The sequence below is a fragment of the Balaenoptera physalus genome, assembly GCF_965194825.1.
Source record: "Balaenoptera physalus genome assembly, chromosome: 8".
Classification (NCBI taxonomy): Eukaryota; Metazoa; Chordata; class Mammalia; order Artiodactyla; family Balaenopteridae; genus Balaenoptera; species Balaenoptera physalus.
Window position 1 is genome coordinate 117,737,433 of NC_138887.1, and position 70,907 is coordinate 117,808,339.

Genomic DNA, 70,907 nt, shown 5'->3' on the forward strand with positions numbered 1-70,907 from the left:
ATTTCAAGAGCTTTGTCTTATAAATATTTTTGTGGAAGAAACGTACTTTGAATGGAAGCAAAAAGAGAATGTGAAAATTTTGTGGCTAAAATGTTTACATATTGCAATACAAAAAAACTACAACTGAGAATACTTTTTTAAAATGCTTTTGGTTGTTTAAAACTTTTTCTTTTGTTTCCTGGCCACACCACACAATATGCAGGATCTTAGTACCTTCATCAGGGATCGAACCCACGCCCCCTGCAGGGGAACTACAGTGTCCCAACCACTAGACCACCAGGGAAGTCCCACAGGATGTCTTTCAATTAGCATACTTTAAGCTTACCAGTTACTTTAGCACCTGGCTCAGAGGTATTTTCATTAAGCATATTTTGGTCTACAGAAAAAAGTCACTTGAAAGTGGTTGTCCAGGGACCTGGAAATCTGTGGGTCTCCTACGCCTCCCCAGAGCCGTCCGCGGACCCCAGTCTTGCTTCTGTCCTATGCGGAGCAGCCCTCATTGCTCCTGGCTGACACCACTTGTGCTGATGAGAAAGGTGGGGTGATGGCGGTGCTGGGGCCAGAGCCCCGACTTCTTACTCCTCCGTGGCGCTCCTCGCATCTACCACACTCTGGGGAGCGGCAGGAACCTCCTGGGGCCCTGACAGCATCCCGCTCCCCCCATTGCCTTGAAAACTGCAAGAAGCCAGTGAGGCTTCCCACACTGCGGACCTCGCCACGATCCACAGGTGGCTGTTCCGGATGGGCAGGTGCCTTAAGAGGAAACTGCAGCCAGATTGCAAAGGCTTAGCCCCCGAACCCCACAAAATGTAAATATCTCATTTATAAATTTTTATACTGATCACATGTTGAAATGAAAATGTTTTGGATACACTGGGTTTAAAAATACGGAAATTAGTTTCACTGATATCTTTTTACTTTATTTTTATTAAAACATTTTTCCAGTTTTAATGAGATATAATTGACATGTAATATTGTATTACAGGTGTGCAACATAATGATTTGATACATGTATGTGTGGAGGAATGATCGCCGCAGTAAGGCTAGTGAACATCCCTCGCCTCACATAGTTACCTTTCCCCCCTTTTAAGCTCTACTCTCTCAGCAACTTTCAAATATACAATAAAATAATGTTAACTAGAGTCACCGTGCTGTACACCACATCCCAGGACTTATTTATCTTATACCTGGAAGTTTGTACCTTTTGACCCCCTTCACCCATCTCCCCCTTTTTACTTTAAATATTTAATGTGGCTACTAGCAAGTGTAAATTCAGACATGTAGCTTGCATTCTGTTTCTGGGGGCAGTGCTGGTGTAGGCCTTGACCTTAGCAAGGCCAGCCTGGCTGGTGGGGCAGAGGGGTTGCCTGTGTCCCCAGAGTGGGGACAATCGATGAAAATCCTGATCTTGCAGGCCTCCTATGAGGATGAAATAACAATGCCAAGACAGGAAGGAAAGAGTCAGCGGGTGTTGTTCTCAGTGTGGAGGGGTGCTGGAACTACAGGGACCCAAGGAAGGAAGACTATGGGCCTCAGGCTGGAAATTCCAAAACATTATGTGGACAGGGGGCACCCGGATTCGAACCGGGGACCTCTTGATCTGCAGTCAAATGCTCTACCCCTGAGCTATACCCCCTGACACATCTGACTCTTCTCAACTCACACCTTTATAGCCGTGCAGCCACACCCAGGCCCTGCTGGCCTCATAGTCTCTGCCTTGGGTTTCACTGCCTCTGGTCGCTCCAGACGGGCCTTCCTGCTCAGAACTCCAACCGGTTTTCCTCCCCAGGTTCGGTGGGATGATTGATTTGGCCACAGTCTTCTGCCCACAACCGGAGGTGGCAGAGGTTCAGGGCCCCTCTTGTTGCCTGGAGAAAACCCAGGCGGCCCGGAGACCTCTCAGCGCGCCAAGCTCCGGTCTGAGCCCGGGCCGCCTCGTTGCGTCTGCTCTCTCTGCCCTTTTCCGGCCTTTGGTCTCGTCCTCCTTCTCCTCGTCTTCGCCGCCCCTCTCTCCTCTTCCCACCGCTCTGATGCCTCTCGGGGCTCTGCTCCCCTAACCGCCCAGGCCTCGGCTAGTCCGCCAGCTACATCAAGCAGTGTCCTTTTCAAACTCCTTCCTAGAGAGGTAAACGGAAGACCAGGCCTGGTAAATAAAAGGTGAACCATTTATTTCCAAAAATGAAATAGGTGACGGTAGCTAAGAAAACTGCGAAAGTAACAGAAGCGACACTGGAGGACTTTTCCATTGTAAATATTAGAACATCTACTAAAGCAGCGCAAGGCAGCCAGACCCGGGAAAACACCATAGTAAATGTACCCACATAATAAAAGATCATCACGAGTGCCTCCTGAGCAGTGAGGACGTGCACAGCCCTCTGAGAGCGGGCTGTGATTGCTACCCCAGGGGCACAGCGGAGTAACCCGAGGGGGCAGGATGCGAAATAAGCTGTCGGGGCTTTCTTAACCACACACTTAACCACGGCGTTTTACTGCCCCGAGGTAGAGCAGTCACAAATTCAGACGGGAAAGGAAAAGTTATTTACATAAATCAAGCTAGGAGAGTTTAATTGGCCATTTGGGAAAAATAATTAAAGTAGCAACTAAACTTCTTTTTGTATATCAAAATACAGTCCAAGTGGATTAAAGCACTGTGTATAACAAAACCGAACATAAAGTATAAGAGAATATAAATGAATATCTAACTAATTTCTGAACAGCAGGGAAGGCATGGAAGAAATCCGAACAGAAAATATCAGTAGTTATTTAAACATTAAGAGTTTAGGAATATGAACAAAATTGAAAGGTTAATAGCAAGTTGGGATTATAGCAAATTTCCATCATTTACGACGGACAAAATACTACAAATAAATATCCTTAATATGTAAAGGGTCCACTTAGGCCATCAAGGATGTGCTCAATCTCAGTAAATCAGGGTAAATTTTAGGAAGACCAAAGAAATGCAAATTAAAACATAACATTTTTCACCTATCAAACTAGGAAAAAAATTAAAACAGTAATTATCATATTAGTACTGTAAATTGGGACTGTAAATTGGTACAAGCTTTCTTGAGAGGAAGGGCAGTGTAAAACCAGAGATTATTTTAAATAATTAATTCCCTTTGACTTGGTAGTAATTCCATTTCTTGGAATCCATCCTTAGAAAATGTCTGAAATATGAACAAATGTTGGCTCAAAGATATGTAAGTCCTCTTACTTACTTACATGTAAGTCCTCTCAAGTGTTATTTAAAATATTTAAACATGCCTAATACTAGAGAGGTAGTTAAGGGAAGCATGCTAGATCTCCAGTGATCAAAAACTGCTGGGACTTCCCTGGCGGTCCAGTGATTAGGACTCCTTGGCTTCCATTGCAGGGGGTGTGGGTTCGATCCCTGGTGGGGGAAATAAGATCCTGCAAGCTATTTAAATGTTTCGTATAATTCACAAGAAAATGTGAATTACATGGTAAGTCATGGTTCTCAATCCTGATCTTATTAGAACCTCCTAGGGAGGTTTAAAAAGGTTTAAAAAATCCTAATGCAGGGAGGAGGGGGGCAGCTCAGTTGAGTGACAAGGACACGTGTCTTTTAAAACCAGGTGAATCTGTGTTAAATGACAGAGAGCATTATTTCAAATGTAAAAATAAAAATTTCCAGTAATGTATTATTTTCATAAACTACTTAGAAATGTAAAAAAAAAATTTTTTAAGGACCTGGAAAAAGCACCTCTGAATCCAAATCGGGACCTCTTAATTTATAGTCAAATGCCCTCCTCGGGCCACACCCTCAAAAGACCAGTCCCTTCTCGTGGGCCTCCTTCCCCTCCGAGCCACTCCCAAGACTCCATGGGAGTTTCCCTGGCCTTTCAGGAAGCAGACCTACCTGCTGGGATGCCCAGGTCGCTGGACCTGCTGACATCACTGTTCCTCTTGCCAATGCATTTACATTTGTATTGTCTGCTCCACGGCATAAAGAGGAGGACTAAAAACGGGGGGATTTTAAAACTTTCTTCTTCAAACTTTCTATATCCTCCAAATTTTCTGTAATATAATGTATTACTTTCAAAATCAGAAAAAACAATAAATATTACAAATTTAAGCATATTCCCTTCTAGTAATTGCAAGCAATACCATTTACTATGATATAATTAATAAATAATTGCTTTAAGACAAAAAGAACCAGTGGAATAGTCATTTGGGAAATATGCATTATAATTTACATATAACCCACTTAAGCTTTTATAAGGAATAATTATTTCCATTTTTCAGGTGAGGACGCAGCTTCAGAAAGTTTCTAAGACACTCAGTTTCAAGACCACTTGGTCCAAGTTCAGGGCTGTTACAATACCACACTTCTTCCATCCTTTTGTGGTAAAGGTTGGGTACCTGAAAGAACGTGAGGGTTGAATCATCCTCTGTAATCCCCTCTGGGGATCTGTAAGAGTTACCACCACATCTGCCACATCCCCTCCATGTTAGGCTGGGTGTCAATCTAAGATACTGATAATGGCTCCAATATGTTGAGTGTTTACTACTTTGGAGGCATTTCATGTACCTCCTCTCATTTAATCTTCCCTTTGAGGTAGGTACAATTATTATCTCCTATGAAGTAGCTCCGATTATCCCCATTTTGTAGATGAAGAAATGGAGCTTGGAAGGGTTAACTTTCATTCAGTCATTCTACAAACACTTAGGAAGCACCCACTGTGTTCCAGGTTCTAGCCTGGCACTCAGGGCTCAGCAGTGAACAGGCAAACGAGGTCCTTGCCTTCATGGAGCTTATATTCTGAGAGGTTAGGGGGACAGACAGGAAAACAAACAAATGAACAAGATCATCACAGACACTGAAAATACTGTAGGAAAATAAAGCAGGTTGATGTGATGGAAGACGACGGAGGTGAGATGGGGTCGTCAGGGAAGTGACAATCGGAGCTGAAGTCTGAATGGTAAGAAGCCAGTGTGTAAAAATTTGGATGCAGAGCATTCCGGGCTGTGGGTAGAGACCGCCAAGGCCTTAAGGAGGGAGCTGGCTCGGCAGGATGGATGCAGGAGCGTGAACAGTGCAAAGGGACAGCACAGGACAGAGTTGTGAGCAGAGGTCAGAGGTGGGGCAGGGGCAGCTTATAGAGGGCCTTGAAAGTCATGGTCAGGGGAGGGGTGGAGCCTGCACCGACCGCAGGTCTGTCTCCCCCGTGTCCCGGGGCCACCACCTCGGAGGCCTTCCTGGTGGGCCCTGCGGTGGGCTTGGTACAGGGCCTGTCCCCACTGGCCTGTCCTACTGAGACAGGCTTCCGCAGTCAGTCTATAAGCCTCTGTGGCCACGCGTTTAGGTTTGTTATTACTCACCCAGGCGGCCTGGTTCCTGCCCTCACGGGGGTGACCTTCCAGAGGAGGCACACGTGAGACTGACACACTGTGACTCAGGCACTTCCTCAGATACCATTGGGATGGGTGTCGTGAGCCTGTTAAACAAGGCAGGGTGACCCTCATCTGCGGGGTTCGGGAGAGCTTCTCGGAGGCAGTGACATTTCCACAACACCTTGCAGGAGGAGGGGACGTGAGGTGGAGATGGGTGGCCCGGGAGGACAGGGCAGGGGGTGGAGGCTGAGCCAGGAGAGTGGAGAGAAGGCCAGGGCCCCCGAGTCAGGGGAGACAGCCTCTTGTGGGTTGGACAGCGTCCGCTCAAATCCATGTCCTTTCAGGAATCTCAGATGTGGCATTATCTGGAAGTAGGGTCATTGCAGATGGTTAAATTAGGATGAGGTGATTCAGAATTAGGGTGCATCCTTCATCTAATATGACTATTGTCCTTAGAGGAAGAGAAGAGACATAGAGATAGAAACACAAGGAAAACACCACGTGAGGATGGAGGCAGACACTGGAGTGATGCGTCCACAAGCGAAGGGACACAGAGGATTGCCGGCAACAGAGCGAGGCGTGCAACAGGGTCTCCAGTAAGAGCCAACCCTAACGCCACCTTGATTGTGGACTTTTTTAGCCAATAAACTTCTGCTATGTGAAACCACCCAGTTTGTGGTACTTCGTTACGCAGCCCTAGGAAACTAATACACTGCCCAAGATAGGGCTGGAGAGGCAGGCAGGGCCCAGTGGGCCCTGATGGGATTTTGGATTTTACCCAAAGAGCAAAAGAGGACCCGCATTTTCAAAGGATCCCTCTGGCTGCCCAATGTTCCGGAAGCGTTGACATCCACTGAGAGTCAGTCCCACAGTATGACCCAGGGCACTGTCGCAAAGCCACTGCCTGCCTGGTCATCACTCACACGGAACCACATGTTGTCCCTTAAATGCCAGGTGATTCTCAACCCCTCCCCCTCCCCACAAGAGACCACCTTCCCAGTTGGCAGCTCTGCCTGCTGGTACCCTACCTACGTCCCACAGAGAACAAGGTAAGCTGGTGGCCCTTCTGGAAAATGGTTTGGCAACAGGCATCAAACAGCCTTAAAAAAAAAAAAAGGCCCATACCCTTTGACAGGGCAATTCCAACTCTTGGAAATAACTAGACATATCTGAAAATGTATCAAGAAACAAACAACAGGTCGAGCCCATCGTCAGGGCGCTTCTCAAGGTCCGCCTCCGCGTGGTGTAAGTACATCTGCCACTAGCTTAACCGACTCGAGCAGGAGAAAAGTGGGTGAAATGAAGTGCCACGCGGGAAAGCGTTTGCACCCCTAAAGCTCGGGTCAATTCCAGGGGCCACTCCCTCCTTCTCGGTCCCCGCGGCTCGCTGGGATTTCCCTTTTACTCTTCTCCTCGGAGCGGCTTTGGGCCTTAGGGGTGGGGCCCGTCTCGGCGCTCCCGCTCTCCGCAGAGCCCCGAGGTCCCCTCTGCACCCACGGGTTCCCGGCACCAGGATCTGCACAAAGAACGCGCCCGCGACGGGTCGGGGGACGCGGCCGGCCAGGCGTGCGAGAAAACAAGAAAACCAGAGCGGCTTCGGCCCCAGAGGGATGGTCTCGAGGCGTGCAAGGACGGCGCCGGGCGGCCCGCTCGGCAGAGAGGCCTCGCGCGCCTTGCAGAGGCGCCCGCGCCGCAGAACCCCGGCTTCGGGCACAGCCCCTTCCTGGGCGCGCGACGACGGGCCCCCGCCACCACCGAGAGGCCCCGCGTTCCTAGAGCGGCCGCGGGCGGCCAGGTGCGGCGCGGCGGCCTCCGGGCCTCCTGGCTCCGGCCGCCAGGGGGCAGCACGGCCCGGCCGCGGCCCCACGTGGCGCGGGCGCTCGAGCGAGGCCCAGGACCCGGCGTCCGGCCAGCGCGCGCTCAGCTGGTTCGGCCGGTTGGTAAGCGGAGGCTCGGCTGAGGAATTTGAAAAAATTCAGCTGGCTATAAATTAAATTTACAAAATGACATACATTTATTTAAAACGTAAATATATAAATCTATAGAAATCCAATTTTTAATTTAAAAAAAGAGAGGTTTTTTATTAAGGCCTAGCTCCATCATTCTGCAGCACCGCTTACAGAGCGCCTGGGAGACGCTGTCTGTCCGCGTTTCACAGGTGCTGACTTGGGGCCCCGATCTTTGAGGGAGTCGATGAAGTCTCAAGAAGAGATGGAGCTGGGGTTCGGCGAGGGAGGCTGAGGACGGGCACGGCAGTTCCCTGGGAGCCGGGAAGGGCTCTGAGGATCCCCAAGGAAGTCTTCAAGGGGTTGGGGGCCTGGGGTTGGGAGAGGACTCTACCCAGGGCGTCCATGTGCCGCCGCCGCTGTAGAGGGCAGGAGGGCACAGCGGAGCAAGGCCATCTAAAATGAGAGGAAGCCGAGAGTCGCTGCTGTCCTGTGCAAACAGAGGAGTGACAATCTGACAGCTCCGCCAGCCAGGGAAGGGTGGGAGGGCTCGCTGGATGCAGGGGAGATGCCAACTGCTCTATTTCCCTGCAATCTAGCTCTGCTGCCTGCCTACCCTTGGACTCCATATCTGGGAGCTGGGTGACCGTCCTTCAAAGGGCAGGGCAGCCCAGAAGGATTTCTGTCATCACCCCAGCCACCCAGCAAATGTGGTTAAGAGGATCTGGCAGTGACCTGGGGACTCTACCTATTATTTGGGCTGAGATATTGGAGGGAATGATAAAATACGTTTTCTATGCTATCTTTTAAAGGTTTGGATTAGCTTGAATGAGGAAAATCATCTGCAACCCAAATGGACAGAGATTTGGGGTTTTACTTGTTTCTCTTTCCTGCACATTTTCATCTGTGTCTGATTCCCCTGTTCATTTAAGGTGAGTGCCTCACCTGGGCCAGACCCGGGTACCAGATGCTGGAGCAAGCACAGAGATGACCTGAAGCCTGCCCTTGAGAATGTCAAGCACACACGCCCAGGGATGCATGGAGCCCAGGACAGCCTGGAGGAGGGAGACCCTCAAAGCATCTCGCAGCCACGTTGTGTGGCCAAGGGTCCTGGGGGCTGTAACTTGGCCTGATGATCCCTTGTCTCCACAGTGTAAGTGTTTGCTGTAAAAATAACTTCTGTAATCCTGGCAGCTTCTGACAGGGCCTTTCTGGACATCTGTGCTGCTATTTCCTTCTGCCTTCCAGGGATTCTTGGTGGGTGTCAGCTCTCTAGACTTCACTGGTGAAGTCACAGGGACTTGCCATATAACCTGATATGAACATCTGCCTGGTAATGTAGAGGTTATAGAGAATAGAGATGCATGTACACCCTAAGAGGAAGAAATAAACTTAAACCCTGTGCCCTATCAAAGGTGTAAGCATGGAATGTGTCACTGGATAAATTAAACCCACAGAGTTTGGATTGAGACTGGGGAACACTGAAGCAAGGGAGAAGGGTGGGCAGGACTTGCCCAGGGCAGGGGGTGGGGTTTGAAGCAGCTTCCTCTTCAGAAACCCCTCAGGGCCGCCCCCAGGGCCCGGGAGTGGGTTTAGCAGCTACCCCTCCCACTCCAACCCCAGCCCCTCTGCCTCCGATTATTTTACATATTTAACTTCTGAAAATGGTTTTATTTAAACAAGGGATTCTGGGGCTACAAACAAAACCTTGAAAACACTGACAAATGAAGTGCAGAAAATTTGGCTGATCATTATAAATTTGATGAAGATTTTGTGTCCTGACTCTGAAAGAGATTCTAAAATGTAATACTATAGATTTAGTTTCTACAGAGAGGTGATGAACTCTTCCAAACAACCCACTTAATTTCACAGGTATGGAGATGGTTAAAAGTCCTCATACTGAGTGGTAAATGAATTTCTTCTGGTACATTTACAGACGAGACTTAATACTTTCTCTTGGAGAAATAACGTACTCATTCAATTCTGAGGTAAGTTCTTATTCTTTGGAACTCAGAAGTTCCCTTTACAGTAAGAAAAAACAACAGTGCTATTTTCATTTTGGGGAAAAGGGTTTTAAATTAAATTCTGAAATTCAGTTATATGACAATAACATACTAATGCGAGTTAATCCTTTTGGTAAAATGAACACCCAAGCATGTTTGTATGCAGTTTAGTTTATGCTTGTTCCAAGACTCTGAAGAGCTGGCACAGATTTGGGCAAGAAAAATGTGTCTATTTCTTCTCAGTATGTCTACCATTTGAATTAAATATACTAGGGGCTGGCGTTATTTGGATGTTGACTTGCTTTTTTAGTAGTACTCTGAAACATTTGGGGGTTTTTTTTCCAAACTTATTTCAAGATGTATCACAAACCTTTGGCTTGGTAAGGCATTGATTAATGCAGGATAAGCTTAAGTGGGAAATGAATAATAATTTTAGTTGGACATTTGTTATTATTAAATTGTTTAGGGGGTAGCTTTGCAAGCCAACTTACTGCCTTTACTTTTGGACAAAATTAATGTGGCCATTTTCAGTGATGACGATCAACCCACATAAGATAATACACACCTAAAATTTTTATCTTAGATTTTAGAATTTGTACAATTGACCTGCAGAAAATGTGGTCATGGAACTGCATGGTTCTTGGATCATACCTTCAGTGGAAGAATGGCAAATGTCACGCTTCATAACCTGTTTAATTTTCTTAATTGAACTGAGCTTAAATCCAATCAATTTCAATCCTTTGAGGGCGTATCTTTAGTATTTGTGTATCTGTAAACAAAGAACTGATTGAATGTAGTTCTTAAAAAGCTTTTATGCTTATTAGACTATGCTGATTCTAAAAGGAAACAATTTGTTGTCCCGATATTCATGATTTAAATACAATTGCTAGTGAGGATAGAAATGTTCATTGGTACATTTTGTCATTAAAATTCAACTTTTCATTACCCTAGTTAATGGTCAGTAGTGATGCCCCTATCTTAACATCCTCGAGTTATTCTGAGAACTTGTTTGTTATTTCATAAAGAGAAGCAGTGAGTTTCATTCATTGGCTGTGGTGGAAGGCATGGTGAGAACCCAAGAGGTAGCCCAAGCGTAAAAGATTTGAGTCAGGGGTGTAAGCACTATTTTATTGGGGAGCAGGTGCTTCGTCCTGATGAAGATCTTCACCCAATTCCTTCTCTGACTGTTAAACAAATGGCTTCTTTGGTCCCAACATAGAAACAAACGCAGAAAGGGAGCCCCTCGCCTTAACACATAAGCCTCTTCCCAAAGTCCCCACGGAAGAGAGGGGCTCGGTCTAAAATAGGGGCTGGCTTGATGCCCAGCCACCAGGGCGCGCAGCAGCTATTCTCCCCGGTTAGGAGAGCCGGGGGCTGCCCCAGGGTTGCCGGGCTGGGCTGGCCTGTCTGCCAGGTCCAGAACTTACACGCAGTGTCCACGGGAGAGTCAGAGCTGCAATTCGAGAAAAAGTACTTTTTGCCGTCTTTATTAAGGATCCACGTAGAAGAAATTGGGAGGCAGTCTCCAACAACAGTTAACAGCACACACTTGACGTTTAAATTCTGGCCGTGTGACCTTGGGCTAATCGCTTAACCTCTCCGAACTTCATTGTAAAAGGGTATATAATATCGATTTCACAGGTTGTCAAAAGAGAAAATGAAATGAAAGCGTTTAGTTAGCGCAGTGCCTGGAACATGGTAAGACCCAATGAATCATAGCGGTAATTATTACCATCCCTAATAAACTCAGCGCTAGGTCTGATTTCTGATGGGAAGTTTTCACGTAAAGCCACTCACTATCAGTAGTACTCGGTTTAACTTTTTTTTTTTTCTTTTTCCCTTCCTTCCTCCCTTCCTTCCTTCCTCCCTTCCTTCCTTCCTTCCTTCCTCCCTTCCTTCCTCCCTTCCTTCCTTCCTTCTTTCCTTCTTCCCTCCCTCTCTCCCTTCCTTTCTTTTCTTGCTTAGAAAAATTATTTTAGCCTGGAGTTACCTTTGGTAGAAAATAGAAATAGAAGGGTTAGATTCTATTATGCTTTAACTAAAAATACCCGTTTCAAAGAACCCAACTAGAAGTGGTCAGTGCAGAACTGATTTATCAAAAATTTAAATCTAGACGTCCCCACTATGCCTGGGAAGCAGTAAGAGGCTTCAGCAGCCGCAATGCTTTCCAGAAAGCTGGAGGAGAGGCCTTGGCCTGACTCACTGTTGCCCTGGCAACAGTAGGGCCTGGAGGCCTCTGTCCCTGATCCCTTAATCTGAGGAGCTGCCACAACATGGCCTCAGGAAAGGTCCCCACAGACACCTGGCTAAAGCTACCCTGTCTGAAAGGAGGGTCAGAGAAGAGACGGCGGCGTGGCTCTTTCTGCCCAGACAGTGGCCTGAAGGTCTCCGTCAGCTTTCCAGACCCCAAGGGTTCAGTCTGGAGAATTAGGCCGCAGTCTCCACCGGATTTGAAGTGCTGTCAAGGCAGCGGAGGGTTTCCTAATCCTTTTGTGTTTCTCCATGGAGCCCAGTACAACGCTTTGCACACGAGGGGTGCCTAATAAATACGGGCGTCTGTGTGGCAACGAGCATCCTCTAAGGTGCCCGCCCCACGGCCCGCTCCCTTCGCTGCCCCTGCCCGGGTGAGCGAGCCCGGCACCGACCACCCGCTCCTCTCCAGCTGCAAACACGGGCTCCACGACACTAAGGCCAAAGCCTCTAAAATTCTTTTTTACTCTTACTATGTTCATGATTTTGGCAAATGTATGGCACAGAGCATGTTCTGCTCGGTATATTGGTTCCCCTAATTGTCTTAATTTTTAAAATCTGAGGGTAAAATGGAATAATTTGAAAGAGGCTCTGACTTCTCTTTTGTCAGTAACCATTTGGGTTATTTGGTTATGTGGCCAAACACATGGGCTTTGGAGTCAAGACGACTTCAGATCTTGGCTCTGCAGTGTGGTTGCTGTGTGACTCTGGGCCAACTTACCCTCTCTGGGCCTCAAGCTCTTCACCTATAAAATGAGCGTGCGGTGCACACATCCGAGCTATGAAGCCTGCGAAGGTACGTAAAGGCTTCAAAAGTAAGAAGCCTTCAATAAATGGCAATTATTATATTTGGCACACTACTCCATGGGGCCAATGGCAACTGACAGTTCAGGAGTTTGAAAGTCTGGCTTTCTAATTAAGGACCCCCGGGGAAAGCGCCGTGAGGGTACGGGATAACCAGGAAGGCGGGTACTACCCACTGCAGATGCTGGCATGTGGCTGAGACGTGAGTTTTAACCCCTGTCTGCTCTGACTTCAAGACCAAGGGGTAGTTGTCTGCGTGATTGGACTTGCAAGTCCTCACACCAAAGTCATTTTCTGCTTCTGGCTGGTGGGGAAATTGCCTTCTCAGAGCTTCATTCTTTTGGGACACAACACTAGCCCACTACCTGCCCGAACTTCTGCTTTTACCAAGTTAAGCTGTCATTAGCCATAAGCTAATCTGAAACTAGCAAACTTTTATTCAGACCTTAGGATGTGCCCACGTCTTTGCTGCATATTTACTGCGTTGTTATTAAGCCTCAGAACAATGGCTCACTGTCGCCAGTTAACAGATGAGGACACGGTCTGTTAATTAGCTTGTTCAAGGCCACACGACCATCATGTTTAAATCCACATCTGTTCGACTCCAGGGTCCGTCTACACTGTAGTGAGCCCCCGTTTGACGTTGGTCCGTGACCACTGTCAGAGGTTACGGCAGATGGAGAGCGAGAGTCACAATGGTGTTCGGGAGTCGGGACAAGGGAGAGATGACTTGGAGCCCAGGGAGCTGGGCCGCGAGGAGGAAAGGGCCTGAAGAGGGGGTTCAAGCCAAGGGAGGTCGGGGCACAGAGGACCCCTGACAGCCCATAAGACGTACCAGTCTTTGACTGTATTGAAGCCTTTATAAACCAGATTCCCTAGGAAAAGAAAGGCTCACGGGCACGGTTCCCACAGAGCCCACAGTGCTCTGAGGATGCCCTGGTACCAAAGGAAGTTACTCTCTGAGTTTCCACCTTGTACTTCACCGGAAACGACCACGGTCTCCCACTCAGGTCTGATCGCCCCCAGCACTCTCCGGTTCTCAAATTCCAGGACTAGTAAAGATTTTGAGCAGCAGTGGCCTTCCCCCAAGTATCTCCAGGATACCTCTGCTCACATCTCTTCGCGGCTTCACACATCCTGGTGTTCAAAAGAGCCATTTCCTCTGTCACGCCTCCAACCTCCAGCACCAGATGCATCGTCCTCGGACCCGTCCACTGACCACGGCTAGTTCCCCCCATACGTCTGGCTACAGACTGTCCCCATCCCCATTGGCTGCAGCCTCCCAATACCCACTTGCACCCGTCTCTCTCCTGCTCAGCGATCGGCAATGGCATCTCCTACATGATCAAATTCAAACTCCACACTCTCCGGTCTCAGATCCGAGACTCCCCTGCACCCACGTCTACTCCCAGCCAGCTTGTCTGGCCCTGTTTTCTCTCCACAAGCCCTTTCTCCAGCTCAGTGGGTTTAATCAGTCACTGATCCCTGATTCAGTTGGGCCCACTTTCCACACTTCCGCCTTCGAGAATACCCACAGCTGGAAGGCCTTCCTCATTCCTCTCATCTGTGAAATTCTCCAGCTCGGATCCCACCTCTGCACAGAAGCTACGCTGTGTCTATGCCGCGTCCTCCCGCGGTCGGCAGTGCGTTTATCACGCGCTTGGCACTTAGGTGTTTCCCATATGCAAACCTACTGACTTGCTCCTAGATCTGAATCTACTCTCCAGCCGGTTCCGCAGGTCAGGACCCAGAATGGCCCCCTCTCCAGCCCTTCACATCAGCCCGGCCCTCTAACCCTCCCTCTGGCTGCCGGCCCTGGTGTCCTACCATCCTTTTAGAAAATGTCAGTGTAAACCAACAAATCATATCCTTTCCAATAGGAGATCTTGGGCCATCGCTTCCCCCTCTGTGCCTGACTTTACGCATCTTTATAAAGGAGGGCGTTGATGACCTACCTCTACGGCCCCTTCAAAGTCAATAATGTAGCAACTCTGCCCTCTGAATTCCTAACCCCCTTTAAATATCTGTCCTCCCCTCTCCGCCCCCAGACTCACTACCTTCAGCAGCTCTTGGCTCTCAGGTGCTCTGCCTTCAGTTAGAAGTCTGGCGTCCCCAGTTCACATGGCTGAGCCGGGCACTCCGCTAGCCTCCATGAACCGTCCCTTCAAACTGTCTGAATCTCTCTGGGTCACTGTCAAGCCCAGGAGCAGAACAAGAGCAGATCGCTCTGTGGGCAACATAATTTGCCCCCAGTTTCTTTTTCGGTGCCCCACTGGAGGGTGATTGGAAATGAATGAAAACCTAGCAAAATCAGGGTGCACTGATGCATTTAACAAGTCGAAGGAGAGTAATTTGGGTGCAACATGCAAATAAAAAGTGTTCTGACTGGTGCCTTTTGTGGCTCTCCCAAAGATTGGCACCAGGTGCCTCTGCACCCCTTCCCTACGTCTCCCTGCACGGCGGGCACGCCACCCCATCACCAGCTGCTTTTCAAGCCAGGCGGGAAGGCTTCCTGGGCCTGCGGGAGGTGCCCAGCTTCTGCTGCTGGTCTTCCAAACCTGTCACTCTCCCTCCTCCCTCCTGAACCCCGCTGTCCTCCCGACACCAGGGCACAGGGACGGTCTGCGCCGGGAGCTCCACCCTCCCGCAGGCTCATTCACATGTCAGGCTGCTCAGGCCTGCCTCTCCTTTCCGGCTTTATAACGGCGGGATCTGCGCCCCCTTCACCACCCAACCCGGGGGATGAGCACAGAAAAAGACAACAGAACCTGTCCACTGACACTAGGCACACGCCCCTCGGCCACCTTCTCAAACCACCCCCTTCAAAACCAAACAAAAACGGCAAACAGGAAACGCTCGTCTTTTAAAAATTACTCTATTATTATCAAATAGAACCACAGTATCCAAAACGTAATTATAAAGTTCTATCCCCTACTAAGTGGCCCCGCCCCGCCCCTCCGAGTGGCCGGCGGCCAAATCACGCCCCCCGTGCTGATTGGTTTCATCCATTTTATTGTCAAGGAAATTAACAGCCCGAAGGGGTTCCCCAGGTCCGCGCTCCCCCCCTGGGGACCCGGGGAAACGCGGCAGCCAGCGACCTGGTCTCACTACCCCGCGTCCTTGGGAGGAGGGGCGAAGGGAGAGGGGGGCTCACAGCAAAGGGGCTCGGAGGCGCCCCGTCCCCGCCCGCCGGGCTCGGGCCGGGCGACGGGGCGGCCCGCGCTCACTCGCCCGTGTGGGTCCGCAGGTGGTACTTGAGCGACTGCTTGTAGCGGAAGCACTTGGCGCAGTGCGTGCAGGGGTAGGGCCGCTCGCCGGTGTGCGCGCGCTGGTGCTCCAGCAGGTGGTGCTTCTGCGTGAAGCGCTTGCCGCACTCGGCGCAGTGGTAGGGCCGCTCGCCCGTGTGGATGCGCCGGTGCTCCAGCAGGTGGTGCTTGCGGATGAAGCTCTTGCCGCACTCGGGGCAGGCGTGCGGCCGCTCGCGCGAGTGCACGCGGCAGTGGTTGGTGAGCTTGGACTTCTCGCTGAAGCTCTTCTCGCACTCGGGGCACTTGAAGGGCCGCTCGCCCGTGTGAGTCCGCTGGTGGCGCAGCAGGTGCGACGGGCGGCTGAAGCTCTTGCCGCACAGGCTGCAGATGAAGGAGACCTCGTGCTTGCCCGCGTGCACGCGCTGGTGGATGACCAGGCTGATGTGCAGGCGGAAGCTCTTCTTGCACTCGGGGCACGTGTAGGGCCGCTCGCCCGTGTGCGTGATCTGGTGCTTGGTGAGGCTGGACTTGTGGCTGAAGCTGCTGTCGCACTCGGGACACTTGTAGGGCTTGGGGCCGCCGCCGCCGCTGCCCGAGCTGGGCGACTTGGGGCGCGGCTTGAGCGCATGCTTGGGGGCGAAGCTGGGCCCGCGCTCGGGCGAGGCGTAGCCGCCGCGGACGCGGTGGATGCGCTGGTGCAGCGTGAGCTGCTGCTTGTGCCGGAAGCTGACCTCGCACTCGGCGCACTCGTACGGCCCCTCCTTGATGTGGTTGCGCTGGTGGATGATGAGGTTGATCTTCAGCCGGAAGCTCTTGCCGCACTCCATGCACGTGAAGGGCCGCTCGCCGCGGCGGTTCCGCTGCTGCTGGCTGGCCGCGCCCCGGTTCTCGCCCGGGTGCCGCTCGCCGTGCGACGGGGGCGCCAGCCTCTTCACCGCCGGGTTCCCCAGCTGCAGCGGCGGGGGGCTCTCCTCGCCCTCGGGGGACAGCTCCCCGGGCAGGGGGGTCGGGTACATGGCGGCCTCGTACCTCCCGGACAGCTGCCCGAGGGACTGCAAGTGCTGCGGCAGCTCGTCCTCCTCCTCCTCTTCCTCCTCCTCCTCCTGCTCCTCCGTCTTGATCACGATCCCCTCTGCTCCGGGGACGCGGGACGCGGGACAGGGGAGAGAGAGAGAGACAAGACGCCGTTAGGTGTTGCCTGACGCCCCTACCCCGGAGGAGGCAAGCCCCGCTTCGCCCTCGCCCACGGCACTGCGTGGGCATCGTCCGCCCCAAGGCCTTCTTTCGGGAAAATGCAGCTTCCCGCTCCCGCGGCCCAGGGAAGCCGGGCCGGCCGCGGAGCTTGGCTCAGGAAGGAGCCCAGGCCTAAAATGGGCCAGTCGGAGACCAGCCTTGGAATTTTATGCGGAGGAAGCAGGGACGACGGCATCCTCGTGGTGGGACGCGGGCGCTGCGTGTGCCCATCGCCCGACGCCGCTGGCGGGCAGGGACCGGCAGGAAAGAAGGAACCTAGACGCAGAACCCTCCGGAGAGGCAGCGGGTCCAGGGCGCCTGAGGTTGGCATGCTCGAGGACCTACCAACTCTCCAAGCCGATAAACACCCCTTTCTTACTTAAGCCACTTGAGGATTGGGTTTCTACCGCCAGAGTCTAAAGGGTCTTGACTCATCAAATTCCCAGCCTCGTCCCCCCTCTGCGGTCTCGTCTCCCCGAACTCTGCTCGGCCTCGCTGGTCTCCTTTCCTGGACTCACCTGGAGAGTTCTCCTCAGGTGCCTTTACTGACCCTCCTCTGTGTCTCCAAATCGTGCCCATTACTTAACACCCCACTCCAATCCTGTCTCCTCCTGACAACCTTGCTTGACCATCCCGACCTGCATCCTTCAAGCCCCCCGAGCCGCTAGCACGTGCGGGGGCGCCTCCCCGAGACTTAAGAACCCCGTCTCCTGACGGGGCACCTCACCTGCACAGGTGCATGACTCACCTGCACAGACTCTACCAGCCCTGACCCTGAAGCTGGGGTGGGGGGTTTCCTCTGCCTTTGCCACAAGCTCGGGTGTGCAATGCCCCACACGCGGTGAGTGTTCCACGAACACCCCAAATGGTGGATGTCCTCCTCCGCCGCCGGCCCTCCGCCCTCTAGCCTGGCCCTTTAGGACCTAAGATGTTGGCTGTTCTACAGGGTCCCTGGAGAATGTAAGTCCGAGAGAAAAGGAGAGGCCTCCAGCACCTATTTGAATTTTCTCAGGTGCCTTGAACTTACCTGGCCCTCCCTAAACACTTAATTGGGGAGCTCTATTTTTAGTTGCCGACTTTGTGTGACATGAGAAAGTCATTCACTTTTGAGTCCACCTGTGAGATGGAAGATGCAATACTGTAATAGTCTGCATTTGCAGCATTCTCAAAAGCAAACAAATGAGAACTTTTTCAAAGCACCTCACACCTATGCTCTCTCATGTTCACAATACCTTATGGGAGACGTCAAGCAAGAATTATCCCCATTTCACAGACTTGGGGCATCCGAGCTTGGCACTATCAAGTAATGTCTTCAAATAAATAAAGTCAGACCTTTTCAGAGCTTGCAATTTAAGGACCAGCTAGTCTGTCCCCTCAACTGATAAGGAAACTGAAGCTGGCAGTGTTCGTGACCTGGCCAAGGTCTTCAAGTTTGTCAGTGACCACTAGGCCACAGCACTTCCAGCTACTCCTCTGCACCCAGTAAGTGGCAGTGTTAAAATGAGAACACAGGTGTGCCAAGTCCCAGCTCAGGCCTCCCGTCGTAAGACAATGCTGCCTCGGTCCTGTCAGGACGCTCAGCAGGAAGTGACCCAGAACATCCCTGGAACACGACGCTTAAAAGATCAGGAAGGAGGAAGCAGCTTCAGAGGTTGGTAACTCATTGCCCTGGTGTTTATCCTGAAAACAGGGTTGTTTATGAAAGGCAGAGGGGGAAATATGGGCCTTGGAAGATTTAAACTCTCCTTGAGTTTCCAAGTTGTTTCTTCTTAATGAAATAAGAATGAAACAGTTGGCCCTAAAATTCAGGTCTCGAAATGCCACAAAACGCTTACAATATTACTAAATGGTACTAACAATTAATGGGAGTGTTCAAAGGGCAATCTGGAATTGCTCTTATGAAGCTCCCATTCAACGAATTCTCACAATTTGCCTTGTGTCTTTCACTATTCTCTAATGAAAGACAACATGGTATGTTAAGAAGATTTCTCGAGTATCATGCAATTATTTAAATATAAGGAGTTAGATACCCATCTTTTGACCAAGAAGAATGTCCATATTTTATGTGCAAAAAGGCAAACTGCAAGGGAATAAAATAAAATGAAAAAAATTTTTTTAAATCATCAAAATAATACTTTAAAAAACCTAAATAAAATGGATGTGGATACATTTCTAAGTATAAATAATATATTGATATGATTATTGATATAACTGATATCATATGATCATATGATATCAAAATATGATAATTGATATGATATAACTTTCCTAAAGTTTTCATCTTGTCAATTGACTCTTTTGCACATAAACAAAACATACAGACAAAAACCAAAACCCAAGTGGGTTCTACCAAATTTTCAAGGAGCACAAAGAATTCCTATCTTACACATTATTTTTAGGATACAGAAAAAAGAGCAAAAGCTTCCCAGTTCCTTTGATAAGTCTAGTATAATCTTAATGATGATTCCAGAAAAGTTCAGGTTCACTTCATTTATGAATATAGTTGTAAAATTCCTGAATAAAATAGCGGCTAAGTCTAGTAGTGTATTTAAAAAAATACACCACGATGATCAGACAGGGCTCTTCTCAGGCCTGCAAGGACGGCTTAGCATCCCAAAATTGACCACAAAAGATGTCCTGGCTGTGCTGCTGCAAGCCCACTTCCTCACTGTTTCCTTGTCCTCACAGGGAGCAAGAATGTGCAGAATGGTGACCCTGAGGTTTTGTGATTAAACAAAAATGATGCCTAGATTCTACCAGAAAAAGCAGCCTCGGCCATTTACAAAGATGTGCTCTTCAAGGGTGGAAATCTTCAAGCCAGTTGAGGCTTCCAGTGTGACAAGGGAATGACCAAGGACGCGTCGGGAGATGGAAGTCCTAGCATTGCCACTAGTGTGGGACCTTCTCTGCCTGTAGAGGGAGGGGGCCGGAGAGATGATCTCCGCCAGCCCCTGATGTCCTCACCTGACCCGGCCTTTGGCTGTGAACACCCTCCTTCCTTGCCGGGAGACGGATGCTTTTAAATCCCGAGGCAGGGAAGCTGTAGCTAAGGCCGTGCTTGGTTCCGTCACACCTGTTGAGCCCTCAGTGGCACAGCACCCCTCTAAAAGGACCGCGGCTTCCCCACAGGCCCCAGCCCCCCACTCACCTGCGCAGTTTCTCTGCTGCGCCAGCATCTGCTTGAGCTCACTGAACTCGCCTGAGCTCTCCGTGGACGCCTCCAGCGGGTTTTCCGGCTCCTGCATGTCCAGGTCCGGCTGCTCGCCGCACGGGTCCCCCAGCTCCGAGTCCTGGAAGCCATGCTCCTCCACCTGGCCCATCAGGGGCTCTGGCGTCTCCAGACTCTCGGAGCCCTCGTCGTTGGTCTGCACCTCGATCTTAATCACGATCCCGTCGTGAGCTGAGAGGGCGGGGGTGGGGTGGGGGGAGGACAAGAGAATCCAGAACATGTTCATTCCACCTGCCCAGGGATTTGTGGCCCTAGAATTTATATTTCCAAAATTCTTACTTTAGAGACCCTGAAGAAATATCCTGAGTTGGCAGTAAGTAGGCATGGACACTGTGTGGCCTTGAATATGAACTGGAGTCAAGTTAAAATAGACGCAAGTTTGTCTCCATGACCCCCTGTAATTTTAAAATAAGGGTTTCTTTTAGAAAGAGATCCTAATTCCCTTTCCCAGGTTAGGTCAGCCAAAGGCAACAGTTTCTGTCTCTCCCCCTCAACCAAGCTGAATAAAAAAAAGGCTGATCGTCTGGTCTCCCCACACACCTTTTCGACACTTCCCCACCAGGTGTCCTACAGACCAGAGGCCCCCAGCCCTTTCCTGGCCCCCGTTTACAGGCACAAGAGGGGCTGCGGGGTTAGTTTTTCGTTAAACAGCATCTGATTACACACATGGCCCTGACATTTTTTTTTTAATCTGCCTGTACATCTGTAAGTTAATTTCAAATGTCGTTACACACACAGGCATCACTTTCAATAAACAGGATTCTAGTGCACATTTTTGTTCTTTAGTGCAGTATTTTTTCCCCTTTTAATTTGCCTCCCCTTCTCCTCACTCCCCACTCGACAGGTACGACCTTCCCAGGTAATTCCCATAACTGCCCTCACACTTTCTCTATGCTTATGTAGTGATTTATCACAGCACGTTTACATTTATGTTTTTCTTTTCTGGCCATTACTGGTTTAAAAAAAATAAAATTGCCTTATACATAATCCTCTATGTTCCTTTTCTCACCCAAATATCTTCTAGAAATCCCTTCACACCGATTTCTGTAGGCTAACGCGTTCCTTTTCAAAGCTGCGTATATTCCACGGTGAGGATAATACAGCAACGTGTTCCACCATTTCCTTATTGACAACATTCACTTTCTGCTGCCAGGCTTTTGCCATGGTGAACAACACTGCCATAAACATGTGTTTATATCTCTAACCATAAAATAGTGCTTTTATTTTTATGAGAGTCCCAGGAGTGGGACTGCAGGGTCAAAAATTAAAAATATTTTAGAGTCTGATAGATGTCATCAGACTGCTTTTCCACAGGCTGTGACTATTCACATTTCTACTAGCCCTTTTCCCCATGTGCCTGCCAGCAACAGACACCACTGCTCTTTTTAATCTTCCTCAGTCTGATGGGTATAAAGTGACAACTTACTGATACTTTAATTCTACTTCCCTGACGAGGGTAATCTGAATATCATTTCTTTTATTTATTGGCCTTTTAGAGTTGATTCTATGTGAACCGTGTTCTGTCAATTGGTCAGAGTCCTTTGATCCCTGTATTAAAGATAACCCATTTTCTCTTACTGGCATTTCAAATATTTCCCCCAAATCTTTCATTTGTCTTTGACTTTTATCATATAACTTTCCTAAAGTTTTCATCTTGTCAAATATGTCTCTCTTTCTTACAGCTCCTGGATTTTCTGTCTTAGTTAAGAGGGTCTCCTCTGGTCCTAGATGGTTCATCTGATCTCCTAGATTTTACTCCCAGGTTTTTATTGTTTTATTTTTTACATTTAGCTCTTTATTCCGCCTGAAATTTCTTTTTATCTTGTGTATAGTGTGAGGTAGGGGTTCAACTTTATCTTCTTGCATATGGGCAGAGCTGTGCTAGCATGAAGCCCCTTAAAGGTTGAAAATCAATTGTCAATTAAGGAAATTATAAACATATAACGCATGAACATATTCATTCATCCTTTGAATGTTTATTCAATAGCTATTTATTGAGCACCACCTATGTGCCACGCATGTTCTAATCGTGGGACACATCAGTGAACAAAACATAGCTCCCCGCTCTCCTACATCTCACATAAGGCCATAAACATAATTAATAAATTATATGGTATGTTAGAAGGTGATTACGTGCTGTGGAAAAAAGAAAAGGCACCAGGAACCCAGTGAACGAAGCTTCTCACTGTCCTTCGCCGTATCCACTCGTCCCGCCCACACTAAAGTGAACCACAGCGCCCAGAAAGCAGACCGCCCACTCATGCTAGCAACTGATGCCACGTGACCTAAAGCTGGGTTCTTTCGGATGCTTGGCAATCCTTTAATTCCTCTCTGATCAGCCAAGTAATCGATTCCCAACAGCTGGGGAGTGGACCGCATAGAAAGCAGCCCTAATGTCCCAGGTTGCACTCCCCACAGCCTTCCACGCAGACCGTGCCTACCTTCCCTCCAACTTGACTCTCCAAAGACGTCTTCATCCTATTCTCTGTCTTACAAAAAAGATAAAGTCATCCACACTCACATCCTGGGCTTCCTCCTGCTCCAGCTCGACGTCATCCCCCTGCATCCCCTTCCTCCCGCGCCCCTCCTCTGGCCTCCTCTCTTCTGGGCTCTGCACTACATCCGCAACTATGACTCCAGCATCGGAAAGATACCTTCCCTGACTTCAAAACTCCTGAAGATATTTTGCTTGCCTCCTCCCTAAGATAATTTTTTAAAACCATGTACCCGTTTGCACCGTTTTGAATAAATATACAAAATGCTTCAATCACTGCTAAAGATGTAATTTCTGGAGTATTGTAAATATTGATATTTTAAAATAAACTCTTCCATTGCCATTTAATGTTGCCAATGGAATCTAAGAACTCTAGCAATTTAAAACCCACCATTATTCACTTAAAAAATACACAAACAAGTTCTTCTTTGATACTTGAAATTTTAATATCATCCCTTTTCACCACGGACTTCTATTTCCATTCCCACTTTACCCACAGAATTTTAGCCTAATAGAACATATTTTTATGCTTAGGTGCCTTCCTGATCACCTCATTTACTGCACAGAAATGTGTTATGTAAATGGAAAGATTAATTTTGCTTTCATTTCTAATAACCACAGGGTTCTAAGTGTTACTTATCTGCCTGGCTTAAGTCATCCTTAGTTATTATTATTGTGGAATGAAAAATAATTATTCAAGATAGGAAACGTGTAGGAAATGTATCTCTTACAAGGATGGATCGGGACTTTTTCCCCAATTAGTTCATTTATCTGAGAATGAATATTCTTATTGCTTGAATGAGACAGCGTTCAGAATAAAATCTGCTCCTATTTTTCATTTTTATAAATATAACCATTGGGAGAGCTCATTTACATAGATCTGTAGCTGGGCTGGCGGGAGCTTTGTTATGGAATCATCACTTCGTTCTTTGAACTTCTGAATTATAAATACTGCAAAAGCACATGGTTAACATATCATCAAAAATTGTTTCTAATGACCTATTAGCTGACAACTTAATTAGGTTCTCTTTCAATTTTGTCAAAAGCTAAATATTCCAAATGATCTAACTTCCAAAAGAATTCGCCATCCAGGCCCCAGAGCCACCGATGTACTTCTGGTTCTGTCCCCCAACATTCTGGCTTGTCTCTTTGTTTCGTGAGCCAGAGGGCTTTTTATACATCAGAGAAACACTCCATAATAAGGCAGGATGGGCAGGAGGCGCCTCCTCTTTTTCTTTCACTGGTAGGAGACATGGGAGATGAAGACCAGCGCTACAGGGGCCGCAGGTGTCGAGTGCCCTCACTGATGCGTTTATGAAGGAGAACAGATGGACAAAGACTTGGAAGCTGAACCCGCAAAGCCCTCTGTGTTGTGCCTTCTTGGAAAGACTCTTGTACCCCGGGGCATGGGTACTGCAGCCCGAAGACCACTGCCTTCCCATCCTTACCTCTCCTTCAAGACCCCCACTCCACCAGACGTCCCAGGCCGCTCTTAGCCCATCGTGAGTGTACTCTCCTCTGACCCCCAAGCACTCGTCTGCCCCTCTCTACGGCATCTAATTCTTTTCCCCTTGAAATGTGCATCAGTTACACATTTTCGCGCCCCTCCCCCACTTGTCAGTCAGCAGGGAAACCAGTGTTTCCCACCAAAAAGGTCTCTCTGCCCCAAACAACTTCTGAAAGAGTTCTGACAACCAGACTGCATTCATAAGCAGTAATCTGTTCTCCCATTACAAAAATTAATCAGGGGCCTTCCCTGGTGGCGCAGTGGTTGAGAATCTGCCTGCCAGTGCAGGGGACACGGGTTCGAGCCCTGGTCCGGGAAGATCCCACGTGCCGCGGAGCAGCTGGGCCCGTGAGCCACAACTACTGAGCCTGCGCGTCTGGAGCCTGCGCTCCCCAAAAAGAGAGGCCGCGATAGTCAGAGGCCCGCGCACCGCGATGAAGAGTGGCCCCCGCTTGCCGTAACTAGAGAAAGCCCTCGCACAGAAACGAAGAACCAACACAGCCAAAAATAAATAAATAAATAAATATAAATAAATAAAAATAAAAGGAATTGCTTTAAAAAAAAAATTAATCAAAGACACATACATTGTGGGAATATAGTTTATGACCAAAGGTAGCATTTCAAACCAGTGGGAAAACGTTTAGGTAAATGAAGTGGAGACAACTGGCTTCCTGACTACAAGGAAAAAAACAAAAAAACCATCTTCACATATCTCACCTAAATTATGGATGAATCAAAACTTTAGACATAAATAATGAAATCATACTAGTATTAGAAAAAAGCACAGCTTTTTCCCCTCCCTCCTTCCTTCCTTCCTTTAGTTTCTGGAAGCTGGTCAGTCACACCAAACATATTAAACGTGAACAACACATACCAACTATAATCTTTTGGGGTAAATTTTTTGGAAAAAAATTTTTGTAGCTTTGCCTTGACACTGTTTGGTGATAAACATTTAATTTGTGATTGGTTGTTAGTCTCTGTAATCACATTTCTTCATAAGAACTCTTCTGAGATGGGAAAAATCTCTGCTACAAATTGTTTTCAAATGTATTAAATGTTTGTGGACACTAAATTTAATAATTAATGAAGCTGGTATAATGTTATATTGGGAGACACAGTTAAACATTTAATTATCTACATTTTGTAATTTTCTTTTTGTTTTCTGGAGCAAAAAATATCTTATTTCAGCTTTCAAATATTTTTATAGATTTTTGGAAAGCTCATAGGTCCAAGGCCTGTGATCATAATGTTTACTGAATAAAACAGGCCGAGTAAGTATTTCTACACTTGGTATGAAGCCCACCCACCATAAAGAAAATTTCTGGTAAATCTGAATACATAGAAACTTAAACTTAATAAATTTGGACACAAGAATTTTAAACAGCTATATCACAGATACACACAAAGGTAAACCATAAATTTGGAAACATATTTGCATACGTAAGACAGACTACAGCTAATATCCTTAATATTTAAAAAGCTTTTATAAATCAATAATAAAAAGATGAATAATCCAAAAGAACAATGGGCAAAGGATAATTCATAAATAAGACATACTGGAGACCAATAAATACGTGAAAATATGCTCAACATCACTCTTACAGAGGTTGCATGAAAACATCAAAATATTGTCTTTTCTACCCATCACTCCGGCAAATAATAAAAAGATAATACCACCTATTGGCATGGGTGTGGGGAAACAGGTTTTCTCATGCATAGATGAGGGTGTGTAAAGTGGCACAATTGTTTTGAAGGGCATTTGCTAATATCTATTAAATTTTTAAATGGGTATATCCTTTGACCCAGAAAGTCTACTTCTAAATAAGTTTCAGATGAGTGCATGAAGATTTACTTATAAAGGATCTTTAATGAAGCACTGAAACTTGTAAAGACTCTAAATGTATATCAATGGGAGTTTATTTAAAGTATGAAATCAATACACAGAATACTACGTCTGCTATTTAAAAAACAGAGACTTAACAAGTTTTGACATGTAAAGATGTCAAAGATATATTTTTGGAAAAAGCAAGTTGCTAAACAATGTACTTCTATATTGTTTGAAGAAATTTTTTTAACAATGAGAGAGTATTATATAATTAAGGCCATGTGTGTGTGTGTGTGTGTGTGTGTGTGTGTGTGTGTGTGTGTGTGTGTGTGTGACTATATGCACATAAATTGGAAGGAATAAGCTGTTGACTCTTCTCTCTCTCTTTTTTTATTTTGGCTGTACCGTGCAGCCTGTGGGATCTTAGTTCCCCGACCAGGGATTGAACCGGGCCCTGGACAGTGAAAGCGTGGAGTCCTAACTACTGGACCACCAGGGAAGCCCCGAGCTGTTGACTCTTGAGAGAGAATTATATGGGACTTTTCTTTCTCTGCATTTTTTCTTTTTGAATTACATTGATGCAACTTCAGAGTTTCATTGGAAAGTGAAAACCAGCGTGGCCACATTAACTTTCTCCACCAGCTCAAAGCAAAGAAATGATGGCTGCCACAGGCTTTCCAACCTTGTCATGGCTATACTTTCTGTTAGATTTTTTAAACCTTGGTATATTAATTTTTAAAATCTTCTTTAGTGGTTGAGAATCTGCCTGCCAATGCAGGGTACACGGGTTCGAGCCCTGGTCTGGGAAGATCCCACATGCTGCAGAGCAACTAGGCCCGTGAGCCACAACTACTGAGCCTGTGCGTCTGGAGCCTGTGGTCCGCAACAAGAGAGGCCGCGATAGTGAGAGGCCCGCGCACCGCGATGAAGAGTGGCCCCTGCTTGCCGCAACTAGAGAAAGCCCTTGCACAGAAACGAAGACCCAACACAGCCAAAAATAAATAAATTAATTAATTTAAAAAATTAAAAAAAAAAAAGTTATACATACACATAGGCCAGAGGGATGAAGGGTTCTTCAAACCTCATTAAGAAGCTCCCCTCCACCCCCCAACCTGCTCCCCAGAGGCAATCACTTTCAATTCTTCTAGCTGATTCTTTTGTCACTTATATTCATAACTCTACGTAACATAATGGCATTGCTACTCCTTGAGTTTTCAATTTTAAGCATCGTCTACTGACTTCCAAGAGCTGGAGGTGAGGACCATCTCTTCCCCAACCATCCACATCTCTTCCAAATCCCTGATTTTTCCCAGCCTGTAATTCTGGTTGAATTAATGTTGGGTGTTTACATTACTGGATTATGTAAATGCTATTTAAAATTGAACCATGTAGCATACTATAAGTACTCTTCCAAGCCTGTAAACCTTTTTGCTTCCCCTGGAGCTGGTTTTCTTTTCTTTTGCTTAGCTTACTATTAATTACCACTAAGTCAGCTCCAATGTCTCCCCCCATCCTGCTCTATAACCCTCCTCTCAGAACATCCAAACATAATGGGGATTCCTCAGTTTTACCTACTTGAAGAAAAACTTTCTGGAACCTCTGGTATGCTCCAGTGTGGACTGGTACCTCCAGATCCACAGCTGTCTTTTGGGGATCCCCTTCGGCAGCACCCCAGGGATTCCTTCCCCTCTCTTGTGCTGGAGCTCCTTACACCTCTTTCTTGGTTTACTTCCTCATTTGGCAAAGTACCTGCCCCAGCTTGAGAAAGCGGGCATGGCAGACCTTGAACATCTCAGTGTCTCGATTTCACTCTCATATTTAATTAGATTAGTCTGGCTAGATATCAAATTCTAGAATGTTGGAAAATATTTTCCAATTTTAAAATTTAAAGACTTTTAAAGGAATGGTTCTACTGTCTTGTAGCTTCCAATACTGTTGAAAAGTCCAATGCCATTCTAATTCTTGTTCCTTTGCATGAACCTGGTCTTTCTCCCAGAAGTCTGTCAGATCTCCTGGGTCCTCAGTTGCTCGGAAATTTCTTGCTGAAATATTTAAGGCTGGGTCAATTTTCATCCTCTGTTCTAGCATTTGAACTTTTGGTAGAACATGTGGAATTTCCTTTCTCCTTCTTACACAAAAATACACCTTCTTTCGACAAAAACTCAAAGGAACTACCGTTCGTCTAAACAAAAGCCGATAAAAATACTGACCCTATAGACGGGAATGTTCTCCTAAGCAAATTCGACAGTAAAGCTGTTTGAAAAGATCATGACACAATCATTCACCAACTAGATTAGAAACTACCTAAAGACGGGGCTCAAGTTTTATACCTTTATGTATTAAATAAAAACCTGTTGGTTGAATTCGAAAAAAAAAAAAAAAAAAAAAAGTTGGTGGGCTCTTCAATCTGGAAAGCTTCAATCTGGAAAGCTGTCTTTAAGCGCTGGGAATTTTTCCTGAAGTCTTTCATCTCTAATTCCCTTCTCCCTGTTTTTGCTATTTTCTATCCTGATATTTCTATTATCTGGACATTAGACTTCCATCCTTTACTTTTCTTATTCTCTCCCTATTTTCTTTTTTTGTCTTTTTGCTCTATTTTCTGGGCTGTGTATTCAACTTTATTTTCTAACACTGCTACTGAGTTTTTAATTTGCATTATTATATTTTTAATTTCTAAGAGTTCCTTTCTATTTTTTTTTTAGATAAGCATTATACTTTTGTCATGGATACATTCACTTCTTTTATCTAAGGAATATGAAAAAATGCATATTTTAAATGTATAACTATATATAAGTATTTAAACATACTTCCCCCCTTCCCCCCCCCGCCCCGGGTATGGTCTCTGTTTCCTTGAAATTTATTTTTTCTTTTTTTCCCCTTTGTCTTTGTATATTAGAGGCTCTTCCCAAATGTCTTGTGGTTCTTGGTTGTCCATTTATATTAAAAGTTGAATATTCAAAAGAGAATTGAAAGTTTGGTGCATTCAGGTAGGGCTTGGTTTCCCAGCAGGATTGTTTAGCTAGATCATTTCCCTGGGAAATCTCTTGGGCTGGCCCCAAGCATCTCTAGATAAGACTCTTCCAATATCCTGCCCTGAGGGTTTAATCTTGGATGTAAGCATCATTTTGGGATTCAGGTTAGGGAAGAAGGCTAGAGATCTCAACATCTGTCAAGCTTCACTCATTCCCTTATTTTCAACATGGCACCCACCCCAATCGTGCCTGGTGTCCACGTCCAGAAACCCTGTTGTTCACCATCTCCAGAGAATAAGCCTTGGTCACCTACCAGGGTCGGGTGAGGCAATGGAGGGAAATGGCAGTGTTTAAAGGCCTCTTAATATGTTTGACCAATGCTGTTTTTAGCCTCACCTTTACCCCCATTTCCAAAGACACCTGGAATCTCTGGTACTGCTAGTTCCCGAGTCTTGAGCAGGGCTGGGGGTGGAGTGCAAACTGGGTTTCTTCCCCAATACCAATTTTGGATTCTGCTTTCTCAATCAGCGATCACCCAGCCATCTGTTCTCAGCCTTCCAAAACTTAGCTGCCGTTGTCTCCTTGTCCGTTCCCTTTAAAAAAAGTCCCTTCGCTCTCGTTTTAGAAGGTCTTGGGGAGGTGGGAGTAAACACATGGTCAATCTGCCACCTTTAACTTGGAGTCTTTCTTCATGCGTTGTTTTTTAAAAAATTTATTTTTGCTGAATAAGAAGTAATATACACTCACTTCAGAAAATTCTAAAAAAACATAGAGAAATATGACTTGGGTATGTTTCCATCCCATTTTTCCCCTAGTTTTGTTAACATCGTTGACTTCCTATTGCATTTACATTATCCACTTCTTTTTTTTTTTTTTGGCTATGTCGCGTGGCTTGAGGGATCTTAGTTCCCCGACCAGGGATCGAACCTGGGCCCTCGGCAGTGAGAGCGCAGAGTCCTAACTGCTGGACCTCCAGGGAAGTCCCTACATTATCCACCTCTATACCATTAACCTCCCGTATCGACTGGCTCATTCCTGTCAACATGTCAAACAGGCTTTGGCAATCCCCATCTTAAGCAAACAAGAGTCCCCACGCTGCCCGGCCCGCCAGCGTTTCTCCTCCCCACCCACAGCTACACTGGAACAATCTCCACTTCCTCACCTCCCGTCCACTCCTCAGCCCACTCACAGGCTTCCACCTCAACCAGGCCACCAACGTTTCTCTTTCTTGCTAAGGTCACTCTGATGCTGCCAATCTGCAAATCCAATGGACGCTTCGCGCAGTCTCTGCCTAACTAAACCACGCTGCAGAGTTCAACGCTGTTAACCACGCTCCCTCCTTCCGGAAACACTCTTCTCTTGAAATACCCGACAATGCACTACCCTAATTTCTTGCTACCTTTCTGGCCACTCCTGTTCCCTTTGATTCTTCTGGTTCCTCCTCCTTTTTCCAAATCCTACAGCAGTGGCTTTCAACCCTGGCTGCACATGAGAATCATCTTGGAAGCTTAAAAACAAACAAACAAAACTAACACCTGGGCTCCACCCAGACCCATATATTCCAACTCTCCAAATCTACCCTAACAGTCAGGGCCCCAGGCCAAGGGCACAGGCTGTGCTCTTTCTCTTCTCCCGTCCAGGCTGGGAAAGCTGATCCCGTCCACGCTACCGAGGCCCACACGTCTGTCTCTAGCTCAGGGCTCTTCTGTGAGCTCCAGGCTCCTCTACTCAGCTGCTTTCTCAACACCACCTCCTTGACGTGTCCTGGGACCTCACACCTAACGCGTTCCTCTGGGTTGGAACCTCTTGTTGTCCCCCACCTACCCTCTCACTCGCGTCACAACCTGGACTCATCCTCGGGACCCCCTCTCCTCATATTCGACATCCGCCAGCCACCGACGCCAAAATACACCTCGCAAATACCCACTGTGCTCCCTGGGCTATGCCAGGCCTCCCACCTGGGCTACAAAGAGCCTCCTCGCTTCCAGTCCTCCCTCCCTCTGAGGAGTTCTCCCCCGAGTAACGGGAACGCCCCCTTGTGCTTCCACTAAAAATCCCACCTCCTCCGAGGCCTTTGCTGGGCACCTGGGCTCAGTAAGGCCTTTGCTGCTGTGTGTCCCAGAGCCCTGCAGGCCTGTCTCCACAGCACTGTCACAGGGGCTGGCTGTATTTTTACATATATGGGGTGTTTAGTTTGTTAACATCAGTCTCTTGACATAGTACCTGGTACAAAAAATATTAGATGAACTTAATAATAAACATACAAGGGAAAATATGGTGTAAAAACTCTTCACGTGTGATTTTAGTGGCTGTATAACCATCTATCATAATGTAATATAATATTTGTACATCTTAATCCATATTTTTGGATTCTTTTCTAGGCTATAGACTCTCAGAAAGGAAATTATTAGGTTAAGTAAATGAACATTTTAAATATTTAAAACATATTTGAAGACCAGAAAATATCAAATTGCTTTTTAAAAAGCCTGAAACTATGTACAGCGTATGAGAACTTGGATTTCAGCCATGGCTTCTGGCTTGTTTGTTTTATTCCGCTAATTTGTTAGGTGACAATGGTCCCTGGCTTCCTCAGGCCTCCTATTCGCCCTTAAAGAGCCATGAATGGGAGCCCCGGCTTGGAGGATTTTGAGAGCAGTGTCGCTATCTGAGTCACCTTCAGGTCTCCTTGCCCTTAGGGGTCCCAACCATAAACACTAGTTTATTGAATGCATTTACTCAGCCAGTTCACAAAATTGCCATGTTTGGTGTACTTGGAACCAGGAAAATTCTCAATTGGTATCACCCTTTGGGTCTGGCCCAGGGCTGGCCTTGTGGCCACTCTTCTAGGGGGGAGGACACACGAATGACAGGTGACCACTGGCTCTGATAACTGCAGACTCACAGGACAAGCCTGCTACCCCGAGGCCAGGGTCTTGCAGGCACACAGAAGTGCGAGTTTACAGCTGGCCCACGGGGCAGTGGTTCCCATTCCTTGCCTGCCCTCCCTCCGGTCAGGCTCCTAGTGGCTGAGACGGTTAGTGGAACAAATGGCACATTCCAGCCACACAAGGCAGCCTCTGTGAGGCCGCCGCTGCCCACAGAAGCTCCAGCCTTAGACACGCTTGTGCCAGAACCAACCCCGCCTGGGGCCGAGGGGGCTGGAGTTATTTGCTCTCAATGCTGGCCCCACTTTGTGGGAGGCCCACCTGTGATGAGGGTGTGAACAGCAGACAGAGGAAGGGGCGCATGTTCCCATCCCAGCCCTTCTAAGAGGATGCTACAAAAGCAGTACCCGGACCACAAAACCCCACGGGGACAGCGGATGGGTTCTAGGATTTTTACCACAAACCACCTCTCCCCTTTCTCATTCTTTGCCTCCCAAGCCCTCTTTCTGATTTCTTCTCCTTTGAATCTCTCCGTTCCCACTGACACCTGTTTTTGGATGTGGCCACTCAAACCTTTCACATACAGACCTGTTTTCCTCCAAACAAAAGATCACTCTGCCCCGTGCCACACCCTGTCTCTGACACCCACTCTCACCTCATCTACTTTTAAATCCATCTATTCTGTCTGCCAGAATGAATTCAGGATCTGCCTCTTCCCTCCATTTAAATCTCCAGACAAATCTCTAGAAAGTAATGCTGGTTCAGGGTTTCTCTGAAACATGCCAGCACTTATATTTCCTCAGGGTCCTGTCTCTTCTGGAAGTTACCTCTGCTCCTACTCCCTGGGGCTGACATGACTGCACGTGATTCTGGACCTCCTCCTGGTGCCAGAGTCGATGACATTACTTCATACAAGACCTGGCTGTTGGCCCCAGTGAGTTCTCCTGCTAGATTATCCTCCTTTTTCAAAAGACAGGATCACCCATGACATCTGGCTACAAAGGACAAGGATCTGCTCCCACGGAAGACCTTCAAGGGAAGTGATGCAAGTCCAAGGGCAGTTCCAAAGCAGGGGCTCCGGAACGAGCCACACCACGAAAGCACTGCCGTGCAAGTGTGAGGGCTGCTGAGCGGCCGCTGTGGAAGGGACGGCTCCCCACGCGGACGGACGCAGCAGCTGGCGTGTCCTGGGCCACTAGAACCTGCCGGTCAGCACGCCAGGCCCTGGCTATCAGTACCAGTCCTGTTTCACAGATGAGAAAGCGGGCCTCCAAAAGGCCAAGTCACAAAGACCACAGGGCGAGGACGCAGAGAAGCCGGGGTTCAAGTGCAGGCAGCCCGACGCCGGCGTCTGCACCTGAGCCCACGGCCAGGCCTGCCTGAGCTTCTCTGCCGCCTCGCCGCCTCGTCTGGACCCCGCCCCACACACTGGAGGATGCTTCAGGTGAAGTCCGTGTCTGTCCCTGTCCTTTCACTCACCGGCCACAGGACCAGGGACGTGGCCCTCCTCTGGGAGCTCGAGGCTCACCAGCACCAGCATCCTGACAAGGGAACGCCTTTCTGTCAGTTTCGGTTCTGTTTCCCGCAAAGAGAGAGGTGACGCTCGGTCATGTCAAAAGCTCCCCGAGACAATGAACGCAACGGCATTCCCAGCTCAGCCACTAGGGCCACTGGCGATCAAGGAGGCCCCAGGCAGGTCCCAGCACCTGCAGGCTTCCCTGAGGCACTCAGCCTGCTAACACAGCCCGCCAGGGTCTAGTGTGGGTTGTAAGACCCCACGCCGGGCCCCCTGAGCGCTGGAAGGCCTCGGTCACCGGCAGCCACTCACCAGCACTGGGGTCTGCAGGCGCCTCGCCCTCCTCAGAGTCCTCCGGCTCCTGCATGACCGGCCTCTCCCCGCGTTCCATCTGTGACATGAGGTCTGGTTTGGAAATTGCATAGTCTGCGCAGGAGGAAGAAAAGAAGATATCCTATGGGGTGAGTTTGCACTGGATGCTACAAAGGTGTCACCTGTGTGAGTGTGACATCGGGAGCAGCTGCCCTACCCAAGGCTGGCAATGCTGCAAAAGGAAGGGCCAAGTTTCCAGCCTTTCTCCTCAGGGCACACAGAGTGTGTGCACATGCGTGCGCGTGTGTGTGTTAACTGCGTGTGTGTGTGTGTGTGTGTGTGTGTGTGTGTGTGTGTTAACCGCATCCCGGGTCCTCCCAGCGGCACCAGCAGTGGGGCACCACTTGCCCACTGATGGAAACTGGTCACCTGTGGCTCACAGGTGGCCAACGCCAGCTCAGGTTTTCATGACAAAGGCAGAAGATGTTTGAAATTTTATAAATTAAAAAACTGATCTTGACAAAATATAGAAGCCATGAAACAAAACACTGATAGGTTTTTTCTTACATTACAAAAAGTTTAAAGTCCTTTGGAAATAAATTTAAAAGATAAAGAAACTTGGAGGAAATAGTATCACACACACACGTGTAAAACATTAACACAAAGGATTAATGTCTGTAACTATATATAGAGCCTCTACAGTTAGTAAAATAAAGAACCAAAAATATGAATGGGTAATTCGTAGAAAATATGCAAATGGCCAATAAACATATTAAAAGACGCACAAGCTCCCTAATCATCAAAGAGATACATGTTACGGTAATGCAGCGTCATTTTTCACCCATCAGAAAAGACAAATCTTTACAACAGGGGAACCCCAGTTCCGGCCAGGGTGTGGAGGTGGCGTTGTCACACTCTGTTACGTGAACAGACACAGCCCTGGGTAGGGCCCGTGGGAGTGCCCGTGACGTCGTAAACGAGCACCTCTTTCCTCGGCAAACCCACCTCCTGGAGTCCATCCCACTGCAATCCTGGCGGAAGAGCGCAAGCGCAGAGATGCTGATGGCAGCCCTCTGCGGCAGCGGGAAGAGGGGCTCAGGCTGCTTGCTGCTCAACAAGAGTTCTATACCAACAGCCCGACGGTTCATCGGGAACACCGCACTGTCTTTCGAGCAGGGCTCTGCGCTGACACGGAAAGCTGTCTCTGACTACTGTTAGGTAAAAGTAAGTGAAGGATCCCCTTTGTGCAAACCACAAAGCGCGTGTGCACGAGTGCAGCAAAATGATGAGAAACAATGTCGGCCCAAGGGTTCGCGGTGGTTACCTCCGGGGAGCGTTACCTCCGGGGAGCGTTACCTCTGGGGAGCGGTGCTGGCTGGGGGTGGGGACTGCTCTTTATTATACAAATCTAAATTGTCGCATTTTCACAATTATGTATATACTTTAAAAAGAACAGAAAAAAAAAAAGTTACCCCACAGAGAGGTACAGATGTATAAAATTAACAATTCCAGCAAGGATCGGATTTTCTATACGACAGCATATTTAATGTTTTTCTAATTTTTTGTGTGCCCAAAGAGTTCCCCATATCAGAGAAAAGGAAACATATACAACTAAAGCCTATTTTCCCAGGTCTTCATCCTCAAATACGCTCATTAACGAAAACAACAAGAATCCACTGACTGTGGGGTATGAGAGATCCCAGTGAAGTCGCAACTTCCTGGTAGGGACCTAGGACGACCGTTTACTCCCCGGGTCATACCTCATCTCTGCGCGAGCGGGACGAGAACCTGGGGGACGTAAGCTCTCAATCGACGACAGCGTTCAGCCACCTGGGCGGTCTATCAGGAGGGCTGACACCTGTCCTAGCTCCCACACGGGCAAGGTGTGAGGATTAAATGTCATTCTCATAAAGCACCTCACACTCTGCTTAATAATAGTTGGCTGGACAAACTAATTTCAAGAGATATATATATGTATGTATGTATATATACGTATAGAGGGGCCACGGGGAAAATAATACAAAGGTGAGAGACTGCTGACGTCTGAGTCTGTCCCCGGCCCCCGCGGGTAGAGCGGAGCCTCTGCTTATTAGTTGTGCTGATCTGTGCTGCGCTGAGGTATGTGGGTATACAGGTGTCTGCTCTCATTTGCTGTGTTCTCGAAAAAAAATTGTTTCTGGGAGTTCAGAGCTCCTGGGGCTCCTAACGAACCCCCAGCCAGCAGGTAGGAAGCCGCGGGCAGCGAAGCCGTCTCCTTACCCATGGAAACCAGAGACTCGTAGTTGCCCCGCATCACGTTCTTGTACAGCTCCTTCTGCCACTCGGACAGGTTCCCCCACTCCTGCTCCGAGAAATGGACGGCCACGTCGTCAAACGTCACAGGGACCTGAAACCACACAACAAGCTCAGCTCGGACCAACTGGAAGGCATCACGGGCCCTCAGCTGCCAGATCCCAAAGCTGCCAACGGCTCTGGCCCCCTGGGCCTGGCTCAAAACGCTCAGGACTGGAGTGGGAAAGGCCCAGAGGCCCAGCTGTGGGTTTTCACCAAGGACCTCTCTAGAAATCAGGAGGCTTCAGCCACTGTCCTGGCCCGAGAGAGTCAGGGCCCCGTGATGTCTGGTCCTCTTCCTCTCTAACAGGACAGTCCTTGCTGCTGCTGTAAAGTGTGGTCTGCAGACCAGCAGCAATGGCACCACTGGGGAACTTGCTAGAAATGCAGACTCTCAGGCCCCACTTGAGACCCACTAGTTCAGATTCAGCATTTAGTAAGATCCCCAGGTGATTCGTGTACACAATACGATCTGCAAAGTGCTGGCCTAGGCAACACGGTGCACGCGTTTTCCCTCCATGAGGCTGTGAAAAGGGGCAGTAGCATAAAAGAACAGAAAGAAAACCAGTTCACATTTAAGTGCTTTCCTCTGGGAAATAATATTAAAATCTAACCATCCTCTGGTTTTTTAGGATACCTCTGGAAATCATATTTTTACTGGCGTTAACGTGATTTATGAGTTTACTGATAAAAATGTTGAGCAAGACACCGCCCTGTAATATCTCGCCAAGTCCTCCCTCCACCTCCAGGGGAACCACACAGGTTCACACTTGTCCACAGCTCGACCACTTGGCCTTCCATTTGCCTTTTATCCTCAGACATCACAGACTGAACGCCTTCTACACTGACAGCCCCCATCACTAGGTCATCTCTCTGGTCTATAGCCTATGCTTTTATCAACAGGAGAAATCATTGGGTTTTGCTGTGTCCTGTTCTCAGCGATGTGAAGTTGGTGACTAGGTATCGTCATACTGTTTTCCTTCTTAACCGTGGCTTTCCCTTTCTTTGATATTAAATTCCTAAAACACACTCCAGTCCTGGTCACTCCTTGGGAAGCCCCGGTTGGGATAAAGTTACCTTGGGAACTTCTCCATTGCTGCCCGGGGGCAGCCGCAGGATCCAGAAGTTTCTGTTCTTCAGCAGGTTCTCCATGTTCTCCAGCCGCCTCTGCAGCAGCCCGTACTCCTGCAGCAGGGTCCCCAGCACAACCCATTTGCTCTCCAGGTGGTTTGCAAACTCCACGGCCGTCTTCTCGCAGTCGGCTATCTTTTTCTCATTTGTCCCGGTCCTGCCCTCCAGGGTCAGGAGCCGCATGGCTTGGGCCTCCAGTTTCCTCTCCACCGCTTGGACGGCAGCCCACACGGCCAAGCGGGTGATCTCCGCCGTCGGGAGTGGTGTGTCCTTCTGGGCCGCAGAAGAGATCTGGAAGGGGGTGTCCTTTTGGGAAACCGGGCTCTGGAGCAGGGGGTCCATGTCAGTCTCGGGAACTGTGGGGGAAAGGGTCAAGGGGTCTCTCTCGGGAACTTCGGGGGAGTGGAGTGGGGCTTCTTGATGATGGGTGGAGTGAGAGAGAAGTGAGATCTCTGGTTCAGCAGCAGCTGGGGGTGGATACGGGGCCTCTTCTTGGGAAGTCAGGGGGCCCTGGATCTGAGTCTCTTGCTCGGAAGCGGCATGATACAGGAGTGAGGGTCCCTTCTGGAGCACATGCGGCATTCGGCCAGAAGTCTCGTGCTTCGGAGCGCTGGGAGTCTGGGGTAGGGAGCCTTGCCGGGGAATGGCGGGAGACAAGGAAGGAATTTCTTTGGGGGGAAGAACGTGGGATTGGAACAGAGTTTCTCGAGGGAGTCCGGCAGGGGTCTGACGCGGGGTTTCCTCTTGCACAACGTTGGGGAATGACAGAGGTGAGGAGCGTTGGGTCTCCATGTCCAGCTGCTGGACCTGTGTTCCAAAAAGAAAGGACAGGATTGAAGGCCAGAGTGTCCAGCTGGCAAATAAATCCCCAAGATAAGCACCTACATTAAAAGGGCTTCAGGCTTCGTAGCAATAAGATATGTTCCATGGACATGAATCTCTTCTTGAGACCCTAGCGTTGATCTACACATCAATGACAACTGCTATTAACAACAAATAAAAGATGGCTATGCCACCTTCTGCTTCTATAGAGCCATCTCCTTTTTCACAACATACACCGCACAGGTGTCCTCTCGTGAGTAGTGGTGTGGGAGCGGAGAAAGGATACTGGCCTTGAATCAGAACACTTGGCTTTCAGTCCGTCTACACCAATGCTGCCCGGCTTGCCCTGGCCCGGTTACTCAACTTCTCTGTTCTCAAGGTCCTCACCCATCAAATAAGGGTCATAATACCTGACACACCTCCTGCCTCACTCAGTTCTTCGAGCATTGAGGGTTAAATAGAATAAAACTTTGAAAACCAATAGAGCAGAATTTTGTCAATGCCAGGCTAGCCTAAGACTGCCAGCAAGCTGGGGCCGGTTCTGTCAAGGCACTTACCCCGAAGGTGAACTTGACATCCAGCCCCACCGCTTCTACTTGTATTATCGGGCAGTCGTGGTGCCCATATTCTTTCCCTCATTTTGTCCAACAGCGATGACACACAAGTACCTTAAGCTTCCCAGACTCCTTGATAAAAGCTGCCTTGTTGACTTAATAACATTTCTCAAAGGGTTGATGATATGGTAGAGGTTTGCCTTTGAGGCACGTTCAATGGACCCAGCCCCTGCTGGAGAGGCTGAACGGGCTACCGTGCATTCAGGCTGGCTCCTGCTACACACAGAGAAGAAGACAGACACTGAGACAGGTGTGGGCGTGGCCATTCAGACTCTCCTGAGGGAGCCAAGGTTCCCGGGGCTGATGGTCCCCGGCGGGTAGGTGGACCCTGGCCATCCGGAGTCCTCCCCATGGTTCGTGAGGTGGGGAATGAGGAGGAAAGGAGGCCTGGAAGGACCAGAGGCAAAGCTGAAGTCAACCAGTTCTGTGAGCTGTGTCAAGGTTGGTGGAGACTAGAACCAAGATAAAGACCGATTCCTTCAATTACTTGAAGGGGGTTTCAATCAATCATTCACACTCTCCCCATTCCCCACCTCGCCATGTCCATGTTCAGGGAAGGCTTGTGTCATCACAGAGGTGAAGCCAAGGTCTTCTGAGTGACCAGCTCTGTATCTACCTATCCAGAATGTCAGTATGTTTATTGGAACTGAATACAATTTCTTCTATATCAATGTTTGTCCATTCCCTCATACTCTGCCTTCAGCGAATCTGCTGAATGGCCGATTACTGTGTGCCACATAGAAGTGAGCTTTAAAGTAACTGAAATTCCCCTTTTCTTCGTTTGAAAATTAGCATATTCCTGGTGTCCACTCTGAAATACAGTATGTGCCCAACAAATGTCTGCTGGAGGAATAGTATAAATGACTGGTTACAAAGAAATTATTAGAGTTAATAATGAAGTTCCTTGAGTCATCTATCAAAGACTCATCTAAATCTATTTATACCTTCTGTTGCTTTCTTTCTTTCATTTGTTCATTCATTCACTTATGTGTAGCTTATCTGAGACAGCATCACGCTTTTAAGACAAGGATTGAAGATTTAAGACCTTGTTCAGGCAAAAGGTTTTTGAGGTAGTATGATCCAATAGTTTTGCAGGGAACCAGATGTGAGGGCTGATTAGTCAGCCCTGACAATTATCTGGCATTTGTTATGTGCCATGAACTGTGTTTTAAAGGGTTATCTAATTTACTCTTCACAAAACCCTATAAACAGGGACCACTAGAATTCTTATCCACACTTAGCACAGGAAGTTGTGGAGGCTTGGAGAGGCCAAGTAACTGGCCCAAGGTCACACAGCAGTCTGGCTCCAGAGCCTGGGCTTCCGCCTACACTGTAGGTCGCCTCTAGGCCTCATCTGTCAGATGAGACAGCTGGTCAGTATGTGTTCTGAATCCTCTTTACCTCTAAGATTCGGAGGCTTGGAGATTAAACAAAGACCTGTGGGAAGGCCCTGCCCGTAGACATTTCCATCTAATGCTGGGGTCAGGGACCCCTTTGAAAAGCTAATGAAAACTATGGATTCTCTCCCTCAAAAAACACACATGGGCACATACACAAAATCCCACGAGCACTCTCAAGGGAATCACAGAGCCCTGAAACTGAAGGCTCATCAACAACTAAGCCGCCTCTCAACTCTGTACAGGCGAGGGCAAGGCTGGACGACCCTCTGGGATAGGAGCCTCAGACACAGGGAAAGTGACGAACATAATGCAACACAATAGGCACATGTATGGCCCTGTCCTCACAGGGGGATTAGGGTATTTGCCTACAACTAGTAGGAGGAAGGGGAAATCCCCAGGGGCCACGTTAGTCCCCCTGAGTAATACAGGGGCTTAACTGCAACAATGTAGAGAAGCTTCAGGACAGTAAATTAAGCCATTAGCGCAAGACGTCTTTACTAACTAGTCTACTCAGAGCGCAAAGGAAAATACCAGTTCTTTGCTCTCTATTATTAGACTGTCTCTGTCCATTTCCGGATTTGGAGGACTGTAGAGCAATGGGGGGCCCACAGGAGCACATCCCCTCCACCACCCCCAAATAAAAGCCCCTTGCTGTAATTTCACCAGTCCCAGTAAACCTGTGGCTTGATACTACCCTGAGCAGAAAGAAATGGCCCAAGAGAGGAATGGAGCTGTAAATATAAAATGTGAGATTAAGAAGCTTGCATTCGCAAACTCTTGGGGGCAGGGGGAGAATTCCATTTCACAGGATTTAACCCACCTTCCCTACCCCATGTATCCTAAGAGGATGGGGTCTCCAGGATTCATTCATTCGCAGAAAAATACATAATTATACCTGACTTATAAAGAAAGCCATGCCATTGTCTTGTATGACCCAGTGTGGTTCACCCAGAATTATATACCCTTCAAGGGTCCTGGAAATCTAAGCATTTAAAAATCATTTAATTTAATTTTCCCAAGAGTTTTATTATTAATATTATCATTATCATTCTTATTATTATGATCATTTTTTTGTAAGACCTGAGAGGCTGTTTAGAAAGCTCTATATCCCGACCCCTTCCTCCACACAACAGGAAACTGAGGCTCAGGGCACTGCCCCCCATGCAGCAATCCTCCTCACAACACGGCTACTGCATCTCAAAGAGCAGGTCTGCGGGGAGACTTTGAGACTGATTTTTAAAAATGGTCCACTGAAGAGGCAAACCAGCCCCCAAACCCTTAGTAGCCTGCTCCCCAGACCCCATCCGTCCGGACACCCAGAATTCGACCGGGTCCCCCGGACGCAGACTGGAGGCCGAGGCGCCCGAGCCCGAGGGTCACCTGCTCCTCACGCCGGGGACGCTCGGCTGGGCGCTGCCCGGCCTCCCACACGGCCGTCACCTCCCCCCGACGGGCCGCGTCGCCCGAGCGCCGGCCCCGGCCCCCACCCCAGAGGAGGCGGCCGCCGCCGCCAGGGCCGCCCCCTCCCCGTCCAGGCCCGCGGCCCGGAGGCAGGCATTTCTGCGGACGCGGGCGCCGAGCCACGGATGACTCGCTACGTGACCTTGGGGCAGGCAGGGCCGGTCGCCGCCAGGTGTCCGTGCCTCAGTGTCTCCGCTCTGCGAAATGGGGAGAGCCGCGTCAGCGCCGCGCTCCGGCCGCGGGAGGCTCGGCGGGGCCGAGCTCTGCGGAAAACGTGCGGCGGCAACCCCGACGGACGCGGCGCCGTCTCCGCAGGGAACGAGGCGCGCCGCCCGGGCGCCCGCCTCCGGGCCCGCGTGCGTGCCAGGCCCCTGGCGTCCCCGCAGCCGCGCCCGGACGGCGGCCGGCTCCCCTCGCGTAGCGCCCCCCTCCCGAGCAGGGGCGCGCGAGCCCTCCGGGTCCCCCGCCCCCACGTCGCGGCGTTTCCGTCCCTTACCGAGACCCCAGGCCGGGCCGCCGAGCCCGGGACGCGCAGGCCGTCCCCAGGGCCCCGAGTCCGCGCGTCCGTGCGCGCGCGGGCCGCCCTCACCGGAGCCGGGGCCGCCTCGGCCATGGCCCTGTGCTGTCCGGCCCGGGCCGGAGTCGCCGCCGCCGCCGCCGCGCGGCCCCACGCAGGCCGGCCCCTGGGCTCTCCGCAGGCGGCGCCGGCCCGGCCCGGCCTTCCCCGCCCGGGCTCTCGCGGCCGTCGGGCCCGGCCTGCTCGGGGCGCGCGGGGCGGGCGGGGACGGAGCGCCCGAGCCCGGCGGCGGCGTCGGAGCGGGTCGCGCGGCGGTGCGGGCGGCCCGGAGGGCTGCGCCCCGGCCGCGAGCTGGGCCCCGGCCCTCAGCACCGGCCCCCGGCCCGCGCGCGGCCCCTCTGCGGCCGCGCCTGCGACCCCGGCTCCGGCCCCGGCCCCGGCTGCGAGCTGCGCTGCCGTCCCGGCGCCTCTTCAGCAGGGGAGCTGCACAGCAGCTGCCATGTTGATACAAACTGCATCCTGGGAGGCATGTCCCTCTCAGGCCGTTTAAAGAGAAACACTCCGAGGCTCGTCGGAGGCTGCAGGAACCCAGACAGCTCCATCTACAGCCGGTAGGAGCGAACAGTGTCGAGCGAGCAGCCAGGCGGCGACGGACACGCCCTGAGCCCCGGGCCAGCCCGTCGTGCCGCCCGGGCCGAACCGCTCGGGCCTCCCACCCCCCCGGGGCCCCCGGCCTCTCACCTGGGGTCCTCGCCTCCCCGGGCACCCTAGGGCGAGACCCGGAGGCGGGAGAGCGGAGGAGAAATATCAGCGCGCGGCCGAGGCGACGTGCTGGGGTCTGGAGGCGGCTTGATTGGCTCCGACAGCCTTCCTACCGCCGGATCCCCCCGCTCCTCTCAAACCCAGAACCCGGGTCGTTCCCTTTCAAAACCTGAGCTCACAAAGGGATCTAAAAAACCCGTCACACTAAAGAAAGCCCGGAGTTCATGTGACCGGCTCCGTGCAGCCCGGGTTCCAGGGGAGCAAGGGGGTTGGGTGCTTTTGTGAAACGCCCGAGTGTTGTTTTCGACCTGAAAGGACAGAATGCTGAGAATCAGAGAGAGAGCTGGGGCTGGAGGGGGCAGACCCGGCGTCTGGGAGGAAACTGAGGCCGGGGGCGGCGTTGGGGGGGGGGGGGAAGTGACTTGTTTACCCCAAGTTGCTCTTTCGGTCCCTTGTAGGAATGCTCTTTCTAACCAGCAGAGCGATCCCAAAAGGAATGGGAGAGCCTGGAGCTGGCGACTCCCTTTCCTGGACAGGTTCAGTTATACACATTTTTAGGGAGTACGTACAAGGTGGCATGAACTGGTAATGACCTGAAAAAGAATGTATAAGCAGGCCTCCTGGTTACAAGTGATGAAAACCCAACTGGAACTAACTTAAGGAAAGACAAAAGTAGACTATATTTGTTCACCTAAAGGCACCGGGGGTTGGGGGGGGCGGTGGTCCCGGCCAGGGCACTTGCCCTGGGAGGCAACAGGAGCAAGACTTAGTCTGCTGTCGGCTCAGATCTCTCTTTAAAAATGGAAAGTAACGGGTAGAGAGAAGGCCGGGGCCACCCAATCCTTTCCCTTCCCTTCCCGGTGCTTCTCCTACTACGTGTCAGTAAACAGTGTATACCACTGGTTTTGGTATTTTAAATTTTTATGTGAATGATGTACTTCAGTCCATATCCTGTTGGAACTTGCTTTTTTTCGTACATCATTATGTTTTTGAGATAGAGTCATGTTTAAACAAACATATCTGGCTCATTCATTTTAACCACTGTATAGTATTTCATTGAATAAATAAAGTCCAGTTTACTTTCCATTCCCCAGAGGGGAATCTGCATAAATGTCTCTTTGCCCACCGTGCAGAGCTGCTCTCAGGGGGACACCGAGACACAGAGACACTCAATACTGGGGACAGGAGTGCTTTCATCTTCCCTGGGCTCGGCAAAGTGCTCACCAAAGAGAGGGGGCCCAGTGGCACTCCCACCAGCAGAGCCTAGGTCCTGTTTTCACATCCTTGCCAACACTTACTGATAATGGACTTAAAACCTTTGCCAGCAGGATGAGTGTGAAATGGCAGTTCATTATTTTACTTTTTATTTATATTTGTATTTCCCTGATTATTAAGGAAGTTGAACATCTTTTCATATTTACGACAGATTTGGTTTCTTCCTCTGTGAATTTTCTCTTCATATCCATTGCCAGTATTTCTGTTGTGAAGCCTTTTTCTTATTGGTTTATAGGTGTTTAAAATCATATTCCGGACATTAATTCTATCACCAGACACTTAAGGTGATTGCTGATAGGATTGCATTTAAGTCTCCCATCTTACTTACCATAGTTGTTTTCTGTGTTCCAGGCATTCAGTGATACTTTTTTCTTTTCTTTTCTTTTGCCTGCTTTTGGATTGAGTATTTATTTATTATTTTTTTAAAGTAATTCTATTTTCATCACTCACTTATTAGTTATACATCATTTTTAATGGTTGCTCTACATTTTACAATATACATCTTTAATTTTCAACAGCCTGCTTCATGTAAATTATACTACTCCACCTGTGGCGCTTTAATCTCACAGGAATTTATCCACCATCCTTTGTGCTGTTGTAAGCATACATTTTATGTTTCTTGAGTTACCATCCGCATAATACATTGTTGGTTGTGCACATGGCAAATATCTTCTCCCAGTCTGTCTCTTGTCTTAACATTTTTCATGGTAATATATGTTGCACAAACGTTTATTTTTAAATATAATCAAATTTAGTACTTTTATTTTTAGGGTTTGCACTTTTTTTGTTTGTTTGTTTTCTTCCCTACCCAATGCCTTAAGGATATGCCTCAATTTTTTATTCTAAGGTGTTTACAGTTTAGCTTTTACACAGTTAGATCTTTAATCTAGAATTGATTCTTTTAGCTTTTAATGCAAGTTGCATCTTTACTGAGATATAATTCACATAGCATTAAATCCATCCATTTAAAGTGTACAATTCAGTGGTTTATTATGTTCACAGAGTTATGCAACCATCACTATGACCTAAGTTTAGGATATTTTCATCACTCCAAAAAGAAACCCTGTACCTAATAGCAGTCATTCCCCATTTGCCCCAGACACTCCCACTCAGCCCTAGGTAACCACTAATCCACTTTCCGCCTCTACAGATTTGCCTATGTTGGACATTTCAAATAAACAGAATCATATAATATGTGGTCAGTTGTTACTGGCTTCTTTTACTCACATAATGTTTTTTAAGGTTCATCCATGTTGTAGCATGAATAGTATGTCATTCCTTGTTACTGCATTGTATGGACAGACCCAATTTTATTTATCAATTCATCACGTGATAGACATTTAGATTTTTTCCGCTCTTTGACGATTATCAAAAATGCTGCTGTGAACATTTGTGTACAGATTTTTGTGTGGATGGATATTTTCATTTCTCTTGAGTGGAATTCTAAGAGTAGAATTGCTGGGCCAACTATTTAATATATATTTTTATTGGAGGATAATTGCTTTACAATGTTGTGTTAGTTTCTGCTGTACAATGAAGTGAATCAGCTATATGTATATCTAAGGAACTGCTAAATTGTTTTTCCAAAGAAGCTGCACCACTTTTCATTCCCACCCGCAGGGTAAGAGGGTTCTGATTTCTCCACATCCTCACCAACACTGATTCTCTTTCTTATTATAGCTAGCGATGGGTGTGGAGTGGTGTCTCACCGTGGTTTTGATTTACATTTCCTTAATGGCTAATGATGTTGAGCATCTTTTCATGTGCATATTGGTCATTTGTATGTCTTCTTTGGAGCCATGTCTATTCAGAACTTTGCCCATTACAATTTTTTTACATTGTGGTAAAATACACATAACATAAAATTTACCATTTTAACCATTTTTAAGTGTACATTTCAGAGTCAGTATGTACATTCACATTGTTGTATAGCCAATCTCCAGAACTCTTTTGATCTTGCAGAACTAAAACTCCATACCCATCAAACAATTACTCCCCATTTCCCCCAGCTCCAGCTCTGGGCAACTACCATTCTTCTTTCTGTCTCTATGAATCTGACTATTCTAGGTACCTTATATAAGTAGAATCATACACTATTTGTCTTTATGTGACTGGCTTATTTTACTTAGCATAATGTCAGTCATCAAGATTCATCCGTGTTGTAGCATGTGTCACAATTTTCTTCCATTTTAGAGGTGAGTAATATTCCATTGTATGTATAGATGGTATTTTGCTGATCCATTCCTCCGTGGAGGGACACTTGGGTTGCTGCCACCTTATGGCTGTTGTGAGTCATGCTGCTATGACCATGGCTGCACAAATATCTCTTTGAGACCCTGCTTTCAATTCTTTAGGGGCATATACTCAGAAGCTCAATTGCTGGATCATATGGGTTCTATTTTTAATGTTTTGAGGAACCATCATAATGTTTTCCACAGCAGCTGCACCATTATACTTTCCTACCAACAGTGCACAACGGGTCCAATTTCTCCACAACTTCACCAACACTTACCATTTTCTGTTTGTTTTGTTTTGTTTCGATAGTAGCCATTCTAACAGGTATGAGGTGGTATCTGATGGTGCTTTTGATTTGCATTTCCCTAATGATCAGTGATGCTGAGCATTTCTTCTTGTGCTATTGGCCATTTGTATATCTGCTTTGGAGAAATGTGTATTCAAATCCTTTGCTCATTTTTTTTATTTTAAATCTCCTGTTTACGTTTTTTTTTTTTAAATAAATTTATTTATTTATTTATTTATTTTTGGCTGTGTTGGGTCTTCGTTTCTGTGCAAGGGCTTTCTCTAGTTGCGGCGAGCGGGGGCCACTCTTCATCGCGGTGCGCGGGCCTCTCACTATCGCGGCCTCTCTTGTTGCGGAGCACAGGCTCCAGACGCGCAGGCTCAGTAGTTGTGGCTCACGGACCCAGTTGCTCCGCGGCATGTGGGATCTTCCCAGACCAGGGCTCGAACCCATGTCCCCTGCATTGGCAGGCAGATTCTCAACCACTGGGCCACCAGGGAAGCCCTAATCCTTTGCTCATTTTTAAATCAGTTTTAAAAAATTGCCCATTTTAAAATTGGGTTGTAAAAGTACTATATATATTCTAGATATAGGTCCCTCATCAAATATTATATTCACAAATATTTTCTCCCATTCTGTAGGTTGTATGTTCACTTTATTGAAAGTTTCTTTTGAAGCTCAAAAAAATTTTAATTTTGAGGAAATTCAATTTACCTATTTTTTCTTTTGTTGTTTGTTACTCTGGTGTCATATCTAAACAACCATTGCCTAATCCAAGGACATGGAGGCTTATGCCCATTTTTCTTCTAAGAGTTTTATAGTTTTGACTCTTACATTCAGGTCTGTGACTCATTTTCAGTTAATTTTTGTATAAATTGTGAGGCAGGGATCCAACATCATACCTTTGCATGTGGAAGTTCAGTTGTCCCAGCACCATTTGTTAAAAAGACCATTTTTTACCCCCATTGAATTGTCTTGGTACTTTTGTCAAAAAAATCAATCGACCATAAATGTGAGAATTTATTTTAATTCTATTCCATTGATCTATATCTTATCTTTATACCAGTACACACTGTTTTGATTACTGTCACTTTGTAGTAAGTTCCAAAATCAGAAAGTGTGAGTCCTTCAGCTTTGTTCTTTTTTTTCAAGATTGTTTTGGGCTACTCAGGATCCCTTGAACTTCTATGTGAATTTTAGAATGAGCTTATCAATTTCTGCAAATAAGCCATCTGGAATTTTGATGGGACCCAGAAGTCAACTCATCAGCTAATATCCCAGTAAGAGGCTCCTAGGTTAACTAATCTATGATGATTCTTTTCAGGTGAATGTAAGATGAGAAATCCAGTATTAATAATTTTGGGTTTTCTTTTTCTTTTAATTTAATTTAATTTATTTTTTTATACAGCAGGTTCCTATTAGTCATCCACTTCATACACATCAATGTATACATGTCAATCCCAATCGCCCAATTTATCACACCACTGCCCCCCTCACCGTGGTTTTCCCCCCTTGGTGTCCATACGTTTGTTCTCTACATCTGTGTCTCAATTTCTGCCCTGCAAACTGGTTCATCTGTACCATTTTTCTAGGTTCCACATAGATGTGTTAATATACAATATTTGTTTTTCTCTTTCTGACTTACTTCACTCTGTATGACAGTCTCTAGATCCACCCACGTCTCTACAAATGACCCAATTTTGTTCCTTTTTATGACTGAGTAATATTCCATTTTATATATGTACCACAGCTTCTTTATCCATTCGTCCGTCGATGGGCATTTAGGTTGCTTCCATGACCTGGCTCTTGTAAATAGTGCTGCAATGAACATTGGGGTGCATGTGTCTTTTTGAATTATGGTTTTCTCTGGGTATATGCCCAGGAGTGGGATTGCTGGATCATATGGTAATTCTATTTTTAGTTTTTAAAGGGACCTCCATACTGTTCTCCATAGTGGCTGTATCAATTTACATTCCCACCAACAGTGCAAGAGGGTTCCCTTTTCTCCACACCCTCTCCAGCATTTGTTGTTTGTAGATTTTCTGATGATGCCCGTTCTAACTGGTGTGAGGTGATACCTCATTGTAGTTTTGATTTGCATTTCTCTAATAATTAGTGATGCTGAGCAGCTTTTCATGTGCTTCTTGGCCATCTGTATGTCTTCTTTGGAGAAATGTCTGTTTAGGTCTTCTGCCCATTTTTGGATTGGATTGTTTGTTTTTTTAATATTGAGCTGCATGAGCTGTTTATATATTTTGGAGATTAATCCTTTGTCCATTGATTCATTTGCAAATATTTTCTCCCATTTTGAGGGTTGTCTTTTCATCTTGTTTATGGTTTCCTTTGCTGTGCAAAAACTTTTAAGTTTCATTAGGTCCCATTTATTTATTTTTGTTTTTATTTCCATTACTCTAGGAGGTGGATCAAAAAAGATCTTGCTGTGATTTATGTCATAGAGTGTTCTGCCTATGTTTTCCTCTAAGAGTTTTATAGTGTCCGGTCTTACATTTAGGTCTCTAATCCATTTCGAGTTTATTTTTGTGTATGGTGTTAGGGAGTGTTCTAATTTCATTCTTCTACATGTAGCTGTCCAGTTTTCCCAGCACCACTTATTGAAAAGAGTGTCTCTTCTCCATTGTATATCCTTGCCTCCTTTGTCATTGATTAGTTGACCATAGGTGTGTGGGTTTATCTCTGGGCTTTCTATCTTGTTCCATTGATCTATATTTCTGTTTTTGTGCCAGTACCATATTGTCTTGATTAGTGTAGCTTTGTAGTATAGTCTGAAGTCAGGGAGTCTGATTCCTCCAGCTCTGTTTTTTTCCCTCAAGACTGCTTTGCCTATTTGGGGTCTTTTGTGTCTCCAAACAAATTTTAAGATTTTTTGTTCTAGTTCCGTAAAAAATGCCATTAGTAATTTGATAGGGATTGCATTGAATCTGTAGATTGCTTTCAGTAGTATAGTCATTTTCACAGTATTGATTCTTCCAATCTAAGAACACGGTATATCTCTCCATCTGTTGGTATCATCTTTAATTTCTTTCATCAGTGTCTTATAGTTTTCTGCATACAGGTCTTTTGTCTCCCTTGGTAGGTTTATTCCTAGGTATGTTATTCTTTTTGTTGCAGTGGTAAATGGGAGTGTTTCCCTAATTTCTCTTTCAGATTTTTCATCATTAGTGCATAGGAATGCAAGAGATTTCTGTGCATTAATTTTGTATCCTGCAACTTCACCAAATTCATTGATTAGCTCTAGTAGTTTTCTGGTGGCATCATTGGGATCCTCTATGTATAGTATCATGCCATCTGCAAACAGTGACAGTTTTACTTCTTCTTTTCCAATTTGTATTCCTTTTATTTCTTTTTCTTCTCTGATTGCCATGGCTAGGACTTCCAAAACTATGTTGAATAATAGTGGTGAGAGTGGACATCCTTGTCTTGTTCCTGATCTTAGAGGAAATGCTTTCAGTTTTTCACCATTGAGAATGATGTTTGCTGTGGGTTTGTCGTATATGGCCTTTATTATGTTGAGGTAGGTTCCCTCTATGCCCACTTTCTGAAGAGTTTTTATCATAAATCGGTGTTGAATTTTGCCAAAAGCTTTTTCTGAATCTATTGAGATGATCATATGGTTTTTATTCTTCAATTTGTTAATATAGTGTATCACATTGATTGATTTGCCTATATTGAAGAATCCTTGCATCCCTGGGATAAATCCCACTTGATCATGGTGTATGATCCTTTTAATGTGTTGTTGGGTTCTGTTTGCTGGTATTTTGTTGAGGATTTTTGCATCTATATTCATCAGTGATATTGGTCTGTAATTTTCTTTTTTTGTAGTATCTTTGTCTGGTGTTGGTATCAGGGTGATGGTGGCCTCATAGAATGAGTTTGGGAGTGTTCCTTCCTCTGCAGTTTTTTGGAAGAGTTTGAGAAGGATGGATGTTAGTTCTTCTCTAAATGTTTGATAGAATTCACCTGTGAAGCCATCTTGTCCTGGACTTTTGTTTGTTGGAAGAATTTGAATCACAGTTTCAATTTCATTACTTGTGATCGGTCTGTTCATATTTTCTATTTCTTCCTGGTTCAGTCTTGGAAGGTTATACCTTTCTAAGAATTTGTCCATTTCTTCCAGGTTGTCCGTTTTATTGGCATAGAGTTGCTTGTAGTAGTCTCTTAGGATGCTCTGTATTTCTGCGATGTCTGTTGTAATTTCTTTTTCATTTCTAACTTTATTGATTTGAGTTCTCTCCCTCTTTTTCTTGTTGAGTCTGGCTAATGGTTTATTAATTTTGTTTATCTTCTCAAAGAACCAGCTTTTAGTTTTACTGATCCTTGCTATTGTTTTCTTTGTTTCTATTTCATTTATTTCTGCTCTGATCTTTATGATTTCTTTCCTTCTGCTAACTTTGGGTTTTGTTTGTTCTTCTTTCTCTAGTTTCTTTAGGTGTAAGGTTAGATTGTTTATTTGAGATTTTTCTTGTTTCTTGAGGTAGGCTTGTATAGCTATAAACTTCCCTCTTAGAACTGTTTTTGCCGCATCCCATAGGTTTTGGATCGTTGTGTTTTCATTGTCATTTGTCTCTAGGTATTTTTTGATTTCCTCTTTGATTTCTTCAGTGATCTCTTGGTTATTTAGTAACGTATTGTTTAGCCTCCATGTGTTTGTGTTTTTTACGTTTTTTCCCCTGTAATTGATTTCTAATCTCATAGTGTTGTGGTCAGGAAAGATGCTTGATATGATTTCAGTTTTCTTCAATTTACTGAGGCTTCATTTATGACCCAAGATGTGATCTATCCTGGAGAATGTTCCGTGCGCACTTGAGAGGAAAGTGTAATCTGCTGTTTTTGGATGGAATGTCCTATAAATATCAATTAAATCTATCTGGCCTATTGTGTCATTTAAAGCTTGTGTTTCCTTATTAATTTTCTGTTTGGATGATTTGTCCATTGGTGTAAGTGAGGTGTTAAAGTCCCCCACTATTGTTGTGTTACTGTCGATTTCCTCTTTTATAGGTGTTCGCAGTTGCCTTATGTATTGAGGTGCTCCTATGTTGGGTGCATATATATTTATAATTGTTGTGTCTTCTTCTTGGATTGATCCCTTGATCATTATGTAGTGTCCTTCTTTGTCTCCCGTAACATTCTTTATTTTAAAGTCTATTTTATCTGATATAAGTATTGCTACTCCAGCTTTCTTTTGATTTCCATTTGTGTGGAATATCTTTTTCCATCCCCTCATGTTCAGTCTGTATGTGTCCCTAGTGGGTCTCTTGTAGACAGCAGTCTATATGAGTCTTGTTTTTGTATCCATTCAGCAAGCCTATGTCTTTTGGTTGGAGCATTTAGTCCATTCATGTTTGAGGTAATTATCGATGTGTATGTTCCTATTACCATTTTCTTAATTGTTTTGGGTTTGTTTTTGTAGGTCCTTTTCTTCTCTTGTGTTTCCCACTTAGAGAAGTTCCTTTAGCATTTGTTGTAGAGCTGGTTTGGTGGTGCTGAATTCTCTTAGCTTTTGCTTGTCTATAAAACTTTTGATTTCTCCATTGAATCTGCATGAGATCCTTGCTGGGTAGAGTAATCTTGGTTGTAGTTTCTTCCCTTTCATCACTTTAAGTATATCATGCCACTCCCTTCTGTCTTGTAGAGTTTCTGTTGAGAAATCAGCTGTTAACCTTATGGGAGTTCCCTTGTATGTTATTTGTCATTTTTCCCTTGCTGCTTTCAATAGTTTTTCTTTGTCTTTAAGTTTTGCCAATTTGATTACTATGTGTGTCGGCGTGTTTCTCCTTGGGTTTATCCTGTATGGGACTCTCTGTGATTCCTGGACTTGGGTGGCTATTTCCTTTCGCATGTTAGGGAAGTTTTCGACTATAATCTCTTCAAATATTTTCTCTGGTCCTTTCTCTCTCTCTTCTCCTTCTGGGACCCCTATAATGCAAATGTTGTTGCATTTAATGTTGTCCCAGAGGTCTTGTAGTCTGTCTTCATTTCTTTTCATTCTTTTTTCTTTATTCTGTTCTGCAGCAGTGAATTCCACCATTCTGTCTTCCAGGTCACTTATCCGTTCTTCTGCCTCAGTTATTCTGCTATTGATTCCTTCTAGTGTATTTTTCATTTCAGTTATTGTATTGTTCATCTCTGTTTGTTCTTTAATTCTTCTAGATCTTTGTTAAACATTTCTTGCATCTTCTCAATCTTTGCCTCCATTGTTTTTCCAAGGTCCTGGATCATCTTCACTATCATTATTCTGAATTCTTTTTCTGGAAGGTTGCCTATCTCCACTTCATTTAGTTGTTTTTCTGGGGTTTTATCTTGTTCCTTCATCTGGTACATAGCCCTCAGCCTTTTCATCTTGTCTATCTTTCTGTGAATGTGGTTTTTGTTCCACAGGCTGCAGGATTGTAGTTCTTCTTGCTTCTTCTGTCTGCCCTCTAGTGGATGAGGCTATCTAAGAGGCTTGTGCAGGTTTCCTGATGGGAGGGACTGGTGGTGGGTAGAGCTGGCTGTTGCTCTGGTGGACAGAGCTCAGTAAAACTTTAATCCGCTTGTCTGCTGATGGGTGGGGCTGGGTCCCCTCCCTGTTGGTTGTTTGGCCTGAGGCGACCCAACCCTGGAGCCTACCCGGGCTCTTTGGTGGGGCTAATGGCAGACTCTGGGAGGCTCACACCAAGGAGTACTTCCCAGAACTTCTGCTGCCAGTGTCCTTGTCCTCCCGGTGAGACAGAGCCACCCCCCAACTCTGCAGGAGACCCTCCAACACTAGCAGGTAAGTCTGGTTCAGTCTCTATGCGGTCACTGCTCCTTCCCCTGGGTCCTGATGCACACACTACTTTGTGTGTGCCCTCCAAGAGTGGAGTCTCTGTTTCCCCCAGTCCTGTTGAAGTCCTGCAATCAAATCCCACTAGCTTTCAAAGTCTGATTCTCTAGGAATTCCTCCTCCCGTTGCCAGACCCCCAGGTTCGGAAGCCTGACGCGGGGCTCAGAATCTTCACTCCAGTGGGTGGACTTCCGTGGTATAAGTGTTCTCCCGTTTGTGAGTCACCCACCCAACAGTTATGGGATTTGATTTTATTGTGATTGCACCCCTCCTACCATCTCATTGTGGCTTCCCCTTTGTCTTTGGATGTGGGGTATCTTTTTTGGTGAGTTCCAGTGTCTTCCTGTCGATGATCGTTCAGCAGTTAGTTGTGATTCCGGTGTTCTCGCAAGAGGGAGTGAGAGCACATCCTTCTACTCCGCCATCTTGAACCAATCTCGCTGGATTTTCTTGTTACCAAAATAAAATGAAAGACTTCACTCACCAGGATAATTAATTAACTGATTGGAGTCTATTTATCTTCGTCTTGTAGACTATGTAAAAAGTGGAAAAATAAAATGTATCTTCCATTTGACATATTTAATGTGAATTTAGTTTTATAGTTGTATGTACTTTTGCTATATTTTCTCCCTCAATATTACCAGCTGTATATTTGACACATTAATATTAAATATTGTGTAATCAGTTGAAGTTTTTTGTTATGAACTTATTACAATAGGAATTGTTCCAAGAAACAAACATGTAAGGCAGTATTAAAATGTGAGCAGGGGCTTCCCTGGTGGTGCAGTGGTTGAGAATCTGCCTGCCAATGCAGGGGACACGGATTCGAGCCCTGTTCTGGGAAGATCCCACATGCCGCGGAGCAACTAGGCCCATGAGCTACAATTACTGAGCCTGCGCGTCTGGAGCCTGTGCTCCGCAACAAGAGAGGCCGCGATAATGAGAGGCTCGCGCGCCGCAATGAAGAGTGGCCCCCACTTGCCACAACTAGAGAAGGCCCTCGCACAGAAACGAAGACCCAACAAAGCCATAAATAAATAAATAAATAAATAAATAAACCCAAAAAGTTTAAAAAACTAAACAAAAAACCCCAAAAGGGGTGAAATTAATTTGAAGAATTTATAAAAAAAAAAAGGTGAAGAGAATGTGTTTTGTTTTTTCTTAAATAAATGGTTATTGTCTTTAAAAAACATTTTATATATCATTTTATTCTTTATTTCTAATTTTATTGCATTGTGAGTATAAAAAGTGATCTGAATAAAATTGGTTATTTGGAATTTGTTATAATTTGCTTTACAGCCAATTTTTTTTTTAATTAATTAATTTATTTTTGGCTGTGTTGGGTCTTCGTTTCTGTGCGAGGGCTTTCTCTAGTTGTGGCAAGCAGGGGCCACTCTTCATCGCAGTGTGCGGGCCTCTCACTCTCGCGGCCTCTCTTATTGCGGAGCACAGGCTCCAGACGCACAGGGTCAGTAGTTGTGGCTCACGGGCCTAGTTGCTCCGCGGCATGTGGGATCTTCCCAGACCAGGGCTCGAACTCGTGTCCCCTGCATTGCCAGGCAGATTCTCAACCACTGCGCCACCAGGGAAGCCCTACAGCCAGTTTTTGTAAATATTCCGTGTATATTTGAAAAGAACATAAAAATCTCTAATTGTTTGGATAACATTAAATATGCTTTTCAAATTTTCTATATTCTTACTAATTTTTGTCTCTCTTTTTTTTAAAATTATTAGCACCTTTAATTATTATTTATTTATTTATTTATTTTTTTGGCTGTGTTGGGTCTTCGTTTCTGTGCGAGGGCTTCCTCTAGTTGAGGCAAGCGGGGGCCACTCTTCATCGCGGTGCGCGGGCCTCTCACTATCGCGGCCTCTCTTGTTGCGGAGCACAGGCTCCAGACGCGCAGGCTCAGTAGTTGTGGCTCACGGGCCTAGTTGTTCTGCGGCACGTGGGATCCTCCCAGACCAGGGCTCAAACCCGTGTCCCCTGCATTGGCAGGCGGATTCTTAACCACTGCGCCACCAGGGAAGTCCCTATAGTGACCTTTTTATCCTAGTAATAGTTTTTGCTTTAAAGCCTGTTTTGTCCAATGGTGTTACTACGCCAGCTTTCTTTTCGTTAGTGTTTGCTGGTGTGTCTTTTTTTTCCTCCCAATTCTTTACTTTACTCTATACTGTGTCCTTAAGTTTTAGATATCTCTTGTAAACAGCATGTGACAGAATGTCAAGTGTCTTTTTGCCCTTGTCTGGGAATTGAGGCTAAGGCCCAGAGCTGAGGACAAAAGGCATAAACTACCCCATGTTTTGATTTTGTGTGGCCAGAAGGCGTGGGAACTGTCACTTACCTACAGAGCTTACTAGGAGGCACCACTTTAGAGCTGACACTATCCCCATGCCCACCCCCCCACCCCTGCATAAACAGGCTAGAGAGAACAGGTTTCTGGGCCGTCCCTCCCCTTCCACGATGCGAGAGAGTTCTTGGTCCCCTTTTGTGGACCCCAGAAGTATGGCTCAGTGCCCTTTGCAGTCTCCCTTTTCCATTACAGGGAAGAAGAGGAGGGTGCTTGATCCATGTTCCCTGTAGGTGTGGGCACACTGGAACGTGGAAACAGACAGTTTTTAACATAGAGATTTCTGAAGGCTTAAAAGCATCACCAGGAAGACACTAGGCTACTCCCACCCCATTCCAGTTCCCCTCAACCTCTGATGATGCAGTATACGACCCAAGCAGCTTCCTTGCTTTCTTGTAAAGAGCATGGGGGTTGGGGGAGGGGCAGGGACTCTGCGGTGCCCACATCCCACAGGCCCACATGGCCACAGGCCACTTGATGGGTGCCTACTTCTGGGAGGAACTAGGGACAGACATTTCTAGTTACCCCTCTGGGAGTGAGTCTCAGTGTCAGAGTGGGGCAGAGTGAAGGTGAGCACTACCCCAAGGTAACCTCACATACTGCCTACCTGGAAACCACCAAAGCAGCAGAGGCCCACGGTCCCAGGTAGAACCCAGCGGTGGGAGGGTTCCAATCAACACAGACAACCACGTCCTCCTTCACCTCCTTTTTGAACGCTCCATGCTTTGGCCAAAAGTGAGGCTTTGCAAAAGCCTAAGTTAGAGTGTGGGTGAAGGAAGCTTGGAAGACCAGAGAGAAAAACGAGGAAGGGTTTGAAAAGCAGACCACATGCCCTCTTCACCTCAAGCCACTAGTGCCCCAGACAGATCTAGCCTGAACTGGAGTGGAGGGGACCCCAGCTCTGACTGAGTTCAAACACAGTTCAGACTGAGGCTGAAATGAGACTCTCTGACAACAGAAAGTGATGAAACATTTTGGAATTTCAAAAAGATGTCATTATTGTACTGTATAACCGGTAAGAAAACAAGGGTTGACATAACACAATTATGGGGCAGTCACGGGAGAAAGGGAAACTATTTTATGTTTATGCCCCAATGAATTAATGTTTCTCATAAAACTTCATAGAGCTGGATTTTTGTTTAGTTTTATAATCTGACAATTTGTCTTTCAACTGGAAAGCTTATTTTCTTTATATTTATTGTGAATATAGATATATATGGATTTTTTCTATCATCTTATTTTGTGATCTTTATTTACTGTAACTTTGCTTCTTTCCCCCTTTCCCTACCTTCTGTTAGATTAATCAGGTTTTCTTTATTCACCTCTTCTCCCTCTGCTAGGAGCCATTCTACCTCTCTTCCTTCAGCAGCTGTGATGAACATAGTAAATATGTATGTTTGACTTACAAAGTCTAAATGTAATTGCTGTCTCTTCCCTTCTCTTGAAATCACCAGGACCGTGGGATACTTTCATTGAAGTCATGTTCTATCCTTCTTACATGTTGTCTAGTATTGTAGTTCCATTTGTTTTGTATCCCCCAAACTTGTCTTTATTATTGTCTTACAAAGTCAGTGCATGTTGAGAGTTACCCATGTTTACTAAATTTGTTTTGCTCACCACTCTCCTTGTGTCCTTCTTGTTACTGAGTTCAAGTTTCCTCTTCTCAAAGGATAGTCCTCCGAGTTTTTCAATGAAGGTTTATAAATGGTACATCTCCAGTTTTTATTTTCTGGAACTGTCTTTATTTGGTTTTGCTCGTGTGTGACAATTGATCAGGGTATAAAATCTAGGTTGACAGTTATTTTCCCTCACCGCTGTAGGTGTTCGTCCACTGTCTTCTGACCTCTATTTTTATCATAGAAGAGTCTACTGTCAATCTAGTAGTTCTTTCTTTGATGTCAATCTGTCTTTTTCTCTGGTTGCTTTTAGGATTTCTTCTTTGTTTTTGGTGTTCTAGTTTCACCACAATGTTTATACATGTGGATTTACATTTGTGTATCTTGGATTTGAGGATTTACATCTTTCATCAGTTCTCGAATACTGTTATTCTTTCCAAAAATATTTATTTTCTTCTAATTTCCTGATTATCTCTTTCTAGATGAGAAAATCTGATTTGATAGATGTATGGTCGGTATTCCTAGTCTATGTTCTTAACATACCATATGTTTCCATCCATCATTTTATCTGTCTTTCATTCTGGGCACTTTCCTCATCTATCTTTCATTTAATGAATTCTTCCCAGCTGTGTCTAGGTCTGCTGTTTAACCTTAACCAGTCCATTGAGTTTTTTAATTTCAGTGGCTCTATTTTTTCTCATGCTTTCTTTTTAAAATGTTTCTTTTTTTTAAAAAAATTTATTTATTTATTTATTTTTGGCTGTGTTGTGTCTTCGTTTCTGTGCGAGGGCTTTCTCTAGTTGTGGCAAGCGGGGGCCACTCTTCATCGCAGTGCGCGGGCCTCTCACCATTGCGGCCTCTCCCGTTGGGAGCACAGGCTCCAGACGCGCAGGCTCAGCAGTTGTGGCTCACGGGCCTAGTTGCTCCGCGGCATGTGGGATCTTCCCAGACCAGGGCTCGAACCCGTGTCCCCTGCATTGGCAGGCAGACTCTCAACCACTGCGCCACCAGGGAAGCCCTCTTTTTAATAGTGTCTTGATTTTTCTTAGGGTTTGGTGATTTCTATTTACCTTGCTTTTACCATGCTGCTGCTTCTGCTTTTTTGCCCTTAGTTTTTAGAAATTATAAAAATATTCACATTATAGTCTGTGTTGAATTATTTTACCTGAATTCAAGTTCCTGGATATTTACTCTTGCTCTTTTGTTGTATTCTCAATAATGGTGGACTGGTTCCTTGTGGGTTTTGCAGTTTCTGATTGTGAGTTTACATTGAGCTGGGCTTGTGGTCTGGATTGTGGGATAGTTCCTCCTGTTTTTGTTTCCTTCAGTCAGAGACCTCAAGTGCTTTCATTGGCCTAGGTCCAATTTTTATGTCAATTTATCAGCCCCGAGGGTAATGTAAAATCTGAATCCCAATCTCCATAAGGTACTAGCTGTGGTTTTGGATTCTCAAGGAAGATATCACCCCATCCACTACCATCACCCAGAGCCCAGCCTGAGATAGATAAGCTTTTTATCATCTGTGGCAGGCATGGAGATATGCCACTCAGATCTCTGTTCAAGAGCTTATGATTCAGCTACAAGAAGTGCAGTTAACTGACCAGTTACACCTCTAGGAAATGCCTTGGCTTTCCAGCTGAGGCCATGCTTTTCTTGGACAGCCCCAGGCAATGAGTGAGCAGGTGGGGTCCTAGGCCTGGTCATTTCTGCCCAACACAGGACTCCTCTAATGGGCAATATTTGCTCTAGAACCCTTTGTTCAGTTGGCTGAAACTTTGTCAGAGCTGCATAATGCTCTGTTCCTGCTGCCCAAAACTGCTTCTTCTCCTCTTTCCTTTCACGGATGTTGGATACGTGTCCTGGTCTGAGACTTTGCCTGCAAAACCCTGCTTCCTCCTCCTTTTACCTTTCATAGCATCATTCTCCTCTTGTACTTCAAACTATGTCTCAGCATCTGCTTCCTGAGGACCCAAGTAACACATCATCTTTTGGTGTTAGGATGCGTTGTTTCTGAACCATGTATTTTCTGAAGATGAGGCCTTGAAGGGACTTTATCTGGAGGTGTTAGTTCCAACTTCTCACCTTCATGGACCCAAGGCCTATACATTTTTCTCCCCACCTCCACTCCAGGTAGGTGCAGCAGTTCCTCATAGGCTTCCAACATGACTGCTCTCTTCTGTCTTTGTTTCTGGCACAATAGGATTTCCCTTTATTCCTTTCTATATTAGCTCTGTATTTAAAATTACGTTTATTATATCCCATCTGGAATTCCTAGGTATTTGTATCAGGAGTGTGTTCAGTATTTTGTATTTATTACTTTTTGACAAAGAATTTTCTTAAGACAGAAATTAAGTATATATACTTAATGTCTGAACTGTGCCTTTAATGTTTTTAGATAATCATATACAAACTGTACAATACTCAGGGTGAAAAGAAACGTGACAATTACGCAAATCAGGAACTTTGTTTTACAGCTGCTGTCAGGGAATAAAGCCTTCCTTGTGATCTGTAAGTCTCTTGCTTCTTTTTTTTTTTTTTTTTAATTGAAGTTTAGTTGATTTACAATATTGTGTTAGTTTCCGGTGACAGCAAAGTGATTCACATCTATTTTTTCAGATTTTTTCCATTATAGGTTATTACAAAATATTGAATATAGTTCCCTGTGCTATACAGTAAATCCGTGTTGCTTATTTATTTTATATATAGTAACATGTATCTGTTAACCCCATACTCCTAATTTATCTCTCCCCTCCCTTTCCCCTTTGGTAACTGTTAGTTTGTTTTCTATGTCTGTGAGTCTGTTTCTATTTTGTAGCTAAATTCATTTGTATCATTTTTTAGATTCCACATATAAGTGATATCATATCATATTTGTCTTTGATTAGTATGATAATCTCTGGGTCCATCCACGTTGCTGCAAATGGCAATATTGCATTATTTTTTATGGATCAGTAATATTCCATTGTATATATACACCACATCTTTTTAAACCAATCATCTGTTGATGGGCATCTGGGTTGTTTCCATGTCTTGGTTATTGTAAATAGTGCTGTAATGAACATTGGGGTGCATGTGTCTTTTTGGTTTAGAGGTTTTGCATTTCCTGGATAAATGCCCAGGAGTGGGATTGCTGGATCATATGGTGACTCTATTTTTAGTTTTTTAAGGAGCTTCCATACTGTTCTCCATAGTGGCTGCACCGGTTTACATGCCCACCAACAGTGTAGGAGGGTTCTCTTTTCTCCACACCCTCTCCAGCATTTATTATTTGTAGACTTTCTGATTAGGGCCATTCTGACTGGTGTGAGGTGGTAACTCATTGTAGTTTTGATTTGCATTTCTCTAATGATTAGCAATGTTGAGCATCTTTTCATGTGCTTGTTGGCCATCTGTATGTCTTCTTTGGAGAAATGTCTATTTAGGTCTGCTGCCCATTTTTTGATTGGGTTGTTTTTTTGACATTGAGCTGTATGAGTTGCTTGTATGTATATTTTGGAAATTACCCCCTTGTTGGTCGCATCATTTTATTGCTTCATTTTTACACATACACCTTTATACACATTTCCAGGAACACATGATATACAAAGTAAGAGAGAGTCCCATGAGATGACAGACGGAGTCTGAGCAAGTGTCCATGGAAAAACATGGGAGGCATCAATTCCACCTGCAGAAACTGCGGAAGGCTGGATGAGGTTGAGCCATGAACTGAGGGGTAAGAAGGAGTGTACCAGGTGGACGGGGCAGTGGGGCAAAGGGAAGGAGGACATCGTCTGCAGCGGGAACAGCATGTGCAGAGATGAGGAACAGCACAGTGCTCTGGGAAGGGCAGGTGGTTCAGTTCCTCTAGAGCGTGAGATGCAAGGGGAGTTGCAGGAGATGAGGACAGGGAAGGAACCACCTCACGAGGGGTCGGAAATGTCGTGCTAAAGTTTAGATTCTCAGTGCAGGTGATGGAGTTGCTGGAGGACTTTAAAACCGGGAATGAGAGGGATCAGATCTCCCAGTTAGAAAGGTCACCTTGGGCCCGTGTGAGGGATGGAGCAGTGCAGGATGGGGTGGGAGCCACAGACTTGAGGCCCAGAAGGACTTCTGGCAAGCCTTCACTGATGTGGAAGAAAGACTGATAAATGACAGAGAAAAAGAGAGAGACGGTGACAGGAACTTTAGAGGAGGAGGGGGCGTCTTCCCCAGGATGGAGACGCAAACGAGAGTAATAGTCACACGTGGCCAGCACAATCTTCAAAGATCTTGAGGCTGTTGAAATGGTTAAGGTGCAGCTGACCCACCTTGTCTTCAGTCTGCCTGTAAACATGACAATGAGGTAGCACTACTACTTAACAATGGAGAGTCGGAAGGGATGGGGACCATCTTTGGAAGCATAGGAATGAGAACAAAGTTGGAAAAAGATGAAGGTAAAGAAAGATGTCAGGAGGAGGCAGGCAGCAGATGGATACATTTTGATGGGCAACAGAGGGTGGCCGATATGAAGGAATGACTGGGAATGATGAACCTCGAGTGTTCTCGTTTTGGCACGTTACTTCAGTGCCAGAACATACAGGAGCATCCCAGGGAGGATTTGGTCTGGCCTCGGAGAGGTGAGGAGGGTTGTCCTGAGATTTGGGAAGTGTGGTAAGTCAAATAATGCCCCCCCACCACCTGCGAAAGCTGTCCACATCCTAATTCCCAGAACCCCTGTAGCCTTATAGTGTGGCAAAGGGGACTTTGCAGATGTGATTAAATTAGAATCTTTGGATGGAGAGATCATTCTCGATTATCTGGGCAGGCCCAATGAAATTGCAAGAGTCTTTATGAGAGGGAGGCAAGAGGGTCAAAGTCAAAAAAAGATGTGATGATTGAAGCAGAGTTTGGAGGATTCCCTTTGAAGATGAAGGAAGGGGCCACAAGCCAAGGAATGCAGGTGGCCTCAAGAAGTTGGAAAAGGCGAGGAAATGGATTCTCCTCTAGAGTCTCCAGAAGGAATGAAGCCCTGATGACACCTTGATTTTAGCTCCATAAGACTCATTTTGGACTCCTGACCTCCAGAAATGTAAGATAAATCTGGTTGGTTTAAGCCATGAAGTTTGTGGTGATTTGTTACAGCAGCAATAGGAAGCTAATAACCAGGGACCACTGTGCTTTGGCCTAAGTGGGATTCTTTTGAGCCGTGGCAGAGCAAGCGTTCCCAGGAAGTTTGGGAGTCGTGGTGGGGTCCCCGTTCCACAGTGCTTGTCTGGTCTCCCTCACTGATTGGGCACCCCCTGCTGGATGTCTGAGACGGACCTCAGCCTCCCCCTCCCCACTGCCTAAACCCTTTCCTCCCAGGCCCTCTGTCTTGGAGCGCACCCGAGCCAGACCTTAGGAGTCATCCTTTCATGGGCCACGGATGGGGTTCTGGCGTGACACGCAGGCAGCGTGTGGGCGTGAGAACGCATGTGAGGACGGGCGAGGGTGTGGTGGAGGGGGAGCGCCCCGAGCTGGGCAGACACCAGATGCGTCCCGGTTGACTTCCAAGCACTAGAGACATGTCCAGTGGGGGCGGGGGACCGGAAGCACAGCAGAGAGGCCAGGGCTGCTGAGAAGGAATGAGCCGCCACGGCCTGTTCCCGCCATCTCACGATGGGCCTGGATGAGAGCCGCTCCCCTTCCTTCTCCGCGTCCCACTCCCACGCCTTCCGTGGCAAATTCGAGTGGATTTCTTAATTTTACATTTTCATTTTCTTAAAAAGACAACGATCAAAACAAAAGAGACGGAAAACAAAACCTGAGATAGAACGTTAACAAGTGTTAACTCTAGTTGGTGGGAATATGGGTGTCAGCTGGCCTGGCTCAAATGCCACTGGAGGGACTTCACTCCAAGACCAGGGTTACAGCCACTGCAGGCATCCCGGATCCTTTCTTGGCCTCTGCCCAGCCAAGAAAAGATGCAAAGAGAAAACATCCAGCTTCAGTTTTTCTTTGATAGCCTGCAATTTTTTTCTTCCTATCTTCATGTACATGATCTCATATTAAACTAAATGACAAAAACCATGACTATATTCCGAAGCGAGGTGACTGGATGTGGTTTTATTTTCCCTCCAGGTGTCGGTTTTATCTCCACAGAGTCAAACCTCTCTGGATTCTCCCATCCCAGCTCTCAGGGACAGTTGCCTCCCTGGGTCCAAGGCCACCCTGAGCAGGAGGAGGGCGCAGAGAAAGCCGACCGCACCGCTGCCTCGGGGGATGCGTGTAGTGGCACCAGCGCCAAAGACGCGGGTCTAAGAACAGAACCCACCAAACCGCCTTGGTGCTGGTTAGGTTTTATTTTAACAGGATGTTTCCTCTTCATTTGTTTCTCAAAATATCAGTTATATCAATATTAGAAGTGTAAACTGGTACAAAATATACAGTACATAGAAACAATCTTCTTAACTAGTCTATTGCCTAATAAAAGTACGCACAAGGGAGCTGAATGAACAGAAGCGATGGTCTCCCCCCTCGGGAAACAAGTTCCCCAGAGGACAAGGAACCAGCATCTGCTTCAACAAAACGGGAATGGATTCTCGTGTGGCAGGGACAGCATTGGGGTGGAATCAAGAAACCTTGGCCCATTTCTAATTCCACCTTCAAGATGTCAGCCAGGGAACGAGCAAGCCCTGCCCCTGGCCCAGCCCCTCAGCCCCAAACCCTCCCGGGGGAGAGCGCCCACTGGCCACCAAGGCCGCCACTTGGCTAAAGCTTGACGCCTGATGATTTTGCTCAGGCAGATGTGGGGCAAATCTTTTAAGAGGGCAAAATGCAAAGCTTTCCTCCCCCAAACTGATGCTCCAGAAGGACGAGCCAAGTCTGTCCTGAGCCTCTTCCCAACTGTCTGCACTCATCGTGCACACGGGGTGCGAGGCTGAGATGGGTTCCCTCTGAGTAGCTTATTGCCTCGGCTCTCACAGGAAAGGATGCTCGGCCGGCGTGCTTCACTAGGGCACAGTAACCATCAAATGAGGTTCCGTGCGAAAGCGTCTGGACAGCGAGAAGACACACCACACCAAGAGAAAAGGAAACGAGCATCTGGCTGGAGCAGAGGACAGCCCCTCCCCTGGAGGGGTCGGCAGGCGAGGCTCTGTTCCCGGCTCTGCTTCCGCTGCCCCTGCCTCACGTCTGCACGCCTAACGGTGCTTCCGGACAACTCTCCTTTACGAGGCCCAAGAGCCACGTACCGGGCCGGGGCGGGGGGAGCGGCACGGGGTCTGCGCAGGGCCGGCACTTGTGCAGAGCCTTTGCACATGAGAGGCCGGTGCTGAGAGACGCCGGGCTGCCCCTGCTCTGGCCTCCTGCCCGCGAGCGGAGACTGGGCTTCCACGGCGCCCGGCTGGCCTCACTTCCCAGCCCGGCCCTGGGCAGAGCCGGGTCTCCGCTCCCCTGGGACTGTGTGCAGAGACCGGCCCACCCCTCGGGGTCACTGAGGCCAGGGAGGTCCAGGTCCCTCCTCACCCGCGTCCCCAGCCAGCCAAGCTTCCGTCACACCCTCTGTCAGACTTGGTAAGGACACAGCCCACAACACACAACACGCACTCCAGAAACCAAAGGTACACTATTAAGTTTACACTGGTGCTACTCCTATTTTCCGGCTTTGTCTTCAAGAATTAAAAAAAACAAAAAAGAGTTTCGTAATTAAATTACTTAAACTTCTATGCTGCTCAGTTTCACAATCAGAGAATTCTACTTTGTTTAGAGGTGGAAGCTGCACTGTCTGATAGTTTCTCCTGCTCCAGTGATCGGTTCAGCAACTGGGAATCCGGTTCTCCCCCAGGCTCCGTTCCGCCTCGAAGCTTTTCGCACCACCCTGCTGTCTGGAGAAGCGCCTCTTTACACTTGGGCCTGCGGGGGTCGCCCGCGGGGCCTCACAGGTCCCCGCCGTCGGTGGGTCCCAGGACACTCAGGCCACAAGTCCAGTCGGTCACGAGGTCCGTGGAGGCCAAGGGTCCTTTGGAGGCGGGGCTCTTGAAGGGGTCGGGGGGCGCGGCAGGCAGCGGCGGCAGGGGCTGGCCGCGGGCCGGCTTGGCGCCCGCCGCGTGGTTGCGCTGGTGCTTGCGGAGGTGGTCCTTGCGGATGAAGCTCTTGCCGCACACGGTGCAGGTGAAGGGCCGCACGCCCGTGTGCGTGCGGTAGTGGTCGATGAGCTTGGAGCGCTCGGTGAAGCGCTTCTCGCACTCGGTGCACGGGAAGGGCCGCTCGCCCGTGTGCAGCATGCGGTGCCGGATGAGGTGCGCCGGCCGCGTGAAGCAGCGGCCGCACTCGCCGCACCGCAGGCCGCTGCCGTCCCGCGCGCCGCCCGCCGCCCCCGGCGCCCCGTCGGGCGGCCCCCCGCAGCTGCGCTGGTGCGCGCTCAGGCTGACCTGCAGCTGGAAGCTCTTCCCGCACGCGGCGCACGTGAACGGCCGCCCCCCCGGGGGGGCCGCCGGGTGTTTCTTTAGGCCCGGCTTGTGGCCGAAGCCTTTGGTCCGGCCGGGGTACTTGCAGGGGTCGCTGAAGGGTCTCGGGGCCTGGCCGGGGTCCAGCACGGCCTCTCCGTTGTCAGACGTGGAGTAGGGCAGACCCTCAGGCCCGGTCCTCGGGTTCAGGCCCGCGGGAGGCTTACACCTGAAATTCCAGCCCCACCGGACCCCCCCGAAGAGCCAGTCCCCTGGAGGGGTCTCGTCCTGGGTCACCGCGGGGCTGGGCTCGCCCAGCTCGCGCTCGGGCCGGGCGGGCTCTCTCAGCCCCAGCACGGCGTCCTGGCTGGGGAAGGAGCTGCCCTGGCTCTCCCAGGCTCCTTCCTGGACAGGACTAGGGAAGAACCTTGTGGCTTGGCCTGGTCCGAACAGGGTCGCGTGGGCTTCTAGGTCAGTAGGATGCACTGGTGTGGCCACTACCTCCTCTTCCTGGACTTCGGTTTTTATCACAATCTTTACATCTGCTGAAAAAGACAGAAAGACCAGGTATCATTCTGTCCCCTCCCCGCTTAGAAAGGGAAGATCTTCCATCGGGACATTTGGCCCAACTATGGCCACTCTGAGCCCTAGTCTCGAAGCCTCCGGATCCAACCGGTTCAGCAGAGATGCCCCAGGTGGTCAGGTGGCTGCCTCAAACCGTGGGTGAGGACATCGTGTTCCAGACCTTCACCACAGGTAAAGCAACCAACCTATCTGCTCCCCTTGTTCTAGAACCTTCCCCACAGGAGAGCAACCATTGCATCTGCTCACCGCGTTCCATTTTCACTTTGGCTCTTAAGGCTAAACATGAAGTTATGCCAAGGAAGGAGCTCTGACCACTGGTGGCAATGCACCCGAGGGGCAGGAGCACAGAGCTGGGCTCAGGTGGATCCGAGAATGGAACGTGGCTCCCCACAGAGCAGCGGTGACCTCAGGCAAGCTCCTGTGTGAATACCGTTTCACAGGGGTGCATGAAGTTTAAACCACACAGCACATGTGAAAGCACTTAGCATGCTGTTTTGCATGCAGCAAGCATTCAGTAAATGTAGCCAGCTAGCTAATGATAAAAATATTAGTGTAGTAGTAAAAATGTGTTTGATTTTACGTAAATGTACTTGAATTTCATGCCCTAGAGTTTTATATCAGGGATCTAGGCTTTTAGCACAGTTTTGCGGTGCCAAAATATGACAGAAATTATTACTTAAAGTAACAGATAACTGGCTTTCAAAACAGAAGTAGAAAACTAATACATAAATGTGGCAGTTCCTCCCAATTCGGGCCTGTGGACACCTGTCTTTGGTAGTGCTGTTATCTAAGACGCGGTTCCTAGTTGGGTTTGGGTTTTTCCAGGTCAGAGAGGAGCCAGGGTTGCTGAGTCTGGGCAAGAGGTACATCCTCTTAAGGGTTCAGCTTGTCAGGATTGACTGCTTAACACAAGAAAGGAACTGTGGGAAAATGGGCCGTCTCAAGAAAGACTGTTCAAGTCTAAGAATCTAGAAGGAGAAAAAGGACAGACTGTACAGAGTGTTCACATCACCGGCACCTAAATGCCTGCTGGCTGGACCATCAGGGGCCACGGCTGAGGCAGCCTCCAGGGCAGACATGAGCCCTTCCAGTTCTCCCTCCGCACCCCGTACCTTCCGTGGAGGCGGCCGTGCTGAGCTTCAGCGACCCGTCCGAGCAGGCGGAGGAGGGGTGGTGGGGAGGGAGATCCGCCTGCCAGGAGGTGGGCGGGATAGTGGTTGAGAAGTTGGAGTGGACGCCTGCAGTGAAGAGAGAGCAGAGCCGGTGGGTTAGGGAAAGAAGCGGGCAGACCCCGTGGGAGAGGCGGAGCAGCTGCCCCGAGACCCCACCGGTGACTCTCCTGCCCGAGCACAACGACCCCACCTCTCCTGAACCAGTTTGCTTCTGTCCCCTTCTCTGAGGCACCAGGAAGCTCAGACGTCACACTCTTGTCATACAGCCCCTCTTTAATAGGAGGCAGCTGGTGACTTAAATGTCCAGTGCTGGGGCAGGAAGACCAGGAGGGGGCTGGCAAGAGTGAGGCAGAGGAATACCAGGACAAGAGCATCATGGAACCCAGAGGGACCGGCAAGATGTCCTTCGGGGCAACCCCTGCCATAAGGTGGGAAATCTTCTAAACTAGTCAGGCCGGAGCCCACAGCCCCCCGCAATGCTCGCAGGAACTCCTTCTCCCAGGTCCTGCCCTCAGTCCCTGCATCTGGTTCATGCCATCTGCTCCCAGCCTCCGCCACTCACCAGAGGCAGCGTCGGTAGAGACGTCTCCTGCTCCGGAGTCCAGCTGGCTGAGGCCCCACGGCTCCTCCCCGATGTCTGGCTGTCCGGCTGCCCACGCCTCCACGCCTAGAGTCTGCTGCTCCTGGAGCTGGAGCTCACCTTCTTGCTTGATCTGCATTAAGAGGTCGGGGGCAGGAACGGGGGGCCCTGAGCCTGAGAAAAAGAGAGTGCGTGAGTGACAGCATCAGGGGCCCTGGGGGGGGACACACGTCCAGCCAAGGAAAGGCACACGGGGCCTTGCAAAGGTCAAACAGCAAAAGAGCCCAGTGGAAAGGGAAGGCAAGAGCTCAAACAGGGACTGCGGGGCCTTCCAGGCAAAGCATGTGGCCACATGGTATTGAGCACACGGGTCAGGCAGGGAGAAGTGAGGAATACAAAACGCATTCTCAGGGCTGGATCTCTGGTCCATGGGCAAGACTGTGCTGCCCTAGGGAGGTCCTGCTCTCACTTTAAACACAGAAATGCTAGATAAAATCTACCCCCGTCCCCAAAACCTTACCCCTACACATGTATTTACGTGCGCACAAAAGAAAGATTCCAGATATAAGAATCAAAGAAAAAACAAAAGGTCAAATCAAGAGTTTGAGCAGGAGCCAAGGAGAGTTGTTGAAACAGGATGCAGGCCTTAGGGGCTGGGCTTGGATGTCCAAGTGAGGTGAGAGCAGAGCTGAGCTGCCCGCATCAGCCGGGAGCCGTGAGGCTCTGTCCCATCAGGTGGATGCGGACTAAAACTCCGTCCACCTAGGGGCACACTACGGAAGCTGCGTCTTGTCCAGGGCCGTGGATGGAAAAGCCACCCGTAATAAATGAGATTCCCGTGTCCACACGAACTTCATACTAACCATGTGGTGCAGCTGAGAAAAGCTGAGAAATTCACAGAAAAATTGGCTGAGAACCACGGCAACCCAGGAGGCCCCCGAACAGAGGCAAGTGCAAACCTGCCCATAGGGGCACACCCACAAGGCAGGCCTTAAGGGGCCCCTACTAAAAGGCTAAACTTACAAACCAGAAGAGGAGCCAAATGCCATGAGAGCCATGGCAGAACTCACTCCCACAAACTACAGAAGAAGAATAGGCTGAAGGATACAGTAGCATAAGTATGTTTAAAATATTCAAAGAAATAAAGGAAGGAACAGAATCTGTAAGGCAAGAACAGGAAATTATTTTTAAAAAGGCAGATGTGAAAGAGAACCAAATAGACATTCTAGAAATGACAAAAGCAGTCATGGAAATAAAAAATACAGTGGCTGGCTTAACAACAGAATGAATACAGTTGCAGAGAAAATTAGTGACTTAGAAGATGGATCTGGGGAAACCATCCAGAGTACAACACTGAGAGATAAAGAAATGAAAATATGAAAGAGAAGTTGAGACACGGAGGATTAAACGAGAAGTTGCAACATATGCTGGCAGAAATCCCAGAAGGAGGGAATGAGAAATGGATACATGGCAACAGGTAAAGAAATAATGGCTGAGAATTTTCCAAAATTGAAGGCATGGTGAGCCCATGGCTTGAAGGAAAACACCACTTCCTAAGTAGGAAATAAAAAAGAATATAAACCTAGACAATATTCATGTGAAATGGAACAGCAAAGACAAAGAGAAAATCTTAAAAGGCACCAGAGAGAAAAGAATGACATTCAGACTGAAAGCAGATTTCTATCAGCAAGTACGATATCAGAAGATAATATTTTCAAAATGCTGAGGGAAAATAGCTGTCAAAATGAGGCTAGTATAATTCTCATTGCACAAACTAGAGAACAGTACATGAAAAAATTTATAAAATGATCATTTATGAACAGGGATGCAAAGATTCTAAATGAAAGAAATACAAATCAAATCCAGTAATATGTTTTCAAAAAAGAAAAAGAGACAATACATTATGAACAAACTGGGTTTATCCTGAGAGCTCAAGGATAAGCTACCCCTGGACGATACAGTAACACAACTCACAAACAGATTAATGGAGAAAACAATAGTCATCTCAACAGACACAGAAGCAGCATTCAACTCTTCTATTTCTGGCATATGGCTGCCTAACTGTGCAGAGAAACTCCTCTCGATATGGAGTATCTAAAAATGATGGGTAAAGTACAAAAACACAAACATTTTTAAGCAGGGATGACCTCTGAGAAAGCCTAAGTCAACCATGCTAAACTGTAGGGCATCTCCCACTCCCCTACTGCTGGGCTACAATGGACTGTGCACACCTGGGGCAGACAGATGTGAGAAGCCTAGTGCTTAAGCAGGGTGGAAGGTTGGGCTGGAGACCCCTCACCACCACCACACACATAAACCTGGGACCAAAGAGCAATGTTCCCAGTGCACTAAACATAAAACAAAGGTGAAAACCTGCCCTGTGAAAGGCAACTGCCCATTCTGGCCTTTGGTCTTAGCTGAGTGGGGAGAACAGTCTCCCCTGGGAGTTGACCCCCCCCCCCCCCCAGGCTGGTGCTCCAAACTAATTAAAAATAATAACAGTTTAAGAAGGAAAAAATCTAAATGAGTAATTCTCAAGGGAGGAGTGGGAAAAAGAAAAAAGAAATACAGAAAAGGCAGGGCTAAGGTCTCGCAGCACACTTTAAGACGGTGGCTAAGAATCCAAACACCCTAGCGGCCACGGTCAATGTCAATGATCTAGACCAGCGCCGTGCAACAGAGATCAAGGTGGGCCACGTATCTAATTTTAGGTTTGATAGTAGCTACCTTAGAAAAGTAAAAAGAAACAGGTGAAATAACTTTAGCAATATTTTTTTTTAACCCAATATATCCAAATATATCCAAAGTATTCACTTAGACATATACGTATTTCATCCTTTTAAGTGCTCAATAGTCACATGTGGCTGGTGCCTACTGTTCTGGACATTTCACACGTAAGGACGAGCGGACTAAAAACAAGTAAGAAACTCAGCTATGTGCTGTTTACAGGAGACACACCTGAAACAGAAGGATGCAAAAGCAG

General features: G+C 47.3%; 2 protein-coding genes across 9 annotated transcripts in view; both read right to left on the reverse strand.

Moving 5' to 3' along the window:
- Nucleotides 1–15,353: 15,353 nt before the first annotated feature.
- ZNF777 (zinc finger protein 777) lies at nt 15,354–42,766 on the reverse strand. Of its 3 annotated transcripts, none has more exons than XM_082473313.1 (6): nt 42,597–42,766; nt 36,988–37,848; nt 35,839–35,965; nt 33,580–33,693; nt 19,988–20,239; nt 15,354–16,738 (listed from the first exon to the last, which is right to left on the reverse strand). In XM_082473313.1, exons 2-6 carry the CDS (start codon nt 37,831–37,833, stop codon nt 15,582–15,584), a joined length of 2,496 nt encoding a protein of 831 aa, XP_082329439.1. In that variant the 5' UTR covers nt 37,834–37,848; nt 42,597–42,766; the 3' UTR covers nt 15,354–15,581. The 3 variants fall into 3 exon arrangements, with proteins under 3 accessions (XP_082329439.1, XP_082329438.1, XP_082329437.1); XM_082473312.1 differs by lacking the exon at nt 42,597–42,766 and adding an exon at nt 41,835–42,466 and having other exon boundaries at nt 20,039–20,239; XM_082473311.1 differs by lacking the exon at nt 42,597–42,766 and adding an exon at nt 41,835–42,464.
- A 20,721-nt stretch (nt 42,767–63,487) lies between these two features.
- The window catches only part of ZNF746 (zinc finger protein 746), a 17,360-nt gene continuing 9,940 nt past the window's right edge, over nt 63,488–70,907 (reverse strand). For 4 of the 6 annotated variants that reach the window (XM_082473319.1, XM_082473317.1, XM_082473321.1 and 1 more), the window contains 3 exons: nt 67,907–68,098; nt 67,285–67,410; nt 63,488–66,132 (listed from right to left, as the gene is read on the reverse strand). In XM_082473319.1, the coding sequence (XP_082329445.1) occupies nt 65,078–66,132; nt 67,285–67,410; nt 67,907–68,098 (1,373 nt within the window). In that variant the 3' untranslated portion in view covers nt 63,488–65,077. The remainder of the gene's footprint in view (nt 66,133–67,284; nt 67,411–67,906; nt 68,099–70,907) is intronic. The other 2 variants (XM_082473320.1, XM_082473318.1) reach the window with 1 other exon arrangement.

Excerpts from the sequence above, each read along its gene's own strand:
- ZNF777 (XM_082473311.1), bottom strand. The coding sequence starts at position 41,951 with ATGGCCGAGGCGGCCCCGGCTCCGGTGAGGGCGGCCCGCGCGCGCACG. Across the intron at positions 37,849-41,834 it reads CGGCCCGGCCTGGGGTCTCG|GTCCAGCAGCTGGACATGGA; the intron begins GTAAGGGACGGA and ends TTTGGAACACAG. Across the intron at positions 33,694-35,838 it reads CGAGTCTCTGGTTTCCATGG|ACTATGCAATTTCCAAACCA; the intron begins GTAAGGAGACGG and ends CCTCCTGCGCAG.